The sequence below is a fragment of the Lactuca sativa genome, chromosome 2, assembly GCF_002870075.4.
Source record: "Lactuca sativa cultivar Salinas chromosome 2, Lsat_Salinas_v11, whole genome shotgun sequence".
Classification (NCBI taxonomy): Eukaryota; Viridiplantae; Streptophyta; class Magnoliopsida; order Asterales; family Asteraceae; genus Lactuca; species Lactuca sativa.
This window is the reverse complement of record NC_056624.2, coordinates 47,554,212-47,626,300: the sequence shown is the minus strand read 5'-3', so window position 1 is coordinate 47,626,300 and position 72,089 is coordinate 47,554,212.

Below are 72,089 nucleotides of genomic sequence, written 5' to 3'. Positions count from 1 at the left end.
TTGGAGATTATTAATATATTATAAGTTCTAATATATTAATAATATTATTTGATTAGTTTGATCAAATAATTAATTTAGAATTAATTAAGTGATCAAAAGATAACTAATTAAATATATGGGTTGACTATGTAAATCATTCATATCTTGTATAGTGGGCTAAGAGGCTCCATGGATTATCAAGTTGGGTTCCACCCATAGGATGCTCCATGGGAGTTACATACCCATGGGTCATGGAAATGAAGAGTCATGACACATTAGGGTTTACATGGTGTAACCCTAGATGTGTCAACACTATATAAGAATCCCATTCTCCACCAAAATTGGCTACACATATGAAACAAGAGGGCTAGGCCGATTTCAAGAAGTGTACGTTCTCTCAAAAGTCTTTCCAAGAGCATTTGGTGTTGTATGAAGCATTTGAGGCATCACACTTGGGGTGCTAGGCTCACAAGGTTTCAAGGAACATAAGCAACAACAAGGTAAGTTATTCTATCTTTCATTCAAGTTAAAAAATTGTTCCCCATGTATGCTAGATAGGAATATAACCTTGGAATTCAACTTTGCATGATAATTAGACAAACATAGATCCAAGGTTATTAGGGTTGCATGTACACTTAGGAAGTGTTATAATGCTCAAAACCCATTAGAGCTAAGGTCCCTAAAACATCTATATCGTTCAATCTTGCACTTATACACGAATAACCATGAGTTTACGGCCGTAAACTCCCTTGGGCCATAAACCCATGGTATTAAACTCATGTAAGTGCCATTCTACCTTCCTTTGTTGAATCACATGTGATACCAACACTTGGTCAAGGTCTTTCCTAGTCCCGGAAGGTGTTTCCTTTCATATAGTTGTTATAAACACTATATTCATGCCAAAATGTGTCATTATATATCATTTAGGACTTATTATGTCTTTGGACTTCATTCGTGGAACTTCTCATCCGTACGCGCATACCCGTTTGAATCACCCACATCAGGTGAGTTTATACCCTGTAATGTATCTTTTAACTATTTTAACTGTATTAAGGGGGGGGGGGGATACAAGTTGAACACAAAGATAATTGTGTAAATGTTTGTTATAAACATCTTTCAAAATGTTACTTATGTTATTTATAAGTTTTCAAAACATTTCCAAACTATTTTAAAAGGTTATGTTACTTTATAGTTATACAAAACTCCGTTTTTAAAGTACAAGCATAACTTACTAGAGAAATGAGTCTTTTCAGTAACAGTCCAGGTAGAGCATTAGTAAACTATTATAGGTATAGTTTAGGAGAATTTTATTCATTACTTCTAGTACAATGAAGCACACAAAGAGTCAGTCCAGTTCATGAGTCTATACTAACGCAATACGTTTACATTGATATGCTTACATAGATACGATATCAATATACGATAACAAAACAGAACATAGTAAGGTGCTATAGCATGGAACGTTTTCAGGATCTAACTATACCAATGAATCACAACGCATTGTGATAGTTATATTGGGTATACATGATCATAGTAATGTGGATGTTCGCGGCTTGCACTCATGCAGGGATCGCGTGTAATTCCTAGAATCTCTTGACAAAGGAGCGTTTAGCATAGGATCTAGCCATCACATTAGGCCTTAACCCTCAATTAAGGCAAAATGGTACTTAAAGTAGTCACTTATTACAAATACTATAGTACTTACACTGTCATTACGACAATTACAGAAGGATACAAAATTCCAGTGTCAATGTTATTAATAGTCGTACAGTCGGGTCTCGGTAGAAGGCTACTTTCAAAACAGTCGAGTCTTGGTAGAAGGCTACTTTTAAAAGTTAGGACCATAATGCTAATCTTATGATTCCTTAATGTATACACTATAGGATACATATATACTAATAGATTCCGACAGCTAATAGGATGTGTGCTCTTCGTTTCATTTCATGTTCTCGTTGGATTGTGGGCTTGGAACGAGTTCACCCAATCTACTATCTACACGAATCTATATATAATTATGCTTAGTATACATTAAGTCATCATAAGGGTACCAGGTATGGATCAGGTTATAGGAAACATAGTCAAAGCACAACTTTTCTAGTACAAAACATACTTTTCAAAGTCATTACTTTTGGGTATACAAAACTAGAAACTTCCCAGATAAGGGCTTAATCCATTTTATTAAGCCAGTATACACTTAAAGACTTTGGGTGAATAACTCTATAACACCTTAGTTTATACAGCTTGTTTATATATAAAACTAATACCCAATAGATAGTTAAATGTGTGTTTTCCGCCTTACTTCCTGTCCTCGTTGGGTTGTGGACTTAGGGCATATTCACCCAATTAACTTTCTACCCGATATCAGATTATATATAGCAGTATAAACAAAGCTATTATAAAAGTAGTCACCGTAGTCACTATTTTACTATAAGAAATATAGGTATTCTTAAAAGAACTTTTCGTTAGATATAAAGGAACCATTACAAATAATTCCATGAGTAACAAGTGAGTACACCAGGGTTATATATGACAACGATCTAATAACCAATGGAATGTGTGCTATCCGCCTTACTTTTTGTTCCCCGTTGGGTTGTGAGCTTAGGGCAGATGCGCACAATCGATTCTTTATTTACTCTGAGTATATATAACTTGTAGCCACTTAGTACGCATAGAAAGGCTTGTAGTGTCATTTTACTTAACTTTCATTCAAGTAGGAAATATAGGATTTTCTAGAGGAAGATGCAAACTTTTCAAAACAGAACTTACAGCTTACATCACTTGTGCATATACATTTTCATCCACATTTTACAGCTTACTCACATCACTAAAATCTTATGAACTCACCAGCTTCATTGCTGATCAACTCTTTCAAATAACTTGTATTCTCAGGAGACTATTAGACAGGTGCTCTTGCTGGGACTTCAGAAGATGGAGCATTATAGCTTCAACTCTTGTTTTGTTATTTGTTTATGACTTCTATGTTCTGTGAACACACACATTGTAAACACTTTCTTTCTAAATGAAATGGTTGTTCATTACTTTCTTACCATATACATATCTCGTGATACTAAACATGACGTCCTCCATCCCCAAACGTTTCTGTCGTTTCGGTTTTGGGGTGTAACAGATTGGTATCAGAGCATTGTTTATAGTGAACTAAGTATATCAACCGATAAAAGATATACGTCTATAAATACAATGGGGGCTTAAGTGCTCTGGATAATGATATATTTTAGAGTATAACTTGAAGTTATAAAAATATACCTACTTGCTTATACGTGTACATAATAGAACTAGTGTCACGAGGAGAACGAACTAAAAGTATTTAAAGGTTGGGCGCTGTCGTCAACCCGAACAGTTATGTAATCATAGCTAGGATCAATATAGCCTGATCAACTATATTCATTCGAGATGTGACCAACATGTGTTTGGGAATGATGTGGTGTTGCAACAGGGTTAAAACTTACCGGAACAACAGTCAAGAGAACGCCAGAACAAGTACAGTTAGAGTTAGAGTACTATGGGAGTATTCTATGATACGATAGCGCATTAACGACTTTAGAACATACTAAGTACATTACGTTAGAATACTATAGGAGTATTTTAGTCCATATAAATAACTTATGTGATAACTTAAAAGAGCCTTACGGATAGGTCTATAATCTTACAGGGTATATTCCTAAAGTTTTCTATATAATCAAGATCTTATAGACATAAAATCTGTGACCAACGCTTCGCTATCCATTCCTCTTAAGGAAGTAGTGTTGAGGTGCGATCAATTATTCGAAGGTCTATTTGATCTTCAATTATATACAAAATTTTGTACCTTGTACAATTATAGGAGGATTCCGTAAGGATCACCCCATAAAGTTACCTTAAAGCTCATAGGTTCTTTAGTCACTTTCATTCTCGTGCGACAAGCCCAGATAGATGTAACCACTTCCTCATAGTATACAACAGAAGAGTTCGGGAGGAACAAGGACAAGTTCATGAGAAGTTTTCAAGGAAGGATCAACCGGGGTAATCAAAACGTCTCACACTAATAAATATTAATCCTGTTAATTGGTCGAGCGAGTGGAAACACGGCTCACATTACATGTGTTAGGATTATTTTCTTGCATGCAGCTGGTAACAGTTATTCAGGAAACAAATATTTATTCGAGGATAGTTATTTCAAATTCATAGAGTTTATTAGGTATAGACTCATTTATGAATTGTTTCTAGAACCCTGTGGAAGTCAAGACCCGATATATCCAGAACTAGGATAACCTTGTCCTTTCATCTTTCGGATTGTGTCCGTTGCTATAGACTTATTCCGTCTCATCTTTGTTTTCTTTTAGCAAAGATGCCTCCTCACAGATCACCCAGACACACTACTCCGATAACTCCAATACCTTCTCCACAAATTGATGCAGCAACTCTGAACACTGCAGTGGCCGCGGCTGTAGCAACAACCATGGCTCAATATCACCCCATCAGTACAAGTGGAGGTGAAACGCTTACTGATTCTACTCAAGGTGAAGTCCCTGTGCGCCAAGGAGAGTTCTCCTACAAGGACTTCACCAGATGCCAACCATTTTCCTTTAAAGGGACAGAAGGAGTCATTTCCCTCATGCAATGGTTCGAGAAAACAGAGTCGGTTTTCGAAATCTGTTTATGCCCAGAAGGAAGCAAAGTGAAGTTTGCTGCCTGCACCTTCTCTGGCAAGGCCCTAACATGGTGGAACGGCAATGTTAATTCACTGACTCTATCAGTGGAAAACTCAATAGGTTGGGAAAATCGAAATGAGTTAATGCGGGAAGAATACTGCCCATTAGGCGAGATTCAAAAACTGGAACAAGAGCTGTGGGATCTCACTATGGTCGGCTCAAACATAGTGACCTACACGGACTGGTTATCTAACTAGAAGCTCTATGCCCCGAGTTGGTTACCTCGGAGAGCAAGAAGATAGAAAGATACATTTGGGGTTTGTCTACTCCGACCCAAGGAAATGTGCTGTCTTCTAACCCAGCCACGTTTGATAGTGCTAAACGCCTGGCTCAGTGACTCATCGACCATGGAGTCTGCCATGGTGTAAAAGTCCCTATTCCCGAGCCATCGAGGGAAGAGGACTATAATCAGAAGTCGGGGAACAAGAGGAAGAAGAAGCAAACAACACAAGTCACCCCGCAAGAGCAACGAGCGAGTACTATGTATGCCGCTACAAGGCCTACTGCTTCAGCACCTGCCAGTCGTTATGCTGGAAACCTTCCGAAGTGTAGAATGTGCAACTTTCACCACACCGGAGTATGCCAGGAAATGCAGTGTCTGAACTGCCACAGAAGGGGACACACAGTCCGTTACTGCAGGGCACCGGCTCAACCGATCTCCCAAGTCCTCGGAGCTGAAGAAAACCAAGCCTACTATGGTTGTGGTGAGACTGGACACAATTAGGGGAACTGCCCGATAATCAGGAACTCAGGTGCGGATGGACGCATTCTGATGATCACCACGGGAGAATCTACCTCGGAGTCGTCGACGAGTAGTGGTACGTTTTCAAAATAGTAATTACTTTTAAAATTTATTTATATTCATATAAGATTAAAATTTGGGGATGACACTTAAAAGTAACTATAACAACTCACATGTTGAAATAGGTCGTAATATTCAAGAGAACTAAAAGATCCTTTAGAGAAGCTATTATGGCTCACCATATACATCAGAGTTGTGCGCAACTAAGATGTTGCAGACTTAGAGTGAGTGACTCCGCTTAGGTCCCCTTTCCTTAATTGGTTGAGGATTTGAGGCATAGTTACTCAGTCGACGGCCTGGCTCATCTTAATTATTCATAACTTGTATACGACGGGCGATGGTAGTGGTACCAGGAAGGATTATGGTATAAAAGTATCCCTTGAGTTGATAAAGCACTTTTATTTGTATGTATGCACACATAGCGATATGATACATAGGAGTGTTAACTTCAAATAGAAAACAGAAAACACGAGATTAGTTGCAAAGAGTACATTGTTGAACATACTAGGAGTACAGTATCGAGCATGCCAGGGATACATCGTCGTTTATCAGAAGTTTCTTTCATTTGACCAAAACTTTGTTCAGTATAGAGTCCGTTGTATTCTTTCGTCATGAATTGGCGTGGTCCTCACCATACTGAGTTCATATGTTTCTATCGCCTTGATCGGCAAGTTCTCGAAACTTTCATCGTTCGTATCGAAAGTCCGACCTGAATCAAAAATTTTATCTGTCGCATTATAAACCCACAAAGTACTCGTGCGAAGAGTACTTTATCCTCCAAAGCCTTATCGTCAGATGTCCGCAGATCGTCACGAAATACCACTCGTCCGGCAGACCAAGTTCGAGCACAGAGGCTATGGACGAATATAACCCACCTAATATTATTTAGTGTATACGCGACGGTGGTATATGATTATGATTACGCAGATCTAGTATGTGTGTTTCCGCCCTATCTCTTGTCCTCGTTGGGTTGTGGACCTGGGGCAGAGTTGCACATCCGACAGTCCTACTAATCCTAATTATATACGACTTTTATACAAGAAGTAATGATAGATGGACCAAGTATGAATCCTATCATGAATGGATCTACCAATCAGAAGAGCGCAACCCCAGTAGTAATGCTAAGAGAGCTAATTTCGGGACGAAATTCCCTCTAACAAGGGGATGATGTGACAACCCAAATTTTTTTATTTTATAAGCTCAGTCATTCAACTCAACTGAGTGTCAAAATCATTAGTACAAAGTTCTAGCATGGTTACAGGTCATTCTAAGGAGTTTTGAGCCTAAAACACTTAAGGACCAAGTGTTAGAAAGTTCCCGCTAGAACCACAGTGTAGCAAATTGAACCAAATCCCCATCTAAGTGAGTTCACGGCCAGAAGACCATGAGTTTACGGCCGTAAACTCATGTGGCCCTAAACTCAAGGGTATATATAGAGGATTGGGTCATTTTCTCTCATTTCTTCCGTTCTTGGCCGGATTTTCTCCCAAATCCTCTCAACTATCATCCAACCTTCTTCCTTAGATCTTCAAAAGAGTGAGTATTCTATCCCTTGATCAGTTAATACATCTTATTAACTAGCTTCTTACTTTGATTTCATCCATGAAAATCATGTTTGTTTAGATACTCAAGAAACACCAAGAACACACACTAGTGTTCTTGGACAAATCGACTAGTTCGAGCTCCTATATCGTTAGCACTCTTATTCTCACTTTTTGTACACTAGATTAAACATGTCTAGACCTTAGAAACATCAAGAAACAAAGGTTAGAAGAGAGTTTACGGCCAAGGATATTCTTGGGCGGTAAACTCCCTTTTATGGTGCAAAGATGCCCCAAATTCCTTCCTTAAGCCTAGAGACTAGCCTACCTCTTTACCTTGATGTGTTTAGTACTCAAAACAATCAAAATACCATCACCCATAGGTGATTACAACCGCAAACACATGTCAAAGTGGTCCATGGGCCGGAAACTCAATTTAAGGGTTTATTGGTGCCACAAACACTTCGTAAGGCTTAGACTTGAAGTTAGGATGCTTCACTATAACTTTTAGGACCCTAAACAACTCTCATAAACATAAATGGTCATGATTTTACGGTTGTAAACTCATTAGGGCCGTGAACACCCCAAAAGCTTCAAAGAAAGTGGTCTTCCTCATCCTATGGTAGAGCTAAGGTCCCTAAAACCTCTATAGCCTTCAATCTTGCACTTATACACAAATAACCATGAGTTCACAGCCGTAAACTCCCTTAGGCCATAAACCCATGGTAGTAAACTCATGTGAGTGCCATTCTACCTTTCTTTGTTGAATCACATGTGATTCCAACACTTGGTCAAGGTCTTTCCTAGTCCCGGAAGGTGTTTCCTTTCATATAGTTGTTATAAACACTATATTCATGCCAAAATGTGTCATTATATATCATTTAGGACTTATTGTGTCTCATGACTTCATTTGTGGAACTTCTCATCTGTACACGCATACCCGTTTGAATCACCCACATCAGGTGAGTTCATACCCCGTAATGAATCTTTTAACCATTTAAACAGTTTTAAGGGGGGGGGGGATACAAGTTGAACACAATGATAATTGTGTAAATGTTTGTTATAAACATCTTTCAAAATGTTACTTATGTTATTTATAAGTTGTCAAAACATTTCCAAACTCTTTTAAAAGGTTATGTTACTTTATAGTTATACAAAACTCCGTTTTTAAAGTACAAACATAACTTAGTAGAGAAACGAGTCTTTTCAATAACAGTCCAGGTAGAGCATTAGTAAAATATTATAGGTATAGTTTAGGAGAATGTTATTCATTACGTCTAGTACAATGAAGCACACAAAGAGTTAGTCCAGTTCATGAGTCTATACTAACGCAATACATTTACATAGATACGCTTACATGAATACGCTTACATAGATACGATATCAATATACGATAACAGAACATAACATAGTAAGGTGCTATAGCATGGAACGTTTTCAGGATCTAACTATACCAATGAATCACAACGCATTGTGATAGTTATATTGGGTATACATGATCAGAGTAATATGGATGTTCGCGGCTTGCACTCATGCAGGGGTCGCGTGTAGTTCCTAGAATCTCTTGACAAGGGAGCGTTTAGCATAGGATCTAGCCATCACATTAGGCCTTAACCCTCAATTAAGGCAAAATGGTACTTAAAGTAGTCACTTATTACAAATACTATAGTACTTACACTGTCATTACGACAATTACAGAAGGATATAAAATTCCAGTGTCAATGTTATTAATAGTCATACAGTCAGGTCTTGGTAGAAGGCTACTTTCAAAATAGTCGAGTCTTGGTAGAAGGCTACTTTTAAAAGTTAGGACCATAATTCTAGTCTTATGATTCCTTAATGTATACACTATAGGATACATATATACTAATAGATTCCGACAGCTAATAGGATGTGTGCTCTTCGTTTCATTTCATGTTCTCGTTGGATTGTGGGCTTGGAACGAGTTCACCCAATCTACTATCTACACGAATCTATATATAATTATGCTTAGTATACATTAAGTCATCATAAGGGTACCAGGTATGGATCAGGTTATAGGAAACATAGTCAAAGCACAACTTTTCTAGTACAAAACATACTTTTCAAAGTCATTACTTTTGGGTATACAAAACTAGAAACTTCCCAGATAAGGGCTTAATCCATTTTATTAAGCCAGTATACACTTAAAGACTTTGGGTGAATAACTCTATAACACCTTAGTTTATACAGCTTGTTTATATATAAAACTAATACCTAATAGATAGTTAAATGTGTGTTTTCCACCTTACTTCCTGTCCTCGTTGGGTTGTGGACTTAGGGCATATTCACCCAATTAACTTTCTACCCGATATCAGATTATATATAGCAGTATAAACAAAGCTATTATAAAACTAGTCACCGTAGTCACTATTTTACTATAAGAAATATAAGTTTTCTTAAAAGAACTTTTCGTTAGATATAAAGGAACCATTACAAATAATTCCATGAGTAACAAGTGAGTACACCAGGGTTATATATGACAACGATCTAATAACCAATGGAATGTGTGCTATCCGCCTTACTTTTTGTTCCCCGTTGGGTTGTGAGCTTAGGGCAGATGCGCACAATCTATTATTTATTTACTCTGAGTATATATAACTTGTAGCCACTTAATATGCATATAAAGGCTTGTAGTGTCATTTTACTTAACTTTCATTCAAGTAGGAAATATAGGATTTTCTAGAGGAAGATGCAAACTTTTCAAAACAGAACTTAAAGCATACATCACTTGTGCATATACATTTTCAACCACATTTTACAGCTTACTCACATCACTAAAATCTTATGAACTCACCAGCTTCATTGCTGATCAACTCTTTCAAATAACTTGTATTTTCAGGAGACTATTAGACAGGTGCTCGTGCTGGGACTTCAGAAGATGGAGCATTATACCTTCAAGTCTTGTTTTGTTATTTGTTTATGACTTCTATGTTTTGTGAACACACACATTGTAAACACTTTCTTTCTAAATGAAATGGTTGTTCATTACTTTCTTACCATATACATATCTCGTGATACTAAACATGACGTCCTCTACCCCCGAACTTTTCTGCCGTTCCGGATTGGGGTGTGACAATTTACTCTTTGAGAATTCAAGCTTCAAGTCTTAGGATACAAATTTCTCAAAGGCTTTCCCTAAACCCACGTAAGTGATTCAACTTGGCCAGTGAATGTACACTTTATTTTGTTAATCTCTTCTTGCTTACACATAGCTTTATGTGATAACAACTCTAGGGTGTCATAATCTTCACAAGTTTATCAAACACTTCAAGTGTTTAGGATCAAAACTCTCCTATCATCACTTCAACTACACCCTTCAACTACCCAAGGTGAGCTTCATACCCCTATTTTCAAGTTCTTTCTTTCTTTTGGGGGAGAATACAAGTCGAAGTCTTGTGTTAATCTTGCATAATTGCTTGTATGTGCATATTGTATGTTATGTGTGTTATATGTTATGAAACCCATGCAAAAATTTCCAAAAAGTTGAGATTTATGGTTAGATCTCAAGAAGTTGGACTAAGTTAACAAATTTTATGGATAAAAATGAAAACTAGCTCCTCAAGGTAAATTGTTTCTATTTATGTTTGGTACAAATCACAAAGATTAGCCCAAGAATATGTTTTAACAAGTTTTCTACAAGAAAACATGAAAGATGATGAAATATGGATAATTTTCTTTAACAAGAGGCCATTTTTGACCATTTAGTAATAATGGGCCAAATGGTCATTTTGATATAAATGGGCTTTTTATGTCATTCTCGGTATTTTTGGAATAAAATTGAATTAATAAAAATGAACCATTTATGAAATTTCTAAATTAAAATGGGCCGAAAATGATACATAAAACAAATTTGGGCAAAATATGACTTTTTAGTCAAAATGGGTTGAAAACGAACTATTTAGCAAACATGAGCCACTTTTGAAGACTTTTATAAAAATGGGCCTTAAATGAGTACTTTTAGTAGGAATGGGCCGTTTTCAACAATTACGACATTATTTGGCCATTTTTGACCACTTATGGTAATTAAGGGCCATTATTGACCTTTTGGGCCATTTATGGCACTTTGGGGATAACTATGGGCCTTAATTGGTATTTCATATAAAGTTTGGCCATTTTTGTCATTTTCAGTAATACCGGACCACCTTTGACCATATGATTAAAGTTGGGTTATCCTCAGCATGCATGATAAAAACGAATTATCTTGGCAACACACACAATTAACGTTATTTATAATATTAAACAACATGATCAACTATTTGCGTAAATTTTTGTTAGTATTCTAGTGAGACGCACCTTTAGTCGTACCTACCTAGTGTATGTGGTAAGTCCTGCTACTTATAGTCAGATTCTCATGGAGGGAGAGCGGGAGTTTGTGTATAGATCTATACGGGGTTGACATCGCACACCTGAATTGTTGTTCACTACAACTAGACTAGGCCAGTCTAGGGTGACAAATATCTTTCAATGAAACTGATGCGTGTAAAATGGTAAACCAATCACTCCTTCATATTAGTATGGTTATAATGACTCACTTATAATATAACTATATTATTTAAAATTTACGTGGACACACATTTAAATTGTAACCAACTACGGGTTGAATACGTTAAACACAAGTTCACCACACAGGTATAAGGGTTTTAAGACCACAACTTTTGTATATCAGAAAATATAGGATTTTCTGGGGAACTCGCAAACAAGTATAAACAAGAACACACTCGCAACTATACATGATTTGAAAAACAAGACCATCACAAACTATTTTTTTTACAGGAGATATTGGATTTTCTGGGGTTTTAACTATCATAAGGATTTTCATTTAAACATACTTATGAACTCACCAACATTTTATATGTTGACGCTTTTCAAAATAACTTGTATTCTTCGGAACTCACTAAGTAGGTTGGCAGCGTTGGACTTTTGGCATTTGTTATATTGTATTTTCACCATGCACATTGTTATTTTGGGGGTGTAATTTTTGCGAACAAACACAATGTTGTGAACCATGTATGTTGAAATCTTTAATGTATGATGATGATGATGAGTATGTTTCATTTATATACATTGTTACGATATTATAAGATGAAGTCATTCGCCCCCGGTCGTTTTTGCCGTTCCAGTTTGGGGGTGTGACAGATTGGTATCAGAAAGGGTCCACATTCAAATTTACAAAATGATGATTTCTTTGTCCGCACGTATAAGTTTGAGAGCTTGACCCACTTGAACGACAATGCATCACCATCATTCTTCTTTTGAATAAGTGTTCGAGGTAGTTGTCTAGAATGACTTTGATGTAAAAACATTATTCATAATCTGAAATCTATACCCCCTAAATTTGAAATCCGATATTATTTTTTGTCACAAAAATGTACTTTGATGAGACATAAAATAAGTTCAAAAAAAAACAAAAAAAAAACCAGATATAGTCTAAAATGACCAATTTCATATTGGATGATATTTTTTACAAAATGACTAAAAAGTTGGTCATATAGAGATAACTCACCATTTTTTATGTCAATATCCCCTAATGACATATAAATTTATTGTCTTAAGTGGTGCCTTAATATTCGTCATATCTTGTCGTGACTTCTAAAGCTTAATGCTCAATTTTTCCATCATCTATCATCTAACGTCTAACATAACTTAGAATTTTTTATAAAATTTTTATATATTATTGTAAAATATAATTTGTTTTAAATGTTCCTTCACCTATAATTTACATAATAGATTAATAAGTTGTAAACTTTATTAATATGTTTTGTCCGTGGTTTCTATGAATGATACATGTTGTATTAATAATGTATGGTGAAATTTATTTATTTGTTAAAGTATGCACTATGTAGAATGAGAGACCTTTTCTGAAAGAGATGATCAAAATGTTAGCAAAATCTTTACAAATACAATAACACCGGAACAAACTAAAAGAAAAGCAAGAGAGAAATAAGAGACACGAGTGGCCAATCCATTAAATCTAGAGGTGACAAAAATTGACACGATACAAAACCCGTCATGAACTCGACACGAAATAAACGAGTTTGGGTAAGATATTTCAACCCGTTTAAATAAACGGGTTAACACAACACGACACAAAAATTAAACGGGTAAGATTAGGGTTGAAAATTTCAACTCGAAAATTATTCGTTTATTTATATGCAAGTTTTTTGAATTATTATAATAAACTAGAAAGATACAAAACCAAAACCATAAGTAAAAGAAAACATTCAAATTGAGTCGTTTTGTAATGTTGAAATGACTTAACCATCAAGATCAAGACTTCATTTTCAGTTTTTACATTCCTTCCTAAACTACACAATCCCTTTGACCACTCTCTCATCATCGTGACCTTGTCTTCTGCCTCCCCAACTCCCAGTCTTTTAATTTTATCATCTGAACTTGATATGACTTCATTTATTCCGCCTCCAGACTATTAGTTTTTCTATTCCGACTACCCAACTCCTACTCTTTCAACATGCTCAGTCTTTTAACCTCACATGATACGACATATTTCAAGGTATACCCCCTAACACGAAACCCGACACAAACTCGACACGAGAATAAACGGGTTGACACGACACGACACGACACGTTAATTAAACGGGCCGGGTTATGGTCAAACACTTTTCAACCCGTTTAGTGTTTCGACACGATACATCACGATTGCCACCTCTAATTAACTCTATTTCATATCTATTTGGGCTTTTGGGTATACAACCCAAGTTAGGCAAAAATTTATTTACAATTATAAAACATTTTTGCATACATATTAGATTATGTTGGGAAAAAGTTAGCTGATAGCTGAAAACTAGTTGTTAACTGAAAAACTAGCTGATAGTTGAAAAACTGGTTGTTAGCTGAAAAGTTAATTGCTAGCTGATGAAAAATAGCGTTTGATGAGAACTAGCTTATAGTTGGAAGATATATAAAATGACATAAAATGACATTTGAAAGAATATATTTTTTAACTAATTAAGGGTATATATGTAACTTTTTTTTAAAGTCCTAAAAAGCTACTATATGTAGTTTTTTTAAAAGTTAGCTTATCAGCTACTTTTTGGTTTGCTAAAATTACAATTTAAAAAATTTCGAAAAAGAAGCTAGTTATTGTGTGCCAAACACAACCTTTATGTCATTATATATATATATATATATATATATATATATATATATATATATATATATATATATATATATATATATATATATATATATATATATATATAGCAGATAGCTTATCAGATAATTTTTACTAATATTAAAAAGTCTTATTTACTTTATCTATAAAAAAATCATCACTATTAATATGTATAAAAAACGTATACCAATTAAAAAACTTAATCGGGGAAATTGGTATTAATTTGGATGGTTTTTAACTTTTGATATTTTTAGTTTAGAAAAATTATTTTATTATCCTTATATATAATTTACTGTCATTTTATATAATTTTACATATTTTTAAAGCTTCTAACTACTTATGTCTAGCACTCTTATACAAATAAAAGCTACAACTTCTATCTTCTAGCTACTACCATCTATCAACTTCCAACTACATTTTCCGATCATGCCCTAAAAATAAATTTTTATACTATGATAAAATGTTGTTGTGTATGGATCGCTTTCTATTATCAAATAGATGGCTGGTTTGTATATTTTTATTATTTTTTTTTATAATTTTTTAAAAGGATTAAACTAACGATTTCTCTAATGATATGTCATAAAATAGATCAAATTTTATATTGTTATGCAAAATCGTACAAATTTCTTAGCAGACAACTAAATATGAGATGGTAAATTTAAGCCTGCATTTTAAATCTCTTGGATACTAATTTTTATCTAAAGAGTAATAAAAAAAGAAAATTTTCATATATTTCTTTATTAAACTTTCAAACGTGTCCAATCTAAAATTCAAATATAAAATCTATCCTTTTTAATATTTTAAAATATCATATTTACCTAAACTAGTTTTTTAAATGATTTTTATTAATTTATAATTCCTTTTTATAATTTTACATCATTAAAATTAAAAAAAAATACTTAACAGACAACAATGCCCTTACCTTCTAAATTCTAAATGACATGATTATTAAGCAAGATCTATTTTCCTTGTGGCCATCTTCCTTTCGGCTTGTTACTTCGTAGTCACGATGAACACGGTCACCCCTTTTCCCACTTCATTTTGTTTTCTCCGTCGATCTCTAGTGTTCTATCTCCACACCATCACCACCATTTCTTGGTTTCTTCTCTATTGATTGTAATTCCTCCTACCACTATAAATATCAAAGTACCCCAAGAAAATCTTGTTATAAAAGATGATGTTGCAATTGAGTTTATTTTTCTTAATTGTACCGGCAATATGATGGTTGTTTTACTTTAAGTTGTTAGGAATTATTTTCAAGTCATTGAGCGATCATAAAGTATTGATCATAAAGGAATTATATTCAATTTATTTGAGCGATCATAAAGTATTGAGCGATTAAAAAACAGATTTTGGTAAATATGACATTTATATGGGTTGTTCTTCCTAATGACTTTAAGCATTCTAGACAGTTTGTACTTTAAGATGCTCTATGTAAATACATTTGCTTGAATCATTCGGGATTACACAGGTTTATGATGAAAATTCTCATACATTCAGTTTCACCATTCAAGATTCATTAATGAGGGGTGTTAAGCATTCAAGACTTAGTAAGTATAGTCTCCTCGTTGATTATGTTGCCAAAACAAAGGGAATATATGGAAACGGAATTGTGAAAATTCATATTAAAGCAACCATACATAAGTTTAAGATCAAGTGTCGGCATGTATTTCAACACATTCATGTGGGAAAATTGATCAAAATCATGAACATAGATGGAGAGAGAGAAAAAAAGGAATACATCGAATTACAATGACCTGGTGGGTACGACAGGCAACACGAGGACGTTGATGTTAACACAGGCGATCGTGAAGAAGAGGGCGACAAGAAAACTGATCGTGTTTACTAAATCTTGCCAAGTAAGGGCAATATTGTCCATTAAGTGTTTTCTTTCAATTTTAGTGAGTTAAAATTATTAAGAAGACCATTTAAAAACCAATTTTGGTAAATATGATATTTTGAAATATTAAGAATGGTAAATTTAATATTTAGGTGTTAGCTTGGACAAATATAATATTTTTACGTTTAATGGTATATACAAAATTCTCCGAAAAAGAAAATAGATTTTATAACTCCATGACCACTTTATCATTTTAATCAAAATCAAAATGTTTTATTAGATAAATTATTTTATCTGTTTTTATATGTTCCTATAGTTTTAATATCGGCACCTGCATGGAATTAATTGTTAAAAACGCGATTTCCTACTTACACAATATATTACATCTACCCGAGAAATAATTCAAAATCAAATATATAATTTAGACTTGTACATAAATTTATAAAATGTTCTAAAGTTAAAACTACAATCCACTCATCACCGAGCTTCAAAAATCTAACTTCAACAAAGTTAAATTACAGTTGCATCATAGCCTCTAAAGTCTCAACTATATTTCGGGCTACGTAACCTTTAATATCAATCTTCAATTTGAATCTTAAGATTGTGTAATAACTTGTGCTTCACAACTGATCAAACGTGCCTCCAAAATGAAGCAAAATTTAAACAAGTGGATGTGTTCTACCCATCGTGGAGTTAAATCACAAAAACAGAATTTGACATGTTTTGAACCTTGGATAACCTTTTCCCATCTTGTTAGTATGTGGCATGAAACATATTTGATCCACAGAGTGGACAACTGAAGTTGTCCCGACTTTTCCATCTCGCCATGCAACATGTATGGAACACATGACGACACCTGTTGAGTTGACTCACTGTACCTGTGTCCCTAAACTTAGCTAGGCAAATAGAGCACATGTCGTTAACCACTCTAATAGCTGCTGTATTGTCTATGACAACTACATCACGGAATTGAAGAGTTGAAACGATGTTCCAAACATCACCATCGTGATCATGACGATGATCATTTAGATGAAATATCAACATTAGGGTCGATAAAAGCGCAAAAAACATGTGCTTGGCTTGAACAAAAGAAACCCAAATGCAAATGATGAACACAAGTGTGGTTGTGGAGGCTCCACAGCAGCATATAAAACCTATCATGTTTTCGGTTTTGGGGTTTTGATTTTTTGTTTTTTGAAGTGTTTTTGTTTTTGTAGACGTAAAAGGTTAAGTGAACGTGAAGTCAATGGAATTTTTTATCATTTTTTTTAATCGAAGGAATACAATTAATTGAATTAATAAGGCGTGCATTAAGATTATTATTATTATTATTATTGTTATTATGATTATTATTATTATAATTATTATTTTGAAGAACAAATCACCGTAAGATTAGAACATGAATTAACTCAAAACTTTAATTATACATACATGGATGAAATATTTTCTCGTCTAAAGAATTTGATTATACATACATGGATGAAATATTTTCTCGTCTAAAAATTGAAAATATTATTGGTGTCAAATCCATATTTAAAGGAGTTCTAACAAAGTTTACAAACAAGATGAGATATAATATTATTTCCAAGATAAGATAAGATATAATATAATATAAACGTTTTTTCTGTTAGCTGCATTTGTTGCCAAGATAAGATATAATATAATGATGTAATTGTAAATTTACTTTATTTATTTATTTTTTTTATGATATATGCAGATTGTGTAAATATGGCGAATATTATCAGATTTTGCAACTTTCGATTTTGTATCATGTTCTACGTCAAATTGTTTTTTATAAAGTGGAATTCCGTTTAATGTAGTTGGGAAAGCGGAAATGGAAAATGTAACAACAAAATTACGTACTAGATAATAAAGTTTTAAGAATATAATATAAGCGTTTTGAATAGATTTGATTCAAAACAAGAAAAGCTGTTCAAAAAGTTGAGAGCTCTTATTGTAATCATCATTAATATATAATTAATATCTATCCTGATTCCAGCCAAAGCCATTGTGCGTATAGTACACTTCTACTTGTAACATAAAAAAAGACTAAATTACCCTCCAAAATGTGACTTTACTTCTTCCATAACAGGTGAAAAGAGCTGCTTCAAAGTTGAAGGGTCGTATTGTTGCAAAGCAATCGATAAATAAATGGTGTGAAATGATTGAGAAAATGGAGGATCAAGTAGCTTCAATTCTTAGATAAGAGAAGTTTATATATCTTTCATTTTTATTTATTTATTTTTATTATTTCTGTTTTATTAATTCAATTATTAAAATGTGTAAATCGTACAGGGACGGGATGCCATTAAGAAAGGCGAAAATGGAAGGTATTGACTGTTAACGAGAGCTATTCTCGGATCTGAAAAATGTTTGTTACCTAGAATATAATTAAGCTTAATTTCCTGTAATTCAGGCTATAATTTAGATATTAGCTGTATAAATGTATGTGATATGTACATATTGATTCAATGAAAAATACAGAAAACTTCTTCCCCCCTGTACTCGTACCTTTTGAACATGGTATCAGAGCATCACTGATTACCTCGAAAAAAAAACCCCACTCGAAATTTCTGAAATCAAAACGCACCGATGGGAGAAAAAACCTCATCCTCCACAAACTCAGCGCCTGTAATCGTTCAACATGAAGTGTCGTTCCCCTCAGGGGGAATTACTCTTGATGACACAAACTATCCTCTGTGGTCCCAACTTATGGAGATACGAATAGGGGCCCGAAACAAATCGGGATACCTAACCGGAAAAACGCCGAAACCTACTGAAGGGGAGAAGGAGATCGAAACATGGTTGATTGAAAACAACAAGGTGAAGAGTTGGCTTATTGATTCTATGAGCCAATCACTGATCAAGCGCTTCATCAGACTCTCAACAGCAGCCGAGATCTGGGAGGTGGTCGGAAAAACATTCTATGACGGCACAGATGAGACACAATTGTTCGAACTAAACCGGCGATCGTTTAATACAAAGCAAAATGGACGAAGTCTGCCTACGTATTACAACGAATTGATCTCCATCTTCCAAGAAATTGACACCCGATTGGAGTCACAAGAAGAAACAGTGACAGGAGCGGTCACAGCAAACAAAACAATGGCAAGATTAAGGGTACACATCTTCTTGGCAGGTTTGGATTCATCCTTCAATCAAGCCCGGTCAGAGGTCCTTAGAAAAGATCCACCACTTAGTTTGGAGTCTTGTTATGCATAGATTAGAAAGGACCTCAGCCAACGGCAGACCATGGAGGAACCAAAACAGGAACCAGATAGTATGGTCCATTTGACCACCCGAAATCGCCCTAAAAAAGAAAAAAACTCAAAAAAAAAACAACTCATTTGTGTGCACTCACTGTGGAGAAGAGGGGCATACAAAACTCCGCTGCTATGAAGTGATTGGATACCCCGAGTGGTGGGACTTTAACAAGAAACCTCGAAAGAAGATAAATCAAGCAGCTGTGGCTACCTCTTCCCCAACTGACGAAGCAAACACCCCCATGGCAGTACACACCTCTACTCCTCCAGGTACGTCACGAAATAACACTACCTCTATTGATACTTGGATAATAGATACAGGGGCTACCGATCACATGGTTAGTGATCCTTCGAAATTACTAAGCACACATACTCCAACTCAAAAAAGTATACACACTGCAAATGGGGGAGTATCTCCGGTTACCTATGAAGGGCCAATGAAAGTAACGAGTTCTATGGAACTTGACAAAGTCCTTGTAGTTCCATCACTCTCATCGAATTTATTGTCTGTAAGCCAAATCACAGAGGCATTAAATTGCTATGTAATTTTTTGGCCAAATGATTGTGTATTTCAGGACATAGCGACACATCGGATTCTTGGCTATGGTACTAGGTGGGGACGGTTGTACTATCTTGAAGAAAATCAGCAAAGTCAAGCTCTCCATACAAGTATTTCGCAAGCAAATAAGTCTGTAGCTTGGTTGTGGCACCGAAGACTAGGACATTTATCATTTAATTATCTTAGAAAGTTGAAGCCTAACTTGTTCTTAAATGTAAAGGACAATGATTTCAAATGTGGGGTGTGTGAGTTAGCAAAAAGCAAAAAAATTTCATACATTCCAAGTAGTAATAAAACAGTTGTTCCTTTCATGGTAATTCACTCGGACATATGGGGACCGGCTAAAGTAGCTACCCCAAATGGGGCTCGATATTTTATAACTTTCATAGACGAATGTACTCGAATGATTTGGATTTCTCTGTTGAAAAGTAAGGATGAAGCCTATGAGGCGTTTAAGGAACTATGTCATACTGTAGGTGCTCAGTATCGAACACAGATCCAAACACTACAATCTGACAATGGGGGAGAATATATTAATGCAAAGATGAAACAATTCTGCAAAGAGAATGCCATTGAACATCAGACCTCATGTGCGAAGTCACCCCAACAAAACAGATTGGCCGAAAGAAGGAATAGACAAATTTTAGAAATAGTACGGGCCTCACTGTTCGACATGAGTGTACCACGAGAATACTGGGGAGAAGCCGTGTGATCTGCAACTTACCTAATGAACAGAACTCCTTCAAGTGTCATAGAATTCAAAACCCCATTACAAAAAATGCATGAGCTTACAAATCTTCATGAAAAAAGTAGCCTTGAACCAAGGGTATTTGGATGTAATGCATATGTACATCAAAGTGTTGGGAAGCTAGAACCTCGAGCCATTAGATGCATGTTTATCGGGTATGCCGATCATAAAAAAGGGTACCGGTGTTATGACCCGAAGGAAGATAAAGTGTATGTTACTCGTGATGTAGCCTTTCACGAGAGTGTTCCATACTTTGGCGATGCTACTCCGCCTCAGGGGGAAACTAAAATAAATGATGCGAATACACATCACCAAAGTCAGGGGGAGTGGGTTTCACATAACCCTGAAATATCGGAAAATTTGCAAAACAATTTGCAAGATGAAACTGTGATAGTTCAAACAGAAGATGATGAAAATGTTGTTGATTTTCACGGGGCAGATTTACACTTGGAAGATGATGATGAGGAAGTGACACAAGAAATAAATCAAGATAGTACAACCGAGCATATACCAAACCAAGAACAAGAAGCAGGGGTATCACAAACTTTAACTGACAACCCAGAGATCACCTCTGTTCCTATTTTGCAGGACATTGAAGCTGAACCAGAGCCGAGACTGCCACCACGAGTGAACCATGGAGTGCCGAAAACACAATACTCTCCGGATCTCAAAGCAAAATCAAAGTACCCAATCAACAATTTTGTATCAAATCATCGGTTAGGAAATTCACATGCATCACTAGTAGAAGAGCTGTCTACCGTGACCATTCCCAACAACGTACACGAAGCCATGAATGACACAAAGTGGAAGAAGGCAATGAACGAGGAGATGGAAGATCTACAGAAAAACAATACGTGGGAGATAGTCAAGCTTCCAAATGGAAAAAAAACTGTGGGGTGTAGATGGATCTACACGGTAAAACTGAATGAAAGAGGAAGCGTGGATCGGTATAAAGCAAGACTCGTAGCGAAAGGATACACTCAAAAATATGGAATAGACTATGGAGACACATTTGCACCGGTTGCAAAAATGAACACCATTCGAGTCTTGATCTCAATTGCAGCAAATAAAGATTGGCCTCTAAAACAATTCGATGTAAAAAACGCTTTCTTGAATGGGTACTTAGAGGAAGAAGTGTATATGGATCCTCCTCCGGGAATTGATTGTGGTGGAAGTGTATGTAAACTTAAAAGGGCATTGTATGGTCTGAAACAGTCCCCCCGAGCTTGGTTTGGACGATTCTCGAACTTTATGAAACAAATAGGATACAAGCAAAGCGATGCAGATCATACCCTGTTTGTAAGAAACAATGGTGGAAGGATAACAGCCTTGATTGTGTATTTAGATGACATGGTTGTCACCGGAAATGACCATGATGAAATAGCGAAACTCCAATTGTTATTGGCGAAAGAGTTTGAACTTAAAGACCTTGGACAATTGAAGTATTTTCTGGGCATTGAAGTGGCAAGGTCTAAGGCTGGAATTTCTATGAGTCAGAGGAAATACGTACTTGCTCTACTTGCAGAAACCGGAATGATGGATTGTAAGCCGGTACAAACACCAATAGAAGTCAACCACAAACTGATGATGCACTCTGACCAAGTTCCCACGAATAAAGAAAGGTATCAAAGACTGGTTGGGAAGTTAATTTATCTATCACATACTAGGCCTGATATCACTTACGTAGTGAGTGTGGTTAGTAGATTCATGCAGTCACCCAGTGAAGATCATATGAATGCAGTGTACCGGATTCTGAGGTATCTCAAGTCTTCCCCGGGTAAAGGATTATTCTTTGGGAAGAATGAAAGTAAGCAGGTAATTGGATACACAGATGCGGATTGGAGTGGAGATCGTACGGATGGAAAATCCACCTCTGGGCATTTTACCTTTGTAGGGGGAAATCTGGTTACTTGGAGAAGCAAGAAACAGAAGGTGGTTGCACGCTCAAGCGCAGAGGCTGAATTTAGGGGAATGGTGCATGGAATTTGTGAGTTGTTGTGGATCAGACGGATTCTTAAGGATTTGGATATTGAACTGAAGACCCCAATGAAGTTATACTGTGACAATGAAGCGGCAGTTAAAATAGCAAACAACCCAGTTCAACATGATCGTACCAAGCACGTGGAGATAGATAGGCATTTTATTAAAGACCATCTCGAGAAGAAGACGGTAGAACTTCCCCATGTAACATCGAAGGAGCAACTCGCAGATATGCTAACAAAGGCAGTATGTGGAAATGTATTTAATAGCTCTCTTGGCAAGTTGGGAATGTTGGACATACATTCTCTACCTTAAGGGGGAGTGTTAACGAGAGCTATTCTCGGATCTGAAAAATGTTTGTTACCTAGAATTAAGCTTAATTTCGTGTAATTCAGGCTGTAATTTAGATATTAGCTGTATAAATGTATGTGATCTGTACATATTGATTCAATGAAAAATACAGAAAACTTCTTCCCCCCTGCACTCGTACCTTTTGAACATTGACATGAATTCAATTCCATTCCTTTGTATATTTCTGTTTGGTTTGTACATCTTTTCAAAGAATTTAGAATATAAACAATGACAAATACCATAACTTAATTAAACACTTGTAAATTATTTAAATTACTCCTTCTTCCAACATTATTTTTAGGTAAAAAAGTAGTGTATACATATCAGCAACCTAAATTTATACACTCATGACATCAAGTTTTGAATCAAGTACTAACAATAAATTACAAAATTTTATATAAAAGGGTTATATGCACGAAATATCAACATACTTCTATATATTTGTTTATTAAGGCATCATTCTTTCCTTGTATCCTATCACAACATTGTATGTTAAAAAAATCCATACAATTATAATAGTGCCATCCAATTATAGATTAACCTCCATTGTTATATTTGGGTAAATTTTCCGAAGTGCAATGTCATAAAAGAAAAAAAGTTGAAATAATTGCTATAATTGAGTAATTTTTTAAAATAGGTCGTCACATCAAGAAAAAATAGGCATTCAAATGCTACAAAGGATTAGATTTTATAAGTACAATGCCTTAATAAATAAAATAAAATACAATGTTGTAACAGGAGAGATGACTGGAATTGAATTACATGAGTTTATGGAATGAAAGTTAGATTCCATCATCGATAGGCTTATGTGTTTTCGTGGTCATTTGCGACCACGCACCGGAATGGAACAGAGTAAACTAAGTCTAAATCCGAAATCAATGTTATCTTTTTGTCACAAAAATACTTTCTGAGACAAAATAAGTCTGAAATAAACTAGGTATAGCCCGAAATGACCAATTTCGACCGGATGATATTTTTTACAAAATGAATAAAAAGTTGGTCATACAAAGATAACTCACCATTTATCTCTCACCATTTTTTATGTTCATTTTTTTTGTGAATATCCTCAAAAAAGATATAATAATTGTTTTAAGTTGTGCATTAAAAACGTCATGTCTTGTTGTGGCTTGTAAAGCGGGCTTGCAAAGCTTAACGCTCAATTTTGTCTTCATATAATGTCTCATGTCTCATGTAATTTACAACTTTTTATAAAATTTTAATATATTATTGTAAAATTGTTACAAGTACGATAATGTTGGAACAAACTAAAAGAAAGGTGCGAGAGCAATAAGACACACCGGGCCATTAACTGGTTTTGTATATCCATCTGGGCTTTTGGCTTGGGCAAAAACTTTATTGACAATTATAACATACTTATTAATTTACTAAGTGAATACATGTGCGACCCAGAAAAAATAGCATTGATAATTTTAATGACTAATCAATTATTTGCAAAATTTTATTAAAAAAACATCATAAATGGTCCATATGGTTTAGTCCCTGCTTTTAAAACTTTTGACGATTGACCCTTATTGCTAACTCCGTTAAGTTTTTTTTTTCTGTTACCGGAAGGACATTTTCGTCCTTTTAGTACCACAAGGACCATATATGTTTTCATTTATCAAAAAAAATAAAATAAAATAAAATAAAATAAAATAATAGTCAGAAGGGGTTTCTCTCTCTCTCTCATACATCCAAAAACACATACAAAGGACCTCTCTCTCTCTCTCTATATATATATACATATATATATATATATATATATATATATATATATATATATATATATATATATATATATATATATATATATAAAAGTTCAAATGAGAACCACTAAAGATTAAGAACCCTAAAAACCCTTTTCATTAATGGTATTTATGTTAAAATATATTTCTAACATTACACACCTAATAATTAATTGTAGTAAAATATGACATTTGAACTAAGTCTAGGGTATACTATGTCAATATGATTATAATATTGGGACCATTAGTGTAAATAGGCATATCATCACTTTCAAAAAGAGAAAGAGATCGTACAGTATGTATTCTTGAGCTTTTCTTTTGTAGTTCTTCCTTTGTTTATTTACATCCTTCCCATAACAAACTAATATCCAAAGAATTAATTTCTTGAAATCTTTTTTTTGTTATTTCTTTATGATTTCTTCTACAATTTCTTTCAAAATTATTAGTTATACTTCCAAAAATGCACAACCTTAACAAACATTCATCATATTTTTAAGAACTAGATTATCTTCTTTTTTTCCTGTAATATCCAACATTTTCACCACCAGGTCACCGAATTTCAAGTCTCCTGAGGTATCTGAACCTCCTATATGTTGTGAGCTACTAGATCAACCAGATCGTATGATTTATTTAGATTAGATCTAGATCTAATTGGATTTTCACCGGGATCATCTAGACTCGTCGTCAACGAGCACCTACACCTTCATCGCACCATAACCACAACCTTCCGGTACCACTAACAACGATCGCCACCACCTGCAATCATTCCAGATCTGTATAGGTCTGGTCAGATCTGCTTAGATCTGACATGTAGATGTGATTTCATTAAGCCTTTTGTTTCTCGGCGAGCTTGTTCACCTCAGATCGTTGGGAGAGTAACTAATCATTATCATCATCTCAGATATAAAGCCAAATACATATTGATTTCTCAGATTTGGCGAGATTTGTTATGTCTGGTGTATTTTCAAACATGAATATGGTGTTTACAGAGCATTTCATGGTGGCCAATTGTGGTTCCACCACCGCATCATATTTATTCCACAATCTTAGACCTATAAAGCACCTCAGATTTGAAAACAATGTGCACACAAGATGTTTGATGAAATGGCTAAACGAGATCTATAAGTTTTTATATTATAACACCCGATCTTCGTCAAATATGATGGGTACGATGCATTTCATGTATGGATCAAGTGTATCTTGTGCATTTCATGTTGGCTTGCATTAGATCTTATTTTTGAAGATAAATCTTCAAACGAAATCAGGTATGTCGATTTTTATAGATAAATATCCTTTAAGTTTTGTTGTCTACTTGTTTTTCTACTTGCATCTGTTGTAGATCTCTATGATATAGTTTTTTGTTTGTTTTTTCTGTTAAAGTGTGAATTTGATGTTTTAATCTATCATTTGTCGTATAATTTTGTTAATCTTAATTTTAACTGCTATTAAGTTGTGAATATATAATTTTTTTATTTGAATTAAACTTTGAATTTATTATACTAGTTTGTGAATTTTCTATATTAAAGTGTGTATTAATTGTAATAAGTGTTTTAAGTTGATGATATGAATGTGAATACTACATTTTGTGTATTAAAATGTGAATCTAGTATACTAAGCTGTGATTTTTGTGTTTTAAACTATGCATTGATTGCATTAATATTTGAATTTTCTTTTTAAACTACGAATTGACTGCATTAAGCTGTGAATTTTCTGTTTGAATTGTAATTGACTAGATTAAGTTGTAAATTATTTGTATGAAGCTATGAAGTTACTTGTATTAAGCTATAAATTTTGTGTAAACTTTGAATTGAGTATATAAAGAGTGTTAAGTTGAAAATATGATTGTGGATGCATACTTTTAGTGTATTAAACTTTCAATTTTGTGTACTAAGCTGTAATTTTTGTGTTTTAAACTGTGAATTGACTGAATTAAACTATAAATTTTCTTCTTAGACTATGAATTGATCATATTAAGTTGTAAATTTTGTGTATTAAATTATTAATCGATTGTATTAAGCTGTGAATGAATTGACATTAAGCTCCGATTAGTTTATATTTTTTTTGTTTGCTTTTGAAATAATGTTAATTTTATCAAGACTTAATATATTAAATTCACAATTTAAAATATGAATGATTTATGTATAAATTTTTTTGTTAATTTTCTTCCGAATATATTTATTTTTTGTGTTATATAAGTATGTAAGAATACATTGGTTTTAATAATAGTTTTGCATTAAATTCAAAATGAGTGAAATAAATCGTTTTATTAGACTGTGAATATAGTATTTAAGTTATTAATGCATGACTTTATTTACAAATCTGTATTAAGTTGTGAATGAATTGACATTAAGCTGTGATTATTCTATAATTTTTTTGTTTGCTTTTGAGATAATGTAAATTTTATTTACGGCTTAATATATTAAATTCATAATTTAAAATATGAATGATTTATGTATAATTTTTTTTGTTAATTTTCTTCGGAATATATTTATTTTTTGTGTTCTATAAGTATGTAAGAATACATTAGTTTTAATAATAGCTTTCCATTAACTTCAAAATGAGTGAAATAAATGGTTTTATTAGAATGTGAATGTAGTATTTAAGTTATTAATGCATGACTTTATTAACAGATCTGATTTAGAAGAAAATGATGGTTGCGATGCTGGTACAGGTGGTTAGTGGTAGCGTGTGGTGGTGGTAGTAATAATAGAGTTTAAATTTTTTTTATTTCTTTTAGTTTGTGAATTATTGTAAAATGATTTGTATTAAGTTGTGAATTTTGTGAAGCAAACTATAAATAGACTGTATAAACTTGTAATTTATATAAGTTTTGTGTTCAAATATGAGAGCATATAAGAATGAAAATATTATACTGCAAAAATTACAACTCTGCCCTTTTTGTATCAGAAAGAAAAAAAAAGGTTTTTCACATGTTTAATAAGAATATCATGTAAATATTTACTAACTAATGGGGGTTCTTAGGGTTCTTAATCTTTTGTGGTTCTCATTTGAACCACTACATATATATATATATATATATATATATATATATATATATATATATATATATATATATCATCGTCTTTTTCCCATTTCAAAAACAAATACAAACATACCAGATGAGCCATACCTTAAACTCAAAAAACATACATACAAACTAGATAATCTATACCTACAATTCAAAACAAACATACACAATGACACTAAAAGTTGAAAATCCTCACCAATTGAATGAACCCACAAATCTTAATTTCATTTCTTATACCAACATCAGCTTCTTCAATCTGATACCTCAATCTCTCTTCTTCTCCACCTTTTTGTTCCACTCTTGTACTTATCTCACAAAAATACTACAACTGATACAAACAAGTTAAGTCAAAGTAACCATTTTGCCATCAACAATTGAGTAAGCACTTCTAGAACCACGCCCAATTCCCTACTTTGGATAATACTCACACAATTCTTTCTAAAGTCCCCCCCCCCAATTTGCTAAATTTATGATGTCATGTTATGGGCTGCCGAACTGTGGACATCTAGCGATGTTGTTGTAAATCTTTGTTAACGATTTCATTATATGAAATAAAGGATTAGTCTCTTTTCTGTTAATTTGCTCTTGGATTAGGTTATCAGTGAAACACTAAAGGTTTAATGCAAAGGATTTGTGGCGTCACATTCTAGAGGGAGACGAAACCCTAATCTCTTCCTTGTGCTGGTGGTGGTGATGGTTTAGTGTCTCGCCGGAATCGATGCCCCTCTTGGAATAAGACTATCTTCTTCTGCTATTATAGGGTTTTGAGATATGGAGGAATTGCTTCGGCTAAGCCTTCCGCATTGTTTTAGAATCGCATTCATTTCTTCCTTGATGCAACTTTAGGTTCTCGTCTTTATACTATAATCTTCTGATTTCCTTTGTACAATAGTGGTGTTTGTAATAGCTCAAATTTTCAAACAAAATTTTTTTAAAAAATTCCTCAAAACATAGTTCGTAGCTTCAACCCACGCCAAAATGTAATTTTCAAATACAAAATATCATGAAACAAAGTCAAGCATCCCAGAATCCACATAAACCCTAATCATCAAGCTCGTGTGTACAATCATGTTGGTGCCTTACCGCGATCCTATGATGTACCTAAAACACATTTAGTCAACAGTGTAAGCACAAATCTTAGTGAGTTCCCTAAAATACCACATACAAAGGTAATTAGCCTCTCATGGTTAGACCTCGATAAGGACCCTTCGGCCATGTGTCTCAGTGAAGACCCTCTAGTCTCACGTCTCGGTATGGACCCTCCGGTCATAGACCAACATATACATAGAATAATATAACAACATAAGCCACAAAGACAAAATGCATAATAACACATAAACAGATAAGACCCTTTGGTCAGTAATTCAATTAAGACCCTCTGGTCATCATGTCACACAAAAGTTACCACACATGTAAGTATAGTGAGAAGACTCACCTCTCGCTGGAAAGAAAACAGTCTCGCACCCGAACTGTCGATCTAGACTACGTCTAATTATGTCAGATTCAACTCTTTTTAATAATTAATACTAATAACCTCAAAATGATAGACCTAGCCTCTCTATGATATCTTAGGAGGGTGAGAAGACCATTTTGACCCTCCTTGGCCCAAGGTCCACAAATTGACCAAAAGCTCAAAAGTCAACGAAAGTCAATATCCAATGAGTACAATGGGCATACAATCTTCTACGTTGGATGTACAACCAACCATGCATGCATCAGGGGGTCTTAGCGCTACATTGCACGTTGCTGGGAGTACGCACAACACATTTCTCAGATTTCCACTCATCAGTTCACTTGGTCTTAATCTGTTAAGAATAATGCTACGACTACAGATCTTAGCTAATTAAGGCCTATTACTTCATAAAGTTGTGGACTTTAATCCTTGGCATGGTTGAACAAGTCCCAAACTCACAAACTCTAACCTTCTCAACACAAAAGTCCACATAGCTCATGCATGGAGAGGTTTAGACGACCAACTTCCCATTTTTATGATTTTAGACAACCAAATACACTTAAAAGGATAGGATATATGCTCTGGAGTTCACCAAACTTACAAATCTCCAAACTTGGGACAAAAAAGTCTAATAATGGACCCAAAACATGAACTAACTCAACAATGACAATGTTTCGAACTTAATACCTCTAGACGATGCACCAACAAGAGTAAAACTCAGATCCAAGAGCCAGAAGCACATGCTATCCTTCCTTCAAGGCTCCTTCTTCACCAAAAGCTTCACAAGAACACTCAAATGAGCAACAAACACTCACACAAGCTAGGAATACAAAATTAGGGTTTGAGGGAGGTTGGAGGCTGGAAATGGTGGCTAGAAACGAGGCCATCATGTTCCTTAAATAAGGGCACAAAAGGGCATTAGGGTTTTACTCTGAGCTTAGTACGCCAAGCGTACCCTCTGGTACGCTCAACGTACTAGGTGGCCTCCGTGATCATGCAAAGTGCATGAGTACTGTAACATTCAGTTTGATATTAAGTAATTAAATAATAAATCCCAAATCCCAAGATGTAAATTTATATTTTATATTGTTTTATAGTAGCCCTAAATTCAAAATAATTTAGCAAGGCGTTGGTTTTGGGGGTTAAATGTCAGAACTTTTGAATATTGGGGGTTAAGTGTAAATTACAGATTAGTATGTAAATATTTTCACAAGTCAGGGGCTGTTTGATAAAATATTGGACTTAAATTGAAAAGATTTTGGAATGATGAAGGCTGAATGGTAATTTACGGAGTTTGTTTGAAAAGAATAAAAGGTGGAGGGGCTGAAAGTGTTAACTGGTCAAAAGTTTTGAGTATGGACTGAGGGGGGGGGGGGCATATAACATGTTACCCTTTTGTACAGTAACCTTAATCCTAAGAAGTCTTCAACCGCCATCTTGGTCCTCCCCTCCAGCAGCGGCCACCCCCTTCCGTTGTCAAGGTTGCGAACCACCAACCAATGACACCACAATTGCTGCCGATGAATCCTGGGGATGATGTAGGTCAACGTCATGTCTGCATTGTTGTCGTTCTCAGAAGCGCATCCCACCTTCTTTTGTTTCGCCGTCGATCACATCGTAGGTACCGCCAAGGAGTTACGTCGTCACCACTGTTGTCGTTCACAATCACAACCCTCGTCGTTGTTTTGTTGGTGCTATGTCCCAACTCCATCCGCCACCGCTAACTGTTAGCGTTGTTGTTGTTGCCATTCCTTGTATGCCACCAGGTGGGTGGGTGTGTTAAGATCTCGTGCGAGGACGTGTATGTGTTGGTGTGTGATGCGTGATCGGGAATAAAATGAGAGCCATCACCACTACCATGAGGTGGTGGCTATCAACTCTGACCACCGCCTGCCGCCTCGAGGGTGTTTGTATGTGTGTGTGTGTTATATTGTGTGTGTTTCCTTTTGATAAGTTTTTTTTTATAGTGTATTGTTTTTGGCTGGATTAATCAAGGAAAAATCGGTCACTACCACCGTGAGGTGGTGGCTGCCATTTCATGCCGCCACCTTGGGTGGTTATGTGCACTTGTTTGTGATTGGACTGCTATGTAGGATTCTTCTGAAGTGTTTTGTTCTAGAATCATAACAACCGCCACCACCACCACCACGTGGTTATGGCTGCCACCATGAACCACCACCAACCACCACTGCCCGAGGTGGTGGTGGGTGGTGTCTGTCCTCATGAAACCCTAATTTGACCTAAAACTTAACCGTTGGACTAATTGGCATGTGCTTGGTTTGAAACCCTAATTAGGGTTTAGAAAACCCTAGTTTTGGATATGTTAGTTTGGAATTGTCAGGACCCATGTTTTGGATCATTGGATTGATGTTATAACTTATGCCTAATTTCATTGTATGTTTGGAAATGTGGGGGATGGACTCAATGGATTAACTCCTTAATGGTTTAAGTAAGAACACTTAACCCTAATTGTTATTTTATGTGAAAACTGTAACTGTGTTGGGTTTTGGGATGGGATTTTCTGTTGGGGTTAGATGTTTGGATTCTTGATGGGCCAACAAAGAACAAGTATATGGGCTAGAGTTTTTGGATGGGCTTTAGGTTAAGGCCCATGTGAGGGGTTTGAGATCAATTTGGAAAATTGGGCCATATGTTGGGCCTTGGTTGATTATTGGCTTTTGGGCCTTCAAAGTGTGAGTTTGGGCCTTGGTTTTGAACCAAGCTAGGTTAGGGGTAAAATGGTCCTTTTACCCCAAGTGTGGATTTATGGTTTTACATTAAAACCCAAATGCTTAATAGGGTGTTGTTTTGATGTTGGCAGTTAGGGAATCTGTCATCCAGTAGCTAGAGTTTTATCCGCGGGACTTCAACAGTGTGAGTGAGTTTTCTCACCATACCAATGGGTCGAAGGCACAAAGGCCGAACCATTTATCTAGTTGTGATGATTATTGCATATGTGCTATTGATACATTATGTATTTATGTGAAGACCATGCAGGGGTTCCCATGGCAATTAGTTATATGTGGTATGCTAGTTGATTGTGTGGTATGCTAGTTGTCTTTGTGATACTGGCATGGAAGACCTCAGGGGGTTCACGAGACAACTGGATATAAGACCATTTAGGGATTCCATTTCATTCCCGGTTAAGACCATGTGGGGGTTCCTATGACAGTGAGCTAAGACCATGTAGGGGTTCCCATGGCACCCGTTGCTTTATATGTTTGTATGTATGGCTTATATGGTTTCTATGACATTTATGTTGATTAGTTAAGACCATGTGGGGGTTCACATGGTAGTTCGTTAAGACCATGTGGGGGTTCCCATGGCAGGTAGTTAAGACCATGAGGGGGATCCCATAACAGTGGGCTAAGACCATGAGGGGGTTCCTAAGCACCCGGAGTAAGAACTTGGAGGGTTTCCACGACTTCATTATAGGTTTGTATGCATGGCTTATGTGGTTGATGTGGCTTATGTAACTTATGTGGCTGATATGGTTTATGTGATTATGTGGGGTATGTTATAGGGAACTTACTAAGCTTTGTGCTTATAGTTTTGTTTATGGTTTCAGGTATCATTGGTTTGGAAAGGAAAGGCCTGGCTTGATCGCATTGCACATACCCATGTTTCTGCAATATGTGATTTTGGGATGAACTCTGATAAATGTTTTTTGTTAGCAATGTTTTTGGAATACTTGGATTTAAAAGATATCTGTGTTTTGACTATAATAAAAACGAAATTTATACCCTTAATTTTTGGGTCGTTACAAGCTGGTATTAGAGCCTTGGTTTGAGGTATTCGAGCATACTCTCAGGTGTGCCTGAACTCAAACTGAGGGCTTGATGGAATTTTTTTATAAAATAAACAGTTAAACTAAAAATAAATTTCTAATCAAAGAAAGGGGCGCAATGCATGCAATCGGTCGAGCTTAAGTAAGTGGTTCCAAAAATACCAATACATGTTTGTTATGATTATATGATATGATTTACATGATTTATTAGAGCTAAGGATCTAGGAGATATGCCTTTGTATGCTTGTATGAGCTTTTAGATTTGCATGCTAGAACTGATCAGCCAGTGGTAGGATGGCCTGTTTAGGTTATGCCTGATTGTATGGGCCTTAGAATTGCATGCTAGTACAAATAACTGATTAGAGGATAGAATGGTTTGATTGAAGTATGTTGGTTAGTTTTTCCATTATCCGAATGCTGCTTGCTTTGTGCTTTGTGGGACTCTTAGCAATGTGAGTTAGCTACTAAGTGAATATGCAAAGTCACATGTGGCACAGGCTGGATAATCTGAGAGTGATGGATTTGACTCTATTGCACAGCTCTTGTTTGAGTCCAACTATTCTAGGATTGAGTGTTTTACTCGAAGGATTATCTGATCTATGTTGCATGTGGCTATATTCATGAGTTAGCTAGTTAACATTAATGGAAATCAGCTGCATACCGAGGAATAAGAAGGGCCTCTCCCTGAACTTGGCAGTAATCTCCGCCACTGTCTCTATAGTCTGAGTAAGATCCTGAAACTCTCTGGCTAACTATTGCACCTCAATAACCGGTGCAAACTCGGCTTTGAACCTGGTAGAAAAATCAGCCCAAGTCATAGCATCAAGTGTTGGGTCATCCCCGATGACATGCCCAACCTCTTCCCAACAGTTGCGTGCCTTATCCTTCAGAAGGCAGGATGCTAGTCTGACCTTGTCCCCCTCGGGATATCTGCTGGTGCGGAGCGCGTTGGCAACATCTACGAACCATCTAATACTCGCAATGGGGTCCCGTGCCCCATGATAGTCTGGAGCTCCACAAGCTCTGAACTCCCTGAAGGTGAGTGTGCGCGACCCCATCATAGTCGCAACCTCAGGACGAAACATGCTCAACTTCTCCTCCATCAACTCCAAAATACCCTCCTTGATCGAACCAAAGATCACAGGAGTCTGCTCAAGTATGATACGGGTAACCTCTAAAGTGAAAAACTCCCTAGTCTACTCATCCAACTGCTCGGCTCCCGAGCCTGATTCTGATCCCTCCCCAGCACCTGAATTGCCGCTTGCTGGTCTAGGGTGTAAAACCACCATACTGAAAACACATCATATCAAAAGTTAGAAACACTGATAAATCTTGAGGGATCGCTTTTATTACAAGTTTCCTGGTCTCGCCTCGGCCTCCTTGATTTAAGTATATATCCTCTACTTCCAGTAGTATGAGCCCTTACTACCGATCTTTGCTACTCTCAACCTAGGCTTGCCCTAGGGAAATTCCTGACTCCACCCAAAACAGTCCTCAGCTGTTGAAGGCCTCCTTATAATGCCAATTAGCCATCACCTGAATACCATCACATGTGATGAGGCTTGAATAATCCTTCGAGTAAAAGACTCGTCCCTACAATGGTTAGAGTCAAACAAGAGCTGCGCAATAGAGCCAAATCCAACACTCTGAGATTATTCAACCCTGATCACATGGGACGTGACGTGTTCACCTAATGGCTAACTCCGATTATTCAGAGTCCCACAATGCACAAAGCAAGCAACATTCGGACATAGGAAACTACTCCAACAAATATGTCCTCATAACAAGAAACTGTACTAGCATATAATGCTAAGCTCATACTATCAGGCATAACCTAAACAGGCTATCCTAGTACTGTCTACCCAATGCTGGCATGCAATTATCATAGAGCTGAAACACATATAGCAATCACATAAGGCATCCTCCTAGATCCTTAGTCTTATTGTAGCATGCTGTTCTACTGAAACTGAAACTGATAAGCATAACATAAACTTGCATGGGTAATTTGGGAGTACTTACTTGAGCTTGGCTGATCGCATGCATCACACCCTTTTTCTCTTTCTTAAAACTCTTTTCTTTTTAAGTTTATTTTTCGAAAATTCTTTTGAAAACATTTTTATTTTTGAAAACCTTTTACCATTTCCTTAGTTTGAGTCCAGTCATACCCGAAGGTATGCCTGAATCCCTCAAACCAAGGCTCTGATCCCAACTTGTAACATCCCAAAATACGACCCAAATTTTTTTGTTGCTATAATACTAAAAATCACATCATCAATAACATATCAACAAAAAAACGGTGGAACAAGTATCCCAAAAAGGTCATAACAAATGTAACATAACAATTGTATCAAAACATATCATAGTTTCTAATGAAAACTCCCAGAATAAAAAGCTGAAGCTGTGGTGTGTAGGATGCTATCATCCCGAGCTCTTCCCCTTACTAGCGGAAGTACCTGAAACCAAAAACTGAAACTGTAAGTATGAAGCTTAGTGAGCTCCCCCAAACTACCACATACCATACAATGATATATAAGCAAATACTAGGCCCCGCCCACTGCATCGGGCTGGCCCAGCATCAGACCGAAGTCCGGAATAATTTGTGCCCCGCCTGGCATCGGACTGAAGTCCGTAATAATTTAGGCCCTGCCCACTACATTGGGCCCCGCCCGGCATCGGACCGAAGTCTGGAACTATCTAGCATAGAATAATCATATATCAAAAGAACATATACTGTACTGGGCCCTGCCCGACATCAGACCAAAGTCTGGAACACATAGCACATAGCATAACCGAACATAACATGCATGAATCATGAAGACATCAAGCATACATATCTACTTCTCGGAACCCTCCCGGCATCGGACCGAAGTCCGGAACTACTATCTAAACGGGCCGACATTGTGGCATTAGACCTATTACTACTGGAAGGAAACTCACCTCGTAACTCTAGCTGCTGAGATGCTAAATCTGAAACTGGATAACTGCTGCTCCGGAACTCCCCGACTACAATTTCCATAAACACTAAATTAGATACCGATAACTGAACTGAGGGTGTAATGACTATTTTTCCCCTGATCAAAGTCAAAGTCCTTAGTCAAGGTCAACAGTCCATGTTGACCTTAACTCGCCGAGTACCCGAGGCTACTCGCCGAGTTCCTTGAAACTCTTTCCCACTCACCGAGTCACCGGGGTGACTCGCCAAGTTCTTACGATTTCCGATCAAAACCTTGAGGCTACTCGACGGGTTTTCTACTAGCAACACGACGGATACACTCGCATTCAAAACTTGGGGAAAACTCATCCGACTCGCCGAGTTGTTCATACAACTCGTCGAGTCTAAGGCAACCTTCACTGGACTCGCCGAGTTGTTCATCCAACTCATCGAGTGTAAGGCAACCTTCATTGGACTTGCCGAGTTGTTCATCCAACTCGTCGAGTCATCCTTGCGAGTCATCTTCATGTGACTCGCCGAGTCATCCTTGCGACTCGCCGAGTCCATTCAGTCCTTTTTCCATACAGACCTATTTTGAGCCGTGCAGTGGTTCCAAATCATAGATCCAAGCTTCTAGGGCTTGCTTATCACGTAAAGTTGCAAACTTTACGTGCATGCATGGATTTAAAGGCTCCAAATGCCAAATCTAAGCTCTTAATGGGGTTTCATACACAAGAGGGACCTCAATCACGACCAAAACTGTAACTTTATGCTTCTAGAAGCCAAAGAGTGTCCAGATCTGAAGTATAACTCGATCATAAGGCTTTATCATAAAGGATTTGGGGTTTTAAGCTTAATACCAACAATTTGGGGACAAACTAGATCTATTAGATAAATAAGTAAAATGGAGACTTTATTACCAAAAAAGATGATCACTAAGGAGTGTGTTCTGGATCTACTTCTTCCTTGAACTCTTCAACCTTCTCCTTCTTCTACTTGCTCCAAAATGCAGCAAAAGTTCCTTCATAAGGCAACAATCACTCACACACTCTTTAAGGAGGCTCGGATTTGATAAGAAATGTTCTGAGGGTGATGGAGGCGAGGTTAGGGCGCATAAATGCATTTAAATAGGGTGCAAACCCTTAAAATTAGGGCTTCATCCAGACAGGCGGATTCGCCGAGTCCCAGCATATGGACTCGTCGAGTGGCCAACTCAAATTGCGTGATCATCCTGTCTCTACTTGACGAGTCGGGCTACAGACTCGTCGAGTACCCCCTAAGAAATAAAAATACTTTATTTAAATTACATACTAGAAATGGGGCGTTACAAATAACTTGTATTCTCAGGTCATCAGTAGACAGGTATCGAGGCCAGCTTTTGAGAAGATGGAGCACATACAAGACTTATCTTTTATTTGGATTCATATTTTGGTGTCCTATAAACCACAGAAAGCACTTGTATTAAAATTATATTATTAATGCAATGGATGATGTTGTTTACCTGTTTATTATTATACTGTGTTGTGATACTGTACATGATGTCCTCCGCCCAGAGTGTTTCCGCCGTTCTTGGTTTTGGGTTGTGACAGATTGGTATCAAAGCATCGTTTATAGTGAATCTAGTATATCAACCCATAAAAGATATACTAAATATAAACATGATGTGATTAAAATACTCTGACCAAGAGTTTATACTTTTAAATAATAAAATATTTAACTAAGTATACATACCTGCATTCATACTAAAATCAGTGTCACAGTGACAAGAACAAAAGTATTACGATTGTTGAATATCACAAGTGAGCTCGGGGATGTATGGTCAGTCCTGGGAGTGGCATAGCCTGATCAACTATGCTGGTCCGAGGAGTGATTAGCATATGCCCAAGAATGGTTGTGATTTGGCAACGAGTCTAAAAACTTACCAACACTACTACAATGAAAACATTAGAACATAACATAACTATAAAATATTGTAGGAGTATTTTGTATTACCATAATTACTTATTTGAGAACTAAAAAGGTCTTTATCAAGTAGGTCAATAATTGTTAGGTGTATACACTAAGGTTATATGAAATTAAGGTGTCATAGACTTAGAATCTGTGATCTTTGTTTTACTTCCTGTTCCATGTTTGGTTGTGGATTTGGAGTTAGGATCACCTATTTGAAGGTCTATCCTACTTTTGACTTCATATGACTACTATACACTATACAAGTATTGGAATAACTGGTAAAGATCGTCTTATAATTATCTTGAGTAGCACGTCTATTTATATAAGATTCTTATATCCCTTTTCTCGCGTAGATTTCATGGCTGGATTCCATCATGGCGACCCGTACTTCCCAAACGAAGGCAATGCTGGATGGCTAAAGGAAGAACCAGAAGATGATCACCCAATCCCTTTGGATGATCACCATGCAGAAGGCTTTTCTGATAGTTCTAACTCAGAGCTTGAAGTCAACAACCTACCCCAAGTAGGTCAAGCCCCAAATAACAACCCCCGACCGGCGTTTCAAGGCCCCACACCCTTGTGGGCAACAAACTTGAATCGCTGGAGCGACGAATAGGGTCAACCCTTACCTTACAATGGGGACCGAAGGTTTTATGACCTTAGTGAAGGTGGCTCTGCGGATCAAGCTCTACCCGTCATGGTCCGTAGAATTGCTCGTAATGTCGAGCAAGGTCGAGCAGCCATTGAGCAGGTCATGGAAATTGATGCCAACTCAGGCGTTAATACCATCCGCATTCGACATCTAGAAGACACAGTCAAAAGGAAGAGAAGAGACAATGAGGCACTACGGCAATAGTTAACCGCATCCCAAGCCGAAGTCATAGAACTTCGAGTTTGTTAGAGGGCTCACGAGCGACACCTCCAAGAGGTGGTTCGTCAACTGGCGGATATGTGGGTTCTTCCCAGGAATTCTCGTCGTCGGTAGAAGATGTCTAGTACATCTTTTCCTTAGGTTTAAGGAATAGCCTTTCCCAACTATGCTCTAAGTAGCACTCTTCTGTAAAATATTCCTATCTTTCAAGTACTTTAACTAGACTTCTAAAAACTGTCAACCTTTTTCCCTTATGGTATGTATGATGTAAGACCTACTGTTAGGTCAATTTTCCCTAACTTGTTACATCAATAATACCAGTAATATTGACAGTTATCTAATCTGTTGGAAAATCTATGCTCTTGTGTTTCTCTACTCTCCTACTATACTGCTATTTCAAAACGTACTCTGATTCAACTGTTGGGCTATGGCGATTTAGTCCATGGATCACTCTCACTGTACTTACAATTGATTCTTACTATTGTGTTCATCTATGTAAACTTATAGTTGAAGGATGCCTCCCTGCAAGTCAACCAGGCGTAATAATTCACCACCACCTCCTCCACCACAATTTGAAACGACAACTTTTAATGATGCAGTAGCCGCGGTGGTGGCAACTGCCATGGCTTAGTATCACTCCATCGGTGCCAACGAAGGTGGAACACCGGTACACTCTACTCAAGGTGAAATCCTTGCGTGCTCGAGAGAGTGCTCCTACAAGGACTTCACTAACTGGAAGACAAAGTCCTTCATAGGGACTGGTGGGGTCATTGCCCTCTCGCAATGGTTCGAGAAGACATAGTCAATCTTTGAGATTTTCTCCTGCCCTGCTGCGAGCAAAGTCAAATTTGCTGCGTGCACCTTCGAAGAAAAAGCACTGACATGGTGGAATGGCCATGTCAAGTCACTAACTCTCATAATGGAAAATGACATGGGCTGGGAAACTTTGAAAGACCTCATGATCGAGGAATATTGCCCGAGGGGCGAAATCCAGAAGTTGGAACAGGAACTATGGAGCCTAACCATGAAGGGCTCCGACATATTCACTTATACCGCCAGATTCAGCGAACTGGTGGCCCTCTGTCCCAACATGGTTCCCACCGAGGGAAAGAAAATCGAGACGTAGATCTGGGGGCTGGTGCCTCCGTATCAGGGAAATGTCCTATCTTCAAAACCTGCTACTTTCGACAGTGCCAAGCGATTGACACAACGACTCATCGATCATGGAGTCCAATCCCCATCATTGACAACAACCCTAGCCATCTTAGAACCTTCCAAAGCCGCTGACAATAAGCGAAAGTTCTAGGATGACAAGAAGAAACAAAAAGCTGCCAAAAAGCAGCAGATTGTGGTGGTTCATGTCGCGATAACACCCACTGCTGCTGCTCCGGTGAAGCAGTACGCTGGAAACTTGCCTAAGTGCAAAAAATGCAACTTCCACCACAATGGACCCTGTCGGGACTTGTAGTGCTCCAACTGCAACAAGAAGGGACACACCGTCCACTTCTACAGGTCCCCAACAAGGCCAATCAACCAGGTTCATGGTACTGGCGTGACTCAGTTATGCTATGGATGTGGCGAGGTGGGCCACTACAAAATGGACTACCCCAAAGCAAGAAATGCTGGTGGAGCAGGAAGAGTTCTGGCTATAGGCCATGCGGAAGTAGTTGTTGACCCTACGGTGCTAACCTGTACATTTCTCCTTGAAAACTATTATGCATGCATACTATTTGATAATGGACCAGAGAGGAGTTGTGAACCAGAAATTTCTCACTTACTTAAACAACAACCAAGCTCACTTAAAGAACCGATCACTGTAGAAATGGCTAACAGAAAAACAGAGAGCACTAGTAGTATATGTTGGATTAGGTGTCTAAGCCCATAACCAAGCTCACTTAAAGAACCGTTCATCAGGACAATTTGTTAGGATGGACTTTTGAGATAAGGTTATTTATGGTTTATTACTATATTATAAGTTATAATATATTAATATGAAATCATATGTTTAATTAGTATTGATCAAGAATTAATTTGGAATAATTTAGTGGTCAAAATAGACTAATTAAATCTATGGGGACTAATTATGATAATTAGTTATATTTATATGTGTTGGGCTTATGATCCATGTTGGACTATGTTTATGTATGGATACATAAGGAGTTGGGCCACATGAACCATGGATCATAAAACCCATGGGTATGGATTTGGGTTATATCCATGACCCTAGAAATCCCACATATAAATAGATACTTCATTGCCTAAAATCGCCACTTGTATCTTCTTAGAGTTCATGGTGTCTTTTTTGTGCATGGAAGTCTCTATCAAGTTCATCCTTTGTCCATGGTGTGTTGTGATTCCATTTGAAGCTTCCACACTATTGGGGCTAAGCTCTTTAAGGCCAAATACACCAAGACATCAAGCTCCATCAAAATGTATGTCATGCTAACTAGTATATTATATTTTTATGTTAAATGCATTCTAGTTGAAAGATTAATACCTTGGAAACCATTTGCATGTATAATTAGTGAAAACATAGATCCAAGGTATTTAGGGTTGTATGTGCACCATAGGATGTTGTAGTATACCAAAACCCAACAATGGTATCAGAGCCAGGTTGTTTTCAATTATACTTGATGCAAGTTGCTGAAAAAAATCGAATTTTTTTTGCTGTCTAGACAGGAGACTCGACGAGTCCAGTGATGGACTCGATGAGTCCATGAGCAAATTCATCCAACTTGTCGAGTTGGTTCATGCACTCGACGAGTTGGACCCCCTGACAGCATATCTTCGAGTTTTTTTGGCCTGTTTTGGATTAGAATCATTACCAAAAAGTGTTTTGTTCATAAAATTTGTTTTTTTGATACTATGGTAATGTTTATTCTCATCCAAATAAAGGATAATAATCAAAGTTTCAAGTTTTATACATGTTTATATGATGCTTGAAAAATGTTGATTATGAATGTTCATGTTTATGAGTTTGTATAGATTAATAGAAAAAATTATGAGATAGTTGTTTTCAATCCATATTAATCTTAAAGTTTCTCATGAAATGTGTTTTTTGTAACTTGTCCTCAAGTTATATGAAAAGTCACATTTATGATTTTTAAAACTCATAAGATTTCCATAAGTTAGGAAAAATGAAGAGTCTTATTTTCTTGAATGATTTTAAAGTCTTTCGTAACTTGTCCTCAAGTTATGGAACTTGAAGAGTTTATCCATTAAGCTACTTTAAACTCATAGGTTATGAAAATGAAGAGTTTTTTTTCTTAAATGTTTTTAAAGTTTTCCATAACTTGTCCTCAAGTTGTGGAACTTGAAGAATTTTTTTTATTAAAACTACTTTAAAATCATAAGTTATGGAAACCATAAGTTTTTGAATTGTTCAAAACTTGTCCTCAAGTTTTGGAAATTTTAAAGTCCCCCCCCCCCCCCCCCCCCCCCGAATACTTTAGTTTCAAGTTAGTCCTTTGAGTTTTAAAAGTTAAAATTCAACCCTTATACTATTATAATATTAATAGTTAATACTTATATATATATATATATATATATATATATATATATATATATATATATATATATATATATATATATATATATATGTATAAGAACAAAGTCAGTCTTACCGTTAGTAGGCCTCATTCACAAAGCCGATCTATAAGGGGGTATAATGTTACTGCCTATAAAATGGCAGTTTAATGGGTGTCCACTCTCACCCACCGCTTCCTTGACTAGTGGAGGGTCGTTAGCCAAACGAGTTTGACAGGACTATAATTCTCCCTTCATTAAAATTATAATGATAAATACTAAGTAACTAAACACTTATTAAATTCTCAATCTTAGTTACATAGGAAAATGTGAATTTGGTGCTAACCCATGAAATTCACACTTTGTACCTTACCAAGTCGTTGGTGGAGCGTGTGTGGGTAACCGGCACACTAACTTGGACTAGTAAGGATAACAAAGGGTGACTTAATGTTTATCATATATCGGTGGAGCGCGTGTGGGTAACCGGCACATCCATTAGGTGATAAAATTAAAGGTATCAAGTGAATTTGCATGATTATTCACACCTTGTTTTGTGATCCTCGACATCCCATTCACAAAATTTGAGAGGGCACACTCGAGATTCAAACATGCCATTGAAAAGTTCAATGAATCCCAAAAGATCTAGGAGTTTCAGATCCAATTAAAACCTAATAAATTATTTCATTTTTCATGGTGGAAATTGGTGAATCGTCATTCGCCTACCTTCAAATATATAGTAGCTAGGATTATGACATCCCTCTTCCAAGTTATAAAATATTGTGTTGGGTCCTAGCCTTAATATTTCGTATTGGGTGTTATATTAAGGACTTAAATATCAACTAACTTGAATATCTCCCATTCTAGATGTCTAGTTTAGACATCTATGATCTTCCCAAATATCTTGGAATTTCACTCCCTCCACCCCCACCAATTATTCTCCCTAACCCATAAGTTAGAGCTCACTCAAGCCCTACTGGCAAGCAAGATCTATCTGTGATCACATCTTGGAGATGAAGTCACAAATTGACAAGCCGGGGGAGTTGGGTGTCAAAGTCTTGAGAAAGTTGGATGTTGAATCACTTTCTAAGTCACATAGTGAGTTCTTTTGGGACTACTATGTGACAAACCATGACTTGACCCTTAATGATCTTACCTATTTGCTTGGTGTTGCTGAGTCGGCAAAGATTTTGAGCATTGGTGAATCAAATTTGAATGGAAGATAGACTTCCTAAACATTCATGGACATTGACAATGGTAACATTGGAAATCCAGAAAAGCTTTCTCTTCCCAATGGAAAGGGATTCGCCATAGTCAGCTCGGTTGTCCAAATGATAAAGAGAAAGGCTAAGTATGAGATAGACTCGTGTACCATTCCTAAAGAGTCCATATGTTTTTGTTGCCAAAGGAAGGGGCATTGGTTGCAAAGCTACCTATTTACCTGAAAGATCATAAGGATGGTAAAGTAAAAAAGGTTTGACTCTACTTCGGGTAAATTCCACTATCTAACTCTGTTAAGTTCCTATTCCAAGATTCTTATTACATGATGTGAATGGGTCACATGTTGATGTTTTAAGTGACAAAGAAAAGAGAGGAAGCTTAAAGAAAGTATATGCTGATTCTGATTGCGAAGATGGATTTCGATCGCATGGTTCGGTGATCAGAATTTTGAGATGTTACTTTAGAGTTGTGATAGATTGCTTAAGAATAAATAACAACAAGGTTTTCATATGGATTGTTAGGATGAGTTTTTTCGCAAAGTTTTAAAATAAAAGAAAAGGGTTTTGATTTTATTTATTTTAAAATATCCTTACAATGGCATTTGTGAAAAAGTGTTGCTTATATGATTCCATTGACAACAATATTGGTAAGTGGATTTGATTCTTTCATTTGTGGTAGTGTGTAAATTTACCAAATAAGGAAATATTCTCATCACCCAAATTTCAATTGGACCGAAACTTGGAACCATGCAAGTTGTATAGTATGATGAATGAGAATTCTTAGCTTTGGAAAATTAAGACTAAGTCCTTGGTCACATGTATACGTGAGTCAAGTGAAGGACAAAGGGATTGGGTACACTTGGGTGTGCGCTGATTAGGTCCACCACAAAGACTATTCGTCATGATTTACTAAAGTTTAGTAAATATGAAGAATCAAATTATGCAGAAAGATAAAAGTTTCTCAAATCTGAAAAGATGGGAGAGTACTTTAATATCATGTTTTATGATCATCTTAATGATTAAGATACCATATAACAATTGATCCTCTAAGGACATCTTAGTGCATTCTTATGGCTAAGAAGAGTAGTCATGAATTGTTGGAATGGTTAAATCTAGAAGATGAGTCATACTTAGTTACAAAAACAAAGTCTTAGAGTCATACTCCGAGATTTTTACTTGAGTGACACATCTTAAAAAAGGTTTATTAACACTAGTCAATTGTAAGAGTAAAATGTTTTCTACTCTTGTACTTTTGAAATTGGTAAGTTGTGATGTTTTGGATAAAACAGAGACCAACTTAGGCCAATTGCGTGAAGTGTTAATCTTGATAAGAATCCGCACTATCCCTTGAATATTTGTTTTGTCAAGGAATAGTTCTTGACAAGAGAGTCTTATATGTCAAGAGGACAGTGGGAGTCTTAAAGGTCTTGAAAGTTTCAAGAACTAATCAAGAATAAAGCCTATAGTTCTTCACTACCACACAACTTGAGGTTCATAACCTATCGTGTTGACATTTCTGTTCCTATTCCAGTTAAAGTTGGCTTTGCATAGGAGCTCCGAGAGTTCTCAATTGATCGCATAACTAATTGGAAGCAATGGCAGGCCCTTAGGCTGCCAGGTGGCAAGAATTTAAGACTGCACAAGTTCAATCCATATGAATTTGGAAGTGTCACTAACCTTGTCTTGTGATTATGGTTTTGAAAAAAATTCATATGGATAGGAACTCATACACCATAAAATCTAAGTGTCATAAGGTTTCTCTCCGATTCATGAAAATGATGGTGAGGAAATGCTGTCACTAAGTGGATTTTTAGTAGATAGCAATTGTGACATTTGCATTCTCAAAGTCAATAGTGGAGCGTTTGTGGGTAACCGGCACACTAACATAGACTTGTGAGAAATGGAAAAGGTCTAAACAATTGAGATTATGATTACGGTATCCCTTTTCATAGTTCTAAAATTGCTTAGATACACATGTGAGCTATCTAAGGAAAGTTGTATGATTGTGATATAGTTTATCAAAGCATCTAGTATTAGAAATCTGAACTTTGGTAAGAGAGTTAATAAAGTATTGATTTCTAGAAGTCTAGCTAATTTATGGATACATGTCAAAGCTAGTGGGACCATAACTGTTATGCTAATAATTATTGTGTTAGTGGGAGCATGATTGTTATGTTAAATGTTAATTATAGAAAACAAAAGTTTCAATTCGTGAAGTTGCAGGGATTGAATAGTTGTTTTTCTATAATTAAGGGAGAGGAAATTATACTTCACTTCAATTCTAAAAGTTTAGATTGGGATTTTGATCATCTTTAGTCAGGGATATGTATATGAGTTTTGTGTTGGAATGGTTCAACATAAGGAAATTCTATATATATTGCGTTCTCAAAATTCGATTATGATTACGACATCCCTCTTCATAGTAAAATTTTGAAAACATGGCAAATAAAAAAAATATTGTAGCAAAAGACTAGTCTATGATCACGTTTTTATGTGAGACATCATGAATCATGTCCCATATGGTTCGGATATAGGATCGATTCATGTGCTGTAATATTTATCCTTTCTAAATTTTCCAAATGCTCAGGGCATTAAGAGGGGAAAAGTCTAGAATTGGATATGACGGAAATGATTAAACAATTGTCGAGGAGAATCTAAGGTTTACCAAAGATTGGTTACTCATGGACAGTTGGAAGTATGAGTGTTAATTTTGGAAGGACCATATTGACATATTCTGAAAAGAGGTAACTCTTGTTCAGAAGTGATAGTCAAAATGGGAATCTGGAAAGGTTTCCATTGGTGGAAGTTGTTCTTTCAAATCTCTGTAAGATTAGAAAGCTTAATGCAAGAAGGATGTTCAAAGTAATGTACTTTGAATTTGAGACTTCATTTCCATGGAATTGATCTCCATAGGAATGCTCTGTAATGTCTGTTGACAAGTCTTTGTGACTTTGTGCATAGTCATTACTGTTGGATAACGTGTCTAAGTCCATAACTTATTTGGTATATACTTGACCCGACCCGGCATGGTCCATTTGGGTTGCACTTCACCCGAACTATTTATGGATAATTTTATGAGAGTTATACACATATGTTTATTAATATATTATAAGTTATATTATATTAATATGAAGTGACGTTATTTAATTAGTCTTAGTCTTAAATTAATTATGAATTAATTTAGAGATTAAAAGGAAGACTAATTAGATTATGGGCTATTGGTTTTATATAGTGTGGGCTAATACTCATTTGTTAATGGGCTAGGCTTATATGGAAGTCCACGGATGATCCATGGAGTTTTTAACCCATGGATCCTTGGAAAAGGAAAGGTCATGGGTTATTAGGGTTTCACCCTAACCATGCACACTATATTAGCATGCTTATGATGCATGAAATGGAACGAGTGAACTAGTGTGTGTGTGCTTATGTGTGGCCGAAAATACAAGTGTGTATACTCTCTCAAAGTTTTTCCAAGAGTTTGTGGTGATTTGTGATTCCATTTGAGGCATTCACATTATTGGTGCTTGGCCCTCAAACTCCTCAAGAATCAAACTCATCAAAAAGGTATGTAATCTCTTCTAACTCTTTTATGTTTAAAAGTACCCCATGCCATGTTAGATAGGTTATGAACCTTGGAAAATTATTATTTTGCATGTATTTTGACAAACATAGATCCAAGGTTTATTAGGGTTGCATGCACACTTAGGAAGTGTTAGATTGCTCAAAACCCAACAGTGGTATTAGAGCCTAGGCTTGCTTGTTTGATACTTAATGCAAAATAGTTGAAAAAATCGAAAAACTTGCTGTCTGCCTGATGAACTCGCCGAGTCCATGGGGGACTCGCCGAGTTCATGTGTATCTTCAACCTACTCGCCGAGTAGGTTCATGCACTCGACGAGTAGGAGCCACAGAGTGCAGATTTTCGACTTTTGCTGCTGGAAATGGACTAGAAACATTACCCTAAATTGTTTTGGTGTTTTAAAACTTGTTTTAGTTGGTGTAATGGTTGTTCTAATCCATTTACAATAGCATATATCAAAATTCCATGATTTTTATGTGTTCATATAATTCTTGAAATTTTGATGATCATGTTCATGTTCTTATGAATTTAGAAGATGATAGGAATTATTTGCTGAATTGTTTAGAATTAATTCTTGATCATTTATGTGTTTTAATGGAGTCCATAATTTGTCCTCAAGTTATGGATATCCAAAGGTCACTTTCTTTAACACACACATTTAAACACATAAGTTACATGAAAATGAAGAGTCTTCATTTTTATGGTCCTTTAATTCATAAGTTATGAAATGAAAAGTTTTGGATAGTTACAAAACTTGCCCTCAAGTTTTGGAATTTGTAAAGTTTCACACACTTTAATAAACTTTAATTCCAAACCTTAGAGTTTTAATAGTTAAAATTCAACCCTTATACTATTTTTAACATTAATGGTTAATTATTATATATATGTATAAGAATAAGTCGTTCTACCGTTAGTAGGCCTCATTCAGAAAGCCGGTCTATAAGGTGGGTATAAGGTTGTTTCCTATAAAATGGCAACTTAATGGGTGTCCACTCTCACTCACTGCTTGCTTGACTGGTGGAGGGTCGTTAGCCGAACGGGTAGGACAATGACTTTAAATCCTCATTAAAAGTATAATGATTATTATAAAGTAACTAAACCTTTTAATTCCCAATCTTAGTTATTTTAGGAAAAATGTGAACATGGTGCTAGTCCATGGAATTCACACTTTGTAACTTACCAAGTCGTTGGTGGAGCGTGTGTGGTTAACCGACACACTAACTTGGACTAGTAAGGATCACGAAGGGTGACTTAATGTTTGTCATAGATCAATGGAGCGTATGTGGTTAACCAACACATTGATTAGGTGATAATATTAAGGGTACCAAGTGAATTAGCATGGTTATTCACACCTTGTTTTGTGATCCTCGGCATCCCAGTCACAAAACTTGAAGGGCACAATCGAGATTGAAACATGCCATTGAAAAGTTCAATGAATCTCAAAAAAATCTAGGAATTTCAAATCCAAATAAAACCTAATAATTCATTTTGTTTTTCATGGTGGAAATTGGTGAATTGTCATTCACCTACCTTTCAAATATATTATTACTTAGATTACGACATCCCTCTTCTAAGTATAATATATTGTGATTGGGTCCTAGCCTTAATATTACATTTGGGTGTCTTATTAAGGATTCTATATATCTAATCTAAACTTGCTTTCTTCTTTCAGATGTCTTCCAACACTAATGCTTCAGGCTCTAACCCAACTGGTTCTTTCTCTCTCATGAATCTTTGTGGGAGGGTCATCTTTGATGGTTCCAACTTCATGGATTGGATTAGGAACATCAGGATGGTTACTCATTATGAGGACAAGTAATATGTCCTCGATAAGGAGTTAAAAGAGCTTGACGAGTCTACTGCTACTCCCGAGGAGATCGCTGAATTCAGGACTCATGAGAGAGATGCTACTAAGGTGGCATGTATCATGATGGCCACGATGACAGCCGAGCTCCAAAAGTCATATGAAGATTTCTACGCTTTTGAGATGCACCAAGACCTGATGGAAAGGTACCATCAGAGTGCTCGTCAGGAGCGGTATGAAATAATCTCCTCCATAATAACTACCCGCATGAAGGACGGTGATTCCGTCACGGCTCACATGCAAAAGATGCAAAGGTATGTGGACCGTTTGCTGAAGCTGAATGTGAATATCCCTGAGGAGTTGGCAATTGACATCATTTTGCACTCCTTACCTTCTTGTTATGACCATTTTCGTATGACATATCATATGAACAAGGAGGAAGTTACCCTCAGCAAGCTTCAAGGACTCTTGAAGACCGCTGAAACCGGTCTTAAGGGCAAGGCGGTTGTTACCTCTACTACTCCTACTCCAACATCTACCCCTGTTTTGGCTATCGGGCAAGGCAAAGGGAAAAAGAGGAAGCACCCTTCGAAGGGTACCAAGGGAAAGTCTCTTGAAGGCTCCTCATCGAAGACCAAGAGCGGTTCTGTCACTCCTTCTGCCATTCCCAAGGATGCTGAATGCTTTTATTGCCATGAAAAGGCACACTGGAAGCGAAACTTCCCTAAGTACTTGCAGGATCTAAAGGATGGGAAAGTGAAACCCACCCATGCAGGTATTTACACTATATTGTCTAATTACTCAACATATTCTAACTCTTGGGTGCTTGATATAAGATGTGGTATTCACATATGTTCTGATTTGCAGGGCCTAAGAAGAAGTGAGGATGTGGAGCACGGGAAGATAAACTTGATCATGGGGAATAGGAAGGCTTCACCTGTTTCCAAGATTGGAGTTTATACTTTGTTGCTTAATAATGGGTTAAAATTAGATTTGAATAAATGTGTGTACTCGTCTGAAATGGCGAGGAATATTATTTCTTTTCATGCTTTGTACAAACAAGGTTTTACCTTTTCGTTTGATAATGAATGTGGTGGTATTAATGCTTTCTTTAACAATGTGTTTTATTTTAAAGCGTTACCTTGTGATGGTGTGTATGAAACTGTGTCGATTGTAGACAACTTAGGAAATAATGTGTTGTATATTGATTCTTCTACTAGCCTATATAAAGCATCATTGTGGCATTGTCGTCTTGGACATGTAAACAAGAAACGCATAGGCCAACTCCAAAAGAGTGGAGTCTTGGAATCATTCGATCTTAAATCGGATGATAGTTGTGAATCTTGTCTACTTGGAAAGATGACAAAATCACCCTTCACTGGAACTTGTGAAAGGGGTGAGGGTTTGTTGGACCTAATACATACTGATGTATGTGGGCCATTCAAAACCGCCACAAGGGATGCTAATCGGTATTATGTGACTTTTATTGATGATTTTAGTAGATATGGATATGTCTACTTAATCAAACATAAGTCAGAAACCTTTGAAAGGTTTAAGGAATTCAAACAGGAAGTAGAAAATCAATTGGGCAGGAACATTAAGATGCTTCGATCCGATCGAGGTGGTGAGTATCTTAGTACCGAGTTCCTTGACTATCTTAAGGAGTGTGGGATTGTCTCACAATTGACTCCTCCCAGGACACCACAGCTGAATGGTGTAGCTGAGAGGCGTAATCGAACCTTGTTGGACATGGTTTGCTCTATGATGAGTCGAGTTTCGTTACCAATCTCTTTTTGGGGGTATGCCTTAGAGACTGCCGCCCATATCCTTAATTTAGTCCCTACAAAGAAGGTTACCAAAACACCTCATGAGATGTGGACTGGGAAGTTTCCCAATTTAGACCACATCAAGATTTGGGGTTGCGAGGCTTTCGTGAGGCGTGAGACTCATGATAAGCTCGAACCCCGAAGTGAAAGGTGTATTTTCATCGGCTACCCATAGAAATCCTTCGGTTACCTCTTCTATAGACCTAGTGAGAATGTGGTCTTTGTAGAAAGAAGAGGGGTCTTTTGTGAGAGAGAATTTATAAGCCAAGGAGACAGTGGGAGGCAAATTGATCTTGAGGAAATTCAAGAAGCAATTGGTGAAGGAACCTCAGACACTAGCAATCAACCTGAGGAGGAAACTCCTGTTGAGCAAGCCACGAGTCTGTACCTCCGAGGCATTCCACACGGGTTAGGAACACGCCTTCGTTTTATTATGGCTTTCATATTACTATAAAAGGTGATACATTTATCAGTGGTAGTACACTGGTAAATTTGGATGAACCTAGCAGTGTTAAGGAAGCCATGGCAGGCCCGGAGTCTGCTAAATGGAAGGAGGCTATGGACAGCGAGATACAGTCCATGTATGACAATCAAGTTTGGAACTTGGTTGACAATGTACCAGGCCATAAAACAGTTGGGTGCAAATGGATCTTCAAGAAGAAGACCGACATGGAAGGAAAAGTGCATACTTATAAGGCTCGACTGGTTGCGAAGGGTTTTACTTAGACTCAGGGTATTGATTATGATGAAACCTTCTCGCCGGTAGCAAAGATTAAGTCGATTAGGGTTATGCTGGCCATTGCTGCATTTCATGATTATGAAATATGGCAAATGGATGTCAAAACCGCTTTTCTTAATGGAAAGTTGGCTGAAGATGTGTACATGAATCAGCCAGAGGGTTTTGTCAATGCAGAGTACCCTAATGGAGTATGCAAGCTTGAGAAATCCATTTATGGATTAAAACAAGCATCTCGTAGCTGGAATCTTTGTTTCGATGAGAAGGTAAAAGAGTTTGGCTTCTCGAGAAGTGAAGATGAGTCTTGTGTGTATGTCAGAGCTAGTGGGAGTATAGTTAGCTTCTTGGTACTGTATGTGGATGACATACTACTTATAGGAAATGACATCCCAACCTTGCAGGAGGTTAAGTCCTAGCTTGGGAAGTGCTTTGCTATGAAGGACCTAGGGGAGGCTGCCTATATCCTAAGGATAAGGATATTAAGAGAAAGGAGTAAAAGACTAATTGGACTTAGTCAGAGTACCTACTTAGATAAGGTGTTGAAAAGGTTCAACATGGAGAATTCCAAGAAAGGAGATTTACCGATCCAAAGCAATGCCAAACTGAGTAAGACTCAGAGTCCGAGTATAGAGGCAGAGATAGCTGAGATGAGCCAACTACCGTATGCTTCCTGTTAGGATTAAAACCCTAATTGAGATTTGATGAACAAGATGCGGAAAATAAGAACAAACACATATATGAAGATTAGGTCGAATGATCAGTCGATTTATTGAATTGTGAGGAACAAATTACACTTAAGAAATAAGAATCTAACTCTACAAGAAACCTCACAACGTGACGGCTACATTTTGCCTCACTCTTAACCCTAATTGTGAATAATACATGACTATTTATAGGGAAAAGACAAGTCTTGGGATTTTAACCTAGAATTCATCAAAGGGGCCCATTGCCATCATCCATGGAGTGCTTTGAAACCCTACAATCTCCCCCTCAAAGTATGGAATGGATGACAATGCTTTAACTTCCAAAACAAGCATCTAGCAAATAAAAAGATCTGCAACGAGGAATATATGAAGCAATCCACGAATCTTGATTCTTCAATAGTCTTCAAACACGGGCTCTAGGATATATAAATCAAGCACTGAAGTAATGTCTTTAAACTTCATTTTCGAATGTAATCCCAAAGAATCTTCATGAAAACCAAACCCGCCATAAAAACCCATTTCAGAACAAAGAAACTGAATCACTTCTTGTCTTTGAAGAGCTCCCCCTCCAAGTCGCAATGATCTTCAAATAAGCTAATGATATAAGCCATCAAAAAATATCATGTAATAACCCAAACTTTAAGATTCGTAACGCCACTGGATCGAGAAAATACAAGAAGTCGGAGATATAACAAGTCCTTAGCAGAGTTCGATAAAGAACTTCCGCTGTAAAGGATACTTCTCTGTAAAAGCTTTAGCAGAGCTCGATGAAAAACTTCCACTGTAAAAGCTACCTTCATAATTCTACCACAAGCTTTATCAAAAATCTTCAACTTTGAAAAGTCACAAATCCAATTTCGAATGACCATACCAAATTCTCCCCCGATTTATAATCAAAAACATGATTATAAAGCCTTCAAATGGTCATGAGAATGATCTTGAATGGATAAAAAATTTACTAAGCTCCTCCGTGACAAAATGATATATACAATGAAGTATAAAATCCGAAAAAGTCGTAAAAATTTGACGTTATCACGAAAAATGACTTTCCGAACCGCCAAGACTTGATGGAATCTTTATTTTTCTGTTCACGAAAAAAAATATGTGCGTTAAAAAATCCAAAACTGTTCACCGGCCCTCAAATTTGCAAACTTTTCGAAAAATGGGCTGAAAGTGTCACTTTTCTGAAATTCTAGGACTGAAAATGTAACTTTGCATGAATTTCCCTTTTAAATGTAACAATTTCTAGAATTTATAAATAATAGCCAAGTTGTGAAAACGATAGGGACCAAAAGTGTCCATTCTCTGAAGTTGCAGGGGCCAAGAATGTAACATTATGTCTTCACCCCCAATATATGATATATCGACTGATTAAAAGAATTGAACGGCAACTGTAAACAATCGTTCGCATACAAACCACAGATACAATACCGATGATCGAATAACATCGTTCGACCCTTTCATTTTCTTCTTTACGTTCGTGTCCGAGTCCAATAGTGCCACCGTTCATTCCAAGTACACCCAAATCGAATCTCGGCAACCGGAAGCGAATCTCAGGTTCGCTTCAAATGTTAGCGTCTGTGACCTTCGCTTCTATGAGTTTCGTTTGTGATTGTAAGGTTCGTTTCTTGTTGATTACACACCCAAAAAGCGAACCCAACCGAACGTTCGGTTCTATTCAGTTCCAAGCATAATCACGCAAACCCAAGTTCATTCCAAGTCCTTCGAATACACTGACCATCTGTAAGTTGCGAATCAAGGTAACCCTGAAACCCCCAAAACCGTGATCTCTCGCTTAGACTCCGACGATCACAAACCCAATATGAACCACTGTCGACGAACAATATGAGTGCAAGTAAAAAAAACGAGCTTTGATCGTTTGCAGGTAATGATTTTCACAACAATCTGACTTTCATTCATTTGTTCTGATTGTATTAAGCCCCGAATGTAAAACCCATTTGGCGATTGAGAACCTGATTCCAACTTGATTTTAGATCAACAACCCACTGTTCTCCGTTTATATGATTCGATTTTGACTTTTGTTTCTTGGACCATTAAGACTGACAAATGCCAAAATTGACATCCCCATATCAATACAATCACAATAGATAACCGAGAATCCGAGAGCAAATCGATTCGGTCTACGCATTCGATTGCACTCATAGATGAGAGCATCGTTCACAGATTAGTAATTCCAATTTTGACTTTTCTATTTTGACCATCTAAATCAAGAAACAACATTGTTCATCCATTCATCATTAGACATCGAGATTCGTATTCAATCAAACTTCCAATCGATTCTCCAAAGATCGATTTTTCTCACAGTTAGAACAATATCATCATAAGTTTTCCAATTTCAACATAAATCAAATTAATCGGAAAATCAAATCGATTATATGAAGAGGAATAGGAAAATCGATTAAATAAAATTGACCGTGGATTACAACTGAAAAGAATCGATTGATGAACTTCACGATAACAACCAATAACCAATATTCATCGATTTTGATCAAGAAGACAATGAGAAATCGACTAGATGAAGGAATGATGTACAACGCAAATGACAAACGCACGTTCCAGAGACCCAAAAAGAAAACAAATAGGACAAAAGATGATGGATAGGAACAGTAAAGGATCCATTATTTGGGCCAGATTAAAGCAATAGAAAAATACCAGATGAACAGTAATAGAATTCTTCATGAACAGTTTTGATTTCAAGATGGCAAAACACCAACAATCTTCAATAACTTGTGTAGAAAATCATCAAATCAAGAACCGATTCTTCAAAAATCAATAGATCTTCAAAGACCCGCTCTGATACCACTTGTTAGGATTAAAACCCTAATTGAGATTTGATGAACAATATGCGGAAAATAAGAACAAACACAAATATGAAGATTATGTCGAATGATCACTCGATTTATTGAATTGTGAGGAACAAATTACACTTAAGAAATAAGAATCTAACTCTACAAGAAACCTCACAACGTGGCGGCTACATTTTGCCTAACTCTTAACCCTAATTGTGAATAATACATGACTATTTATAGGGAAAAGACAAGTCTTGGGCTTTTAACCTAGAATTCATCAAAGGGGCCCATTGCCATCATCCATGGAGTGCTTTGAAACCCTACACTTCCGATGTTGGCTCGATCATGTATGCTATGACTTGTACCCGCCCTGATGTGGCCTTTGCTTTGAGCATGGTCAGCAGGTATCAGGGGAACCCTGGCAAGGCTCATTGGACCACGGTAAGGAACATTCTCAAGTACCTGCGGAGGACTAAGGATTGGATCCTTACCCTTGGTGGGAGTGATGACTTGAGAGTATTAGGGTATAGTGATGCTAGTTTTCATACTGATAGGGATAACTTCCGCTCTCAGTCGGGCTGGGTCTTTACCTTAAATGGAGGGGCAATTTCTTGGAAGAGTTCCAAGCAAGGGACGGTGGCTGATTCGACTTGTGAATCAGAGTATATAGAAGCGAGTGAAGCAGCGAAGGAGGCGATATGGTTGAAGAACTTTATCGGAGACCTTGGAGTTGTACCAGCTATTAAGGAACCTATGGAGATTTTCTGTGACAGCAATAGTGCGGTTGCCTTAGCCAAGGAACCAAGAGATCATGGCAGATCCCAACACATTGACAGAAAATATCACTTCATAAGACACAAGATTGAAGAAGGACTCCTCGTGGCAAAGAGGATATCGTCGGATGAGAATCCTGCAGATCCCCTTACGAAGGGACTGACGAGGGTTAAGCATTTCCAGCATGCAAGGCGCATCGGGCTGAGGGACGATATTAGTTTTACAGATTAGATAGTTTTCCTGAAACTTGTAAAATGTAATCGACGTTTGATGATGAATAAAATTTGTGATTTATTTATGAGTAAAGTGTTACTGTCATTGTCAATTATTTACTATTGTTTCAGTTTTGCATGTTTTGACTTCCAGAATAATTAATTTATTCAAACCTCCACAATCGGTCATACGTCGGAAGTAGGTATGAATCAAGATTGTCATGAATTGGGTTTGTAGATGGCTAAAAGTGTTTAGACATGGCAATGGTTGCTGCAACGTTCATGAGTACTCATAACTTATGAGTATTGGTATAAACCCACGCTCACTTGTATCACTTCATGGAATTTATCTCGAGTGATCGTGAGACGATAATATCATATAAATCTTCCAACCTAGAGATATGAGTTGTTACCTATGAGTTGGTTGTGCATCGATTGCACGTAAACGCATCAGTAACTTGATGTCATAAAATGTGCCTTTGTGTACAATTCAACAAGTAGTAGAACAAGCACATCAGTCGAAGTTTATCTGTTCCTTCTAGAAATAGAAGCGATATCTGGGCCCCTCGATGATTTTGTGTTCACCGTGTACCGGGCCCGGTCAGAACTAAACTGATGTGTTCAGTGAAGTTCTTTGTCAAACAAATCGGAAATCGAGAAACAACTGCCAGACAATAAGCAAGACATAGTTCCATGTGTTTGTCCGGCTGATATCATGAGAACAGAGGATTATATGATCACTTGTCTTAAAATTGCGCTTCATAGTTCAACGGAATTTTCGAGAGCTACGATTGCTGGTTGGTTCCTGAAGTAATATAGGCAAATACAGTTATCAGACTTATCCAAGTGGGAGTCTGTTGGATAAGGTGTCTAAGTACATAACTTATTTGGTATATACTTGACCCGACCCGGCATGGTCCATTTGGGTTGCACTTCACCCGAACTATTTATGGATAATTTTATGAGAGTTATACACATATGTTTATTAATATATTATAAGTTATAATATATTAATATGAAGTCATGTTATTTAATTAGTCTTAGTCTTAAATTAATTATGAATTAATTTAGAGATTAAAAGGAAGACTAATTAGATTATAGGCTATTGGTTTTATATAGTGTGGGCTAATACTCATTTGTTAATGGGCTAGGCTTATATGGAAGTCCATGGATGATCCATGGAGCTGTTAGCATGCACACTATATTAGCATGCTTATGATGCATGAAATGGAACGAGTGAACTAGTGTGTGTGTGTGCTTGTGTGTGGCTGAAAATACAAGTGTGTATACTCTCTCAAAGTTTTCCAAGAGTTTGTGGTGATTTGTGATTCCATTTGAGGCATTCACATTATTGGTGCTTGGCCCTCAAACTCCTCAAGAATCAAACTCATCAAAAAGGTATGTAATCTCTTCTAACTCTTTTATGTTTAAAAGTACCCCATGCCATGTTAGATAGGTTATGAACCTTGGAAAATTATTATTTTGCATGTATTTAGACAAACCTAGATCCAAGGTTTATTAGGGTTGCATGCACACTTAGGAAGTGTTAGATTGCTCAAAACCCAACAATTACGAGAGGGTCAATGCATATAAGTTTAGAATCTAATAGATTTCGTTAAATGGTAGGAATTTGGAATTCTTATATTTACGATAAAGATTTGGGATTGTGAAATGAGCATCATTGGAATCATGTTCAATTGATCTATTTAACAAAGTAAAGATCATAGATAAATATAGTGTGCATACTTGTTGTATGGCATGACTAGTGTTTAGAAAACATAGTTTTCATGCTTGGAGCATGGGAAAATTATTGTTTTAATTCAAGTATAAAGTTGATTATTTGAAACATTATACAATGAATAATGAGTAATCAATATGGTGTTTAAATAAAAAGGTGTTTTATTTACTCTTAAAGGTGCTTGGGACCATAGAGGATTAATATTATTCTTGTGTTTCGCTTTGCATGTTTTGACTTTCAAAATAACTAGGTTATCCTTTCCGAATGACTAAGTTATTCAAACCATCCACAGTCGATAATATGCTGGAAGTAGGTATTAAGGCAAGACTGTCATGAATCGGGTTTGTAGATGTCCAAGGTAGTGGACATAGTAAGAGTTACTACAACATTCATGAGTACTCCTGGAATAGGGATTCGAGTATTAGATTTAACCCACGCTCATTTTGAATCACTTCATGGATTTTATCACGAGTGGTCATGAGACGATAATATCTTATATTCTTCAAACCTAGAGATATGACTTGTTGCCTATGAGTTGGTTGTACATTGATTGCACGAAAACGCATTTGGTAACTCGATGTTATAAAACATGCCTTTGTGTATGATTCAACAAGTAGTAGAACAAGCGTATGAGTCAAAGTTTATCCATTCCTTTTACCCTTGGAGGGATAAAAGCACTATATGTGGGCCCCTCGATGATTTGGTGATGACAAACGTAAGTGCTCGGCCGGGCCTGGACTGATTTGATTTGTTCAACTAGTCAGTCGTCATAAATCGGAAATCAGGAAACAACAAATGGACAGAGAGAATGATTATAATCAATGTCTCAGTCCATATGATATCTAGAATGGAGGAATATATGATCCCTTATCTAATGGACGTGTCATTGATTTGTTCAGAGTTCAACAACGACTTTAAGAGCTACGATTGCTAGTTGGGTTTTGGAGTCATACGCAATAATAGTTTTAGACTTATCGAAGTGGGAGACTGTTGGATTAAGTGTCTAAGACCATAACATTTTTTGGTATGTATTCGACCCGAGAGTAGCATGGTCCATTTGGGTTGCATATCATCAGGACAATTTGTTAGGATGGACTTTTGAGAGAACCTTATTTATGGTTTATTAATATATTATAAGTTATAATATATTAATATGAAATCATATGTTTTAATTAGTATTGATCAAGAATTAATTTGGAAATAATTTAGTGGTCAAAAGAGACTAATTACATCTATGGGGACTAATTATGATAATTATTTATATTTATATGTGTTGGGCTTATGATCCATGTTGGACTAAGTTTATGTTTGGACACATAAAGTGTTGGGCCACATGAACCATGGATCATAAAACCAATGGGTATGTATTTGGGTTATATCCATGACCCTAGAAATCCCACATATAAATAGATACTTCATTGCCTAAAATCGCCACTTGTATCTTCTTAGAGTTCATGGTGTCTTTTTTGTGAATGGAATTCTCTCTCAAGTTCATCCTTTGTCCATGGTGTGTTGTGATTCCATTTGAGGCTTCCACACTATTGGGGCTAAGCTCTTTAAGGCCAAATACACCAAGACACCAAGGTCCATCAAAAGGTACGTCATGCTAACTAGTATATTATATTTTTATCTTAAATGCATGCTAGTTGTAAGATTAATACCTTGGAAACCATTTGCATGTATAATTAGTGAAAACATAGATCCAAGGTATTTAGGGTTGTATGTGCACCATAGGATGTTGTAGTATACCAAAACCCAACAGTATATACATAGGATGTACTCTAACTCTAGATAGCCATTCATTTCCAATCGACCTCATGCCGGTCTCGATTAAAAGCTTCGATGTTATCATCAGCATGGATTGGTTGAGTATTCATGGTGCCGACATTATGTGTTATGAAAAGGCTGTTCCCCGTAATCTTCCGTCTAACAAAATCCTCATTATCTACGACGACAAACCCGACACAAGCCTTAGCATCATCTCAAGTATTCAAGCTCAAAAGTACCTAGGTAAGGAATATCGTGCATTCCTTGCACATGTTGTTGATACGAGCCAAGAACCCAATGACCTGAAGAACATTCCCGTAGTACGTGACTTTCTCGACATTTTTCTAGAAGAACTACCGGGATTACCTCCGCAACGACAAGTCCAGTTTCGAATCGACTTAGTCCCAGGAGCTACCCCAGTAGTCAAATTGCCCTATCATCTAGCACCAGCCAAGATACAGGAACTGTCCGATCAGCTTAATGAACTGCTCAGCAAGGGCTTCATTAGACCAAGCTTCTCACTGTGGGGAGTACCGGTCTTGTTTGTAAAGAAGAAATAAGGATCGTTCCGTTTGTGTATCGACTATAGAGAACTCAACAAGCTAACGGTTAAAAACCGTTACCCTCTACCGTGCATAGACGATTTGTTCGACCAACTCCAAGGGGCGAATTACTTTTCGAAGATTGATTTGAGATCCGAGTATCACCAGTTGCGAGTGTTGGAGGAGGATGTTCCGAAGACAACCCTCCGAACTTGTTGCGGACACTACGAGTTCGTAGTGATGCCGTTGGAATTGACAAATGCGCCCGCAGTATTCATGGATCTACTGAATAGGGTGTGCTGTCCTTATTTGGATCAGTTCGTCATCGTATTCATTGATGACATACTTATCTACTCTCGAAGTGATGAGGAGCATACTAAACACCTGCGGCTGATCTTAGAAACACTGCGATCGGAGAAGCTTTACGCGAAGTTCTCGAAATGCGAATTCTGGATCCACAGAGTAGAATTCTTAGGACACGTGGCTAGCGAAGAAGGAATCCACGTGGACCCATCCAAAATTAAGGCCATTGAGAACTGGTTAGCACCGAAGACGCCTATAGAAATTCATCAATTTCTAGGCCTCGCTGGCTACTACCACATATTCATACAAAACTTCTCTCGAATTGTGAAGCCTCTTAAAACGTTGACCCAGAAGGGCGTGGCCTTGGACTGTGAAGAGATATAAGAGAAGGCTTTCTAAACGTTGAAACAAGCCTTATGCACCACACCGATACTATCCCTTCCTGAAGGAATAAAAGACTTTGTAGTCTACTGCGATGCGTCAAATCAAGCGCTCAGATGTGTTCTGATGCAACGAGGTAAGGTCATCGCCTACACCTCTAGACAACTGAAGACACATGAGGTGAACTATACCACACACGATCTTGAACTAGGTGCAGTTGGGTTTGCTCTGAAGATCTGGAGACACTACCTCTATGGTACAAAAAGCACGATCTTTACAAATCACAAAAGCCTGCAACACATCTTCAACCAGAAGGAACTCAATATGAGGCAGTGACGATGGGTCGAGCTACTTAATGACTACGAATGCGAAATTCGTTATCATCTGGGTAAAGCTAGTGTAGTAGCAGACACCCTAAGTTAGAAGGAATATGCTGGTCGAAGAGTCAAATCAATGACTATGACTATCCATTCGCATCTGTCCATACAAATCAAAGAGGCTTAACTTGAAGCCTTGAAACCAAAAAATGTGGCAGGTAAATCCCTACGAGGGATGGAGAAGAATATGGAAGTCAAGGGTGGCGAAGCCTTATTCCTCATGGACCGGATTTGGACACTGAAACACGGTGGCTTCAAAGACTTGGTCATGACCAAGGCACACAACACTCGATATTCCGTCCATCCGGGTTTAGATAAGATGTATCTGGATTTTAAAAAGCTATACTGGTGGCCTAACATGAAAGCATAGATTGCTACCTTCGTGAGTAAATGCCTTACTTGCGCAATGATGAAGGCCGAATACCAGAAACCAACAGGCTTACTACAACAACCGGAGATACCAGAATGGAAGTGGGAGCGGATCACAATGGACTTCATAACCATGTTGGCCAAGACTACGGGTAGACTTGATACCATTTGTCTCGTCGTCGATAGATTGACCAAATCTGCACACTTCATACCCATCAAAGAGACGGACAAAATGGAGAATCTTACGAGAACTTACATTCGGGAAATCGTACGTGTAATGACCATAAAATTTGAGCAAAATTAAAACATTTTTATTCATTCAAAAACCATTAAGTTCATTCATTTGTTTTCAAAATAGTATAACATCAGAGTATTCCCCAGAACCATATCATAAAACATGAGGAGCGGTACGATCACGCCTTCGCCTTGCCACGATCTCCTGAAGTACCTGAAACAAAACATTGAACTGTAAGCCCGAAAGCTTAGTGAGTTACCCCCAAAATACTGATACACATACAGTCCACATAACAACATCAGCATTAGCATATCATATTAACAAAAATAGAACAGCATGCATTGGGTCCACAGCTTTACAAGCTGGACTACCCCTAGGCCCTCAGTACGAGTCTGGAATGCCTACCGGGGCCTCAGCTCGTATCTAGAATGCCATCGAGCCCTCAGTATTAGTCTGAAATGCCTACCGGGCCCTCAGCTCATATCTGGAACGCTCCCGAGTCCTTAGTATGAGTCTGGAATGCCTACCGGGCCCTCATCTCACATCTGGAATACTCCCGAGTCCTCAGTATGAGTCTGGAATGCCTACCGGGCCCTTAGCTCATATCTGGAATACTTTAGGGTTTCTTCGCTACCGCACAGAGTAGTACAACCTCAACCCATCCCACATAACATGTCGACATGTACCAGATAAATGCACATACAAGTAATCAATCAGTATCACAGGCAGTCCTACGGATCTACCTGACTAGCATATCAACTGGCATACATTACTAACTCAACTCAACATATCAATAACTACTAGGATATCAAATCCAATAGGCCGGCCTTGGTGCCTTAGAGCCCTTAGTATAGTGAGGATAACTCACCTACAACTGCCGACTTGAAGAAATAAGATCACGTTGCTCCGACCACCAGCACGAACTCCACCACAGAACATTACCAATTAACCAAATTCAAAGAACACCACTAATTACCAAAATACCCTTAGAAGTCAAACTGGTCAACTCTTGGTCAAAGTCAAAGTCAAAGTCAACCTTCCTAGTTGACTCTACTCACCGAGTCGCCCCGTCGACTCGCCGAGTTTCCTTATCCAGAAAACTCTCATAACACACTTAACTCGCCGAGTCGCCCCAAGACTCGCCGAGTCCAACGATCTCCGAGTTCCATCCTGACCAACTCACTGAGTCGCCAACCGAATGACTAATCCAAAGCTATAACCAAAAGAGGTTGGGTTCTGCGACCAGACTCGCCGAGTCCAAGAACAGACTTGCCGTGTCCAAGGCAATCTTCAACGGACTCGTCGAGTTGTTCCTCTAACTCGCCGAGTCCATGCACAAGTTCATACAACTCGTCGAGTACACCCATGTGACTCGCCAAGTCCCTTCAGTTCTCAATCCATTCATTAGCTTTTCGAGCCATGTAGCGGCTCCAATCCATAGATCCACCCTTCTACAATCCAACCCTCACATAAAGTTGCAAACTTTACGTGAAACCAAGGAGATATAAGCCCAAAACACACTAGGGATTGGGTTTTAGACAAAGGGGCTTCACCAACAACTCAAAGATTGAAACTTTATGACATTATGGACCATCACAAGCCTAGATATGAAGTAGCAACCTCAGATCTAAGCCTCTAACTCGAAATAGCTCATAATCATACCAAAAATGCCCAAATCTCACATGATAATAGATCTAGATGCAAAAGAGTCCAAGCAATAGATTACTACCTCCAATATAAGCTCCAACTGAAGTAGATCCCGGATCTGCACCCCTCCTTTGCAGCAAACTTCTTGATCTTCAAGCCCCTTCTTACAAAATCACTTATCAAGGCTCCAATATCCTCAACAAAGAAGTTTCACACGAAGATTAGGGTTTCTGGAACTCTCAGGGAGATTAGGAGGCTGAGAGAAGGACATAAAGTCCTTTAAATAGGGTGAAACCCTCAGAATTAGGGTTTTTCTCTCTTCAGCACCAACTCATCGAGTCCAAGCCGCTGACTCGGCGAGTTGGCCACTTGAACCTGCGATCAATCCCGCTCCAAATCGATGAGTAGCATACCAACTCGTCGAGTAGCTTCCTTAATTTTACACTTGGCACCCTCCAACTTCTTGCTTCCGGACTTGGGGTGTTACAATTCTCCCCTCTTAAATTAGGCTTCGTCCTCGAAGCCTACTGCAATATACGCCTCTAAATAAACCCTTTGCTCTGCAGACTCCGACTCCTCAATCAACTCATGCTTTTACAACCCTACTTTTGCGTCTATCTTAAAATGGCTATTCTCACGTGGCATGATTGCCACTATTCCAAGCTGGTCATCGGCCTTTCAACCCAATAGCACCATAAACTAACTATGAACCACCCGATAATACTAACCCTTCATATCAGGAGCACACCTTAGCACCCTGCGAACGCTAGATACCACAAACACTGACTAAGCTCTGCCAAGACACTAATCCATTCTCCTTCTCCCAAAATTGGTGACAACCCTGATAACATGCAACCTGGAACGAATCATGTTCCGTCCTCTGGTTCTATCCCTTACGCGCTGACATGATACTGCATCCCTCAGCTCCCACAACCCAGCATCCAAACATAACGCATAACCACTCGTACCTGGCCGAAACAGCCATGGGTTGGAATACCAACACCCCGGATCTAATCAATCATACGGTCTGGTCGTCCTCATGATGGAATACCCCAGCTTGGGATACTTCCACATCCATAACTTAAGCCTACAACCATACTCGAAACTAAGGACCTCGTCTTTGCGTCACCCTCGAACCCTTCGGTTCAACACAACAGAGTGCAACCCACTCACACCTCCCTATCACGATCTCTAGGTCCTTGACCTCTGACTGTAATATCCTTATACAGTCCTCAGCACCGGTCCAGACAACTCCCGAGTCTGTTAACCTGCTGTCTCACCTTCCTCCGTCCCAATCTCCAATCTGGGACCACTATCCTCTTCCTCTTCGAAGGAGACTGAAACATACCTGTGCATCATTCAACATTGCCACAACCTTAACGGGCATCCAACCCGTATGTGCTTCCATATATCTAGTACAATCTCAGTGCTGATCACCAACAGCTGAACACTTTCGATCATCCACTTACTCTACTTCCTTCCTCTCAGAGGACCCACATTCCTTCCGGAGCTACATACCTTTCCTTTCCAGGAAGTTTACTCAACAACCCTTACCGCACCTATAAGTGCCACTAAACAAACTCCACTCTACACTATCCATGTAGAGTAGCTGCCACTTTCGAACTCCCAAATAGTCCGAGTCTGATCACATAACTAACCAGGCTCACGCACGACCTCCAACCACTCCATCATCACGATCAATACTTGGAGCCAGACCATATCGATTACCATTTCTTGGCGACATATTCCCTCATTCTCCTCATACCGATCCACTAACACATACATAGTTTTCAGCATTACTGGATCGCCTTACCAGGCCTTCAGCAAATTTGGACCACTCTCAGAACCTTCAGCATGTCTGGACCGTTCTTCGAGCCTTCAGTCTATCCGGACCGCTCAAACTATCATACGTCATCCCGAACTATCCTGCCTGGGAATCTCTCCCGTACGTACTGTTTATCCCTCTAGGGGTTCCAAACTCTAACTCCATTCTATATACTCAACTCTCGGCCTAATCCTAGGCCTCACACAACCAATTACCTTTTCTGAAAACCTTGGGCTGTACCTCGCTCCATTTGAGTGCCACGTACTAATACCAGCCCACACTCTTGGCTGACTGAAACACTGCTGAATCCCAAACAGCTAATCATCCTCAATTACCTGTTGATCCTCCTGAGAATTCTCCAATTCTCCCCACTTAGAGCACTGACTTCCGACCACCTATGACCCAACCGGCATCACATAAACAACCCTACCCAACATACTCCCATTATCCATGAACCGATTTCCTTTAAAACGAGCAACCTTCACGAAATCACATCCCGACATCGCACATTGCAAATTGTAAGGGAGTTCGACCCTTAATCATACGATAAACCCCGCAGCTGCATCTGGTTCTGCCCTGACCTTCTCGGCAGTAAGCTGAAAAGCTCGACCTGAGCCCTCGGAGGCTTCACTCCACCCTGGCCCTCGCCAGTAGTCCTTAAAGTGGTCAGTACTGGAACCTGCACTAGTCTGGAGACGAGCTGTGGACAGTTCACCCTCAAGTGACCAACCTAATGACAATGAGGACAAATCCTTAAATCCTGAACCGGGGATGATTGTCGACAATCCCTTGCATAATGCCCCTCTCTCCTGCACTTACAGCACATGCCACCAGACCTACAAACTCCGATATGACCCTTCCTGCACTTCTCGCAAGTGTGGCTGATCTGACCTCCCAACCTGGAATCAACGGTCTTGGACCGTTTTGGCGCCGGTTGCGACTGCGCCGGGGCCTGCCTCTGCTCTCTCAACTACAACTCAATCTCCAACTCACGCCGCCGAGTGGCCTCCTGCAACTTTAGTAAAGTCTCGCACCTATGCATAGACACAACTGCATGATATCCTTCTTGAGCATACTCAGATATCGGGACATCTGAGCCTGCTCCGAAGCAAACTCAGGGCAAAACATCACCCTCTTAGTGAACATCCTGGTGATCTCCGTCACCGACTCCGAATCCTGCTTCAGTTCCAATAACTCCTAAGCCAACCTCTCCCTCTCAACCCGTGGAACATAACGGGTACTAAACATGTCTTAGAACTGATCCCATGTAACTGCAGCTCGTTGCGCATCAGAATATGATCCTGTAGTCAGCCTCCACCAATCCTTTGCCCCGAGCCTCAAAAGGTTCAAAGCACACGTCACCCTATGATCCTCAGGGTATGAATCACGTGAAGAAACACCCTTCCATGTCCGACAACCATCTCATAGCAATGATCCATAAAAAGTGGGGGCCTTCGTATTATCGAAGTCCCAATACTGAAAACCTCGACCGACTCCTCTCCCTGCCGTTGTTACAGCCGATGTAGCTGCCGCGGAAGCTGCCTCTGCAAGAGCTGCATAACGCTCATCAAAGTACTCAACCATGGCGGTCTTGATTGACCCAAACATCTACGACATCTCAGCCCGAAACATAGCAGCAACCTCATCATTTAGGATATCACGAATCCTAGCATCCAACTCATCCGTCCTCATCTGACCAATAACCTCGGGTGGCGCTGACCCATCCTAGCTACCCTCCCCTGATCCCGATCCTGAACCAGATCCTGCCCCGAAGCATGTCGTAACCACCATACTGCAATATACCAAAAAATCGCCAGATACTCCTCATAATCGCCTGGGAACCAACTTCTAACCAACAACCTAGGGGTTGTGACTTCCTTGATACGCATATGGGTCCTATGCTTTCAGTAGTACGAGCCCATACTACCTTCCACACCTACCTATATTTGTCTCAAGTGTCACCACAACGCCCTAAACATATACACACATAGTAAGCGCTCAATCCTCACTCCTAGAGGAACGATAAAGATCACATAACTGGCCTCCCGGCCTCTCACAACCCACCCTGTCACACCCCCAAACCAGAACGGCGGAAACGTTCGGGGGCGGAGAACGTCATATTCAGTATCATAACAGTTCATAGAAAGGAAAGTACACACCACCATATATATTAAAGTTTCCAAAATGTTTACATAGTTGTATTCGTTACATGTTCAAAAGTTAAATACTTAAACATCTTTCAAAAGAAGTAATTAACGTCAGCACGTTAATCTCCAAAAATTGATTTCCAAATCTGCTTAGCGGTTCCCTGAGAATACAAGTTATTTCAAAGAAAAAGTGTCAACAATTAAGTTGGTGAGTTCATAAGTAGTGTTTTGAGAAAATGTACGCCATTCGAAAGTTCGTGTATGTTTTCCAGAAAAACGCAATGTTTCAAATGTAAAGAGTTAAGATTTGTTGTGTTGAAAATGAATGTATTAGATCCAGAAAATCCCATATTTTCCCTAACGTTTGAGATATGAATTGTTGTGTTTTCGAAGAAAATCCCTTATTTTCTTATAAAAGTATGAAATGCATATGAATGTTCGTGTCATAAGTTGTAAGTAATTGCACCAGGAAAATCCCTTATTTTCCTATTAGTTGTTTGGTTTGTATCTAGGAAAAACCCTTATTTTCCTAACATAACTAGCAGCCTCTAAGACCGAAAATCGCAAGCAACCGACGTGCTTAAAAGTTGTGGCATAGTTTTATATAATAAAGCTATACGAAGATCGCACTTGTTAGATGAAGAATAGATTTAATAGCTACTCGTTCATAAAAACATAACACTATAATAATTGTATATCCGATGAGTTTTATAACCATACTAAACATAATATGCCTGTAGCGACGTTCTTCAGGCGTCGTAGCGTTATGACAAACTGTCACCCCAAAGGAAGGACTGTAGCTTAACAGTCAGGGCGCGGGATCATGACTTCCTGTATAGATCTATACACATTTGACACGTTCTCCGAACGGGAGACTCTGGTTATAGACAGGACTTGTAGCGATACCTTTTAATAAAAGGCAGTATTTGAAGATGTGCAAGTCTCACGGATTCTCAACTAAGTCTGTATTAAAGTAATAGTTTTGTAATGCAAAGATTATCCTTGTCACAATGTTTGACAAAGCATAAATCATGAGTTCTTTGAATGCATAAAATGATTTAGTAAAGAATGTTACCCTTCATATGATGTATTTGCATGTAAATGTATAAATAAAACATATTTCTATTTATAAAACATATTGTATCCCAAGAGGGTAAAGCTGTGTTGTGAGGTGTTTTGCATGATAATGACTTCCTAAGATAGTTAGAACAATAGTATGAAAAGCATAGCAAAAGATCGATGTTTCACACGATTTATAGTTTTGTGTTTACTTGTATTCCCCACCTAAAAGAGTATAAAAAGCATTTAAAAAGCATTTAAAGTGTGGTTGTAGGGATATGAACTCACTTGGAAGTTTGAAGATAGCGAGATGGAAAACCAGGCAGAGTTTCGTCTCGGGAAACGGATTTTTCTCGGGATTCTTGGGAATCTCGGGAGTAAAATCGACCTTCGGGACATGAGCAAAATGACCAGGGCTTTGGGTTTGAACGGGCATGGAAAACGAGGCAAAACGCAAGAGAAACGAGAAGAAATGAGCAATTATTCCGGAGACCCTCGCATCTCTATTTATAGTGGTCTGGGAAGCCTCGGTACGCAGGGCGTACTAGAGTACGCGCTGCGTACTCATGCGTCATGCATGAGCGCATCCTCGGTCGAAACATCGGAGCGACGTGGACAGTTCGGAGCCCTTGATTCGAGTACGCGGGGCGTACGAGGGTACACAGGGCGTACTCTGGTCCTATCTGCTGACTCCCCTTTGGATATTACCAAGAGTTTTTATTTATTTTAAATGAACTTCTAAAATTCATATCTCCTTCATACGAACTCCGTTTTCGACGTTCTTTATATCCACGCGTAGGTGAGACTAAGATCTACAATTTTCGTTTAGATTCCGTTGGCAAATTATGAAATTATTTTTATTATTTATTTATTAAAATGACGTGATTAAGGAATTTCTTTAAAAATTCATAACTTCTTTATCTGACGTCGGTTTTTGCCAGACTTTTTACCGTTGAAATACCATTGACGAGACCTTCGATTCTCGTTTAGGTCATTCCAGCCAAAAGTCGCTCGATCTCCGATTCGAGTTTTTACGTAGCTTCGTATTGCCGATTTTTGTCGGAAAACTTAGAATGGTCATAACTTCTTCGTTATAACTCGGATTTTAGTGTTCTTTATATGCTTGGAAACCTTAAGACGATATCTATTACATAGCTTACTCCAAACTGAGCCTTTCAATACATCATTTTTCGATGATATTCTAAGTACTTTTTCAAAGAGGTTACAAGACTCGAATTTCAAGGACCTGAAACGACGAGTTGTTACATCATCCCCCCGTTAGAGGGAATTTCGTCCCGAAATTAGAGTTCATGCTACGGAAGGAAGTTTTATTTGCTCCTCATGTTCTTAATTGAACCCGGTTCCTCGCTTGGCATTCCAGCGAACCTTTCACTATCGGGAAACGACTTTGCTTCCTTCGTTTGACTTCACTGTCATGATAACCCTTCTTGGTCGAACGTATGTTGAATGTTTTTGTGGACTGTGGGAGTAGTACATCTTGTACCAATCTACAGAAAGGGGCATGTGTTGAGCTTCTAAGTTTATTTGTATGGCAGCACGATCACTCGTAGTCTTAGGCAGTCTCCGTCATGAAGTTCATATTAGAAATTCATAGATGGTTCAACGATCAAAACCTCATGTATACGAGTTGTATCTAATTAAGATTGAAAAGGTAGTCGAATAACTGATTCTTCTTTAAGCTCACATCCCATTGAGGAAAAAGAAGTTAAAGTGGAATCGTCAATTCTAAACTTGTAGAACCTTGATTATATATCACCCCTACGTATACATTCATCAGTAACAGATCAACCGTATGGATCTTTGGATTTGAACTTGACGTACTGTACGAGTGGCACTTCAGCGATTTCTTCGGAGAGGGAAAGAATTATGAGGTACTCCATTCATGAGTAATTGGTGTTCTGATATGACGGTTTTGCTGGAAAGGCGATTTCGAAGAAGGAGATGTACATATGGAACTGTTTTTGTGAGAACCAAATTGAATCAAGTCGTATGATAATGTCGAAATCATAAGGAGACTTAAAGACATTAGATTTGAACATAAGACGCTTACTGACAAAACACAACCGTGCAACCATCAATAGAGTTACAGTACTTTAGACTACTACAAGACTATTGTTGCGAATAAGGTATACTACAAAGGCAAGTATACGCAGCATGAGTATCCCTATACTGTCAGGATTCCGCAAAAGACAAGGCTCTGGTTGCACTAGTTTTGGATGGTTTATAAGTCTGTTACTACGAAACGTCTAAATTACATTAATGTGGGTTCGGAGTAGGTCCTCCTGCAACTGTGGTCCTGAGAATCCTACCGTCTATGCCAGAACTCTTTGTGATAGGGCAATCCGTCTTGAGGTGCCCTTAACTCCTCGCCTTGGCGGCATGACTGGCTAGTGCTAGCCTTAGTGGCGGGAGTGGGGTGTTTAGCCAGTGTTAAGTGGACACGAGTGCCTTCCTCAATACCCCACCTTGGAAATTGCTTCCAAAGGCGTTCTGCAGGAGTTGCCACTTGCTCCTTTATGAATCTAGATCCTAATGTGCGTGTTTCAGCGGACCTTCATTACTCCGCCTATCACTTCGACTGATCGGGATCGTGTGGTTTTGGGTTTAATTACTTATGTTCTTTTAAATGTTAGCATATTCACTCGATGCATTAGGGTATCTACGTTTTGAAGTTCATGGTTGAATTCACTACTAGTTTCTGGGCTTGGATTTGACTTGTTGCATGCATGGTATTTCTAAATTATTTGTTGGGGGACACTACGGGAAGGTTGTAAAGATTCCTCATATGAGTACTTCGGGGTTTTGAAACTAGAAACCAAATGTAGGGATGGGGTTGTGTTTCTACGTGCTGATCTACGAGGAGACATTGTTCTGATAAGGAAATAATAAGAAGAACTATAAGTTTTAATGATTCGAAAGTCGCGCATTAGTGATTTGTTATATCAGAAGTTTCGTTTACCCTTGAATACGGTTTTGAGTTCGACTCATAAGGAGAGTAGATAAACTCATGAATTTGAGGGGTATGCAAAGGGTTTAAATAAAGGAAATACATCATATGTTATAAAACATGGTGCGTGACATTTTGTAGTTAGGAAAATTTTGACCTATCTAAAGGTCTCCGATTACAAGGTTAAGAAAAGTAAGGACTTTATCCGAGGTCTTATGCTATGACAAAATTTTGGAAGTCAGACAGGTATTATTTGTTACGCGAGCTGGCTACATGGGCCTTAGATTCTGCCAACTGACGCTCCATCTCGAGCATACGTAGATCATGTCTTGCCTGGCGTGCCCGAAGTTCTATCACTTCGGTTTGAGTTGCTGTTAGCTCTCTCTGTAACGTTTCATTTCGATTTATGATTCTCTCGTGAGCTAATCCTAACGTTCGGATGCGAACTGTGTTGACTCCAATGTTCGCATCATTTTCCTCAGTTCGATGGAGGGTCGACCGTCCTTGCTCACCAATGCGAGAAATCCGACGAACCAATATAGGAAGGGCTCTGTCCGCTGAGCCTCCCTCGCTTAGGTTGTAGAAGCTTCGGTCTCCGTTGAATGGAAGGGGTTGATCCTGATCGCGGCTCCACCTATCCAGGTAAGTTGCCCAAAGGGGCGTCGAGCCATGAAATTCCGGTCGAGGATTAGGATTTTGAGTTGGAGCCGTTAAGGGTAGGTTATTGTTCTCTGGATCTGAGTCTGATTCTTCTTGCATTCCTTCTTCAGGATCATTCTCTATCCCTTCTCCATTACCTTGGTTGGGGTAGTAGGGGTCACCGGGGTGATGGAATCCAGCCATTTGAGTCTA